Source organism: Apodemus sylvaticus, chromosome 7, assembly GCF_947179515.1.
Source record: "Apodemus sylvaticus chromosome 7, mApoSyl1.1, whole genome shotgun sequence".
NCBI lineage: Eukaryota > Metazoa > Chordata > Mammalia > Rodentia > Muridae > Apodemus > Apodemus sylvaticus.
The window spans coordinates 67081129-67150941 of NC_067478.1; the positions used below are offsets into that span (position 1 = coordinate 67081129).

Below are 69813 nucleotides of genomic sequence, written 5' to 3' on the forward strand. Positions count from 1 at the left end.
ATTTTGCCAGCTTGCCTTCTAAGCCTTGAAGCCTTCATTAGGAGCCTCAGTTTTGTATTGTAGCATCTGGAGCCAGGTGCCAATACGATTGTTCTTCAATGCCTGCATTTTATCCCCCAGCAAGAACAGCAGTATCTAGTAGAGTTTTCTTTTCCCTCCCCCTCCCTCTCCACTCCCTCCCTCCCTCCCTCCTTTCCCCAGCACCCCCTCCCCCATCTCTTTCTGTCCTCTTCCTTTTCGTCCCTACCCCCACCCCTCCCGCATCCCCTCTGGAGTTCGTGCTGCTGTGCTGAGAAGCGTGGGCCTGGTTTTTTCTCAGTACCATCTGTTCTTTCAAACACCCGCAGCTCTTCCTGTTCCCAGGGGAGAGTTCGAGAAATGAAGCCATGTTGTACCACCAGAAGCACATGGTCATGACCCTCCTGGCCTCTTTCCTGTACTCTGCTCACCTGCCAGAGCGGCTGGCTCCTGGGCGCTTTGACTACATTGGTGAGTGTGGCGGGGGCAGGGGTGGGGGGGGGCACTGTCCTGGCTGGGATGGAAACATCCTTGGCCATGTGTGTGTAGCCACATGCCAGGGGACCTGGAGAGGAGTGACCCCTGAGAGAGTCATCAGGCACAGGCCTTGGCAAGTGACAGGTACAGTGACCTACCTACCTTATACCTTGATTGAAGTCATCTTTTGGGTGGCTAACGCACTGCCAGAGACAGGAAGAATGGTTCCAATGAGCAGCCATCCTGTTGGCACCTAGAGTCTGACTTCCCAGCACTACATAGACATGGGGGACAGACACAGGGAGGAAGAAGATGGATCTGCAGGTGACGCTGATGGTGACCAGGCAGCAGGCAGCTGTGCGGAGGAGAGAGTCTATTTTAAACGGTGATTGGAGGGCCTAGGTCATGTGGAGCCGTGGGTCCCAGCTGTATCGCCAGCAGCAAAAGGGTCTGAGACTGCAGCTTCAGGGCTCAACCTCAGACCTACTGACCCAGGAACTCCAAAGCTGGGACGAGGCCAGCACCCACAGAGGCCATGTGACACTGGAGGGAGGGCAAGGTTTGGGAGAGAGGTCAGAGCACAGGAGCTCCTAGATGCCCAGTGTTCCCATCCTGGTTCTCCAGTGCAGGGTGGGGGAGGGGATCTTCCCACCTGTCTCTGACACTGGCTGGAAGGAAGGCACCTGGGTTCATTACTTTTTGGTTGCCGTGGCCATAATCTCAAGTGTTTATTTTTGGATTATGCTTTGAGAGCATGACCCACCAGGAGAGGGAAGGTGTGGTGGCACAGCATGAGGCCGTGGCCGCTGTGCCCACAGTCAGGACGCAGAGATGAAGGCTGGTACTTGGCTCGCATGCTTCACATTCAGTCCGGGGCCCTGGCCCATGGAATGGCCGCTCTTCCCTTTTCAGTTAAGCCATAGAAATGCTCTCATAGACATACACGGAGGTCTGTCTCCTGGGTGCTTCTAGAGACTGTGAAGATGACAATATTAGCCACCGCAGCACCCTTGGGTGGCTTTTATAGAGGGTGACAAGCCTTCGGTACAATACTTTCTTAACTAGATATCGTGAGACTCAGGCCAGTCGCTGTCCCCACCACTAAAGCACCTAGGTCCTCACTGAGCCACCTTTGTCCCTGCCTGGAGCCTCCTCTCCACCTGCTCCAGAGATGAATCCAGATAGGCTTGGTGTGATCTGATTAGAGTCTCCACCTTCTCTCCTTTGTCCAATCAGAAGGGACTTCAGCTATCGAAACTCAGTGCTTATTCTACAGAGCAGTCAGAGGTCAGGAACTAGAGGCCCTAGGCCTCTGTCTACTAGCTCCAGCCCCGCCTTCAGGAAGACAGAGCTGTGGACTGAGGCCTTGGGGACCCAGGTGCAGGCAGGGGTGTGGCCAATTCTGGTCACTCTGGCTTCTCCACATTTTTTTTCAAGTCACTTCATTCCTGTCCTCTCAGACCTAAAGGTACACAGTAGAAAAATGTCCTGGTGATAGGGGATGGTGCTTGCCTAGGCCTCGTTAGTCCTGCCCTACAGGAATCCCTGAGACTTGCTAAGTGGTATATTTGAAGCCACTCTTCCTGCTGTGGCCCATTCAGATGCACCCACTGCTGGAGGCGCATCTGTTCCTCATCTTCCTCAGGGAAACCAGTGTAGTGAATGCAGTGGATCAGGGTTCTGTGTTTGGCACGGTGTCACAGCTGCAGCCAAAGTCATGTGCCTGCATCACACACATATTTGGAGTTGGGCACCGCCTGTGCTTGGAACTTGAAGAAGGCTGGGTGCGCTTACATCTTCCTGGGACAGAGGCTGGGGTGGAAGGAAAACAGCAGGCATGCTTGCCAATGCCAACCGTCCTGATTCAGCTCCTGCCTAAAAGGAGGCGCTGTGACCAGGTGCCCCTCCCCTACAGCAGTGTTGAATGCTTCTGAAGTGGGTTTTGTGGTACCATACAGGACTTACTAACACATTTTTTTATGGCATGTTAGATTAATGTGTTTGAATATGCTGATATGGGTATGTAGGGGTCAAAGGACAATTTGCAGAAACAGGTTCTTGCTTTCTACCTATATGGGTCCAGGGTATTCGACTCCAGTTCTCCAGTTGTCAGGCTTGGTGGAAGACGCCTTTACCACCAAGCCTTCCTCTCTCTCTCTCTCTCTCTCTCTCTCTCTCTCTCTCTCTCACACACACACACACACACACATCCTTTTTTATTTATTTTTTAGATAGGGTTTCAATGTGTAGTGGAGGTTCATCCTAAAATCAATATATGGTCCAGACAGGGCTTGAACTCATGACCTTCCTGTCTCTGCCTACAGAGTGCTGATGTTACAAGTAAGTGCCACTACACCTAGATATAGATATCTGGAGGGAAAGCCTTATTTAACTGTGGTGTTGTATTGGTTTGCTAGGCCTGCAGTTCCCACACACAAGGCAAGCACACTCAGAAGGCTGAGGTTGACGTGAAGGTCTTGGCAGGATGGTGTCTTCCTCCTCTTTCTTTGGGCTGTGGATGAGTTCCTTCCCACAGTCTCCATGGGATTCTTCCTCAGTGCAGATCATGTCCATGTCCAGTGGATTAGGGCCTACCCCAGTGTTCTCACTAGAATTTAACTATCCCACCAAAGATGGCCACTGGTTGGACTTCGGCATGTAAATGGCTCAGAGTTAAATGGCTTAGAGTCGCAGTTGTCATGGAAAGTACCATCTTCTTGTCCTGCCTTTTGTGCCTGATTCCCTAACCCTGGACTCCTTTTCTCAGGACTCTGCCTACTTCTGTCCCTCCTAATTATGTTCCTATCCACCATTGTGGGGCTAGTCATCTCAGGCCAGCATGGCATCCCAGAAAGAGACACCCTGGTCATGTCTCTGTTTAGCCAGAAGTTGAAACAAAGACACTTGGGAAGAGGTGGACAGAAAACTTGGCTGGCTTGTCCCAGGCTGCTGACATTAGAGTTAGCCCTGGGAGAACATGGAGAGCAGGGAGAGCATGGGAGAGCATGGGAGAGCAGGGAGAGCAGGGAGAGCAGGAGAACATGGAGAGCATGGGAGAGCAGGGAGAGCATGGGAGAGCAGGGAGAGCATGGGAGAGCAGGGAGAGCAGGGAGAACAGGGAGAGCATGGGAGAGCGGGGAGAGCAGGGAGAGCAGGGAGAGCAGGGAGAGCAGGGAGAGCAGGGAGAGCAGGGAGAGCAGGGAGAACAGGGAGAGCATGGGAGAGCAGGGAGAGCATGGGAGAGCATGGGAGAGCAGGGAGAGCAGGGAGAGCAGGGAGAGCAGGGAGAGCAGGGAGAGCAGGGAGAGCATGGGAGAGCAGGGAGAGCAGGGAGAGCAGGGAGAGCAGGGAGAGCAGGGAGAGCATGGGAGAGCAGGAAGAGCTGGGAGAGCAGGAAGAGCTGGGAGAGCATGGGAGAGCAGGGAGAGCATGGGAGAGCAGGGAGAGCATGGGAGAGCAGGGAGAGCAGGGAGAGCAGGGAGAGCAGGGAGAGCATGGGAGAGCAGGGAGAGCAGGGAGAGTATGGGAGAGCAGGGAGAGCTGGGAGAGCATGGGAGAGCAGGGAGAGCAGGGAGAGCATGGGAGAGCAGGGAGAGCAGGGAGAGCATGGGAGAGCAGGGAGAGCAGGGAGAGCAGGGAGAGCAGGGAGAGCATGGGAGAGCAGGGAGAGCAGGGAGAGCAGGGAGAGCAGGGAGAGCAGGGAGAGCATGGGAGAGCAGGGAGAGCATGGGAGAGCAGGGAGAGCTGGGAGAGCATGGGAGAACTTGGGAGAGCAGGAAGAGCTGGGAGAGCATGGGAGAGCATGGGAGAGCATGGGAGAGCATGGGAGAGCAGGGAGAGCAGGGAGAGCAGGGAGAGCAGGGAGAGCATGGGAGAGCAGGGAGAGCAGGGAGAGCATGGGAGAGCAGGGAGAGCATGGGAGAGCATGGGAGAGCAGGAAGAGCTGGGAGAGCAGGGAGAGCATGGGAGAGCATGGGAGAGCATGGAGATCAGGGAGAGCAGGGAGAGCTGGGAGAGCATGGGAGAGCATGGGAGAGCGGGGAGAGCTGGGAGAGCAGGGAGAGCATGGGGGAGCATGGGAGAGCATGGGAGAGCAGGGAGAGCGGGGAGTAGATACATAAATTGCTTTAGAAGAGGACTTTTGCTTGTTTAGCCTTCATAGTTTTCTAGTATTGATTTCTAAAATTACAGTAAGGTGTTATTAGGCAGGGTTCTCTAGAGCAGAAGTTACACACACATATACATGAACTTTCTATGCATATATATATATATATATATACACACACATATATATATGCATATGATATATGATTTACTAGATTGGGTTTAGGTAGTCCAACAATGCCTGGCAGCATGCCAGAGGGGCAGCAAAGTCGCAGCTGTTCAGTTCACAAAGCTGGACGCTCCAACAGCTCAAAACTGGGACCAGGGGCCTCATCGAACCGAACCCTGAGGAGTTGGTAGCAATCAGTCCACGCTGCAAGGCTGAAGAAGCTGGAGTCTGAAGGCAGAGAGGATGGGTGGCCCTTGCTGAGGAAGGAGGCAGGGGACAGCACCTTGGAAGATGCTACTCAGAGGGCAGGTTTTCTTACACACACACACACACACACACACACACACACACACACACACACACACACACACAAGGGGTGGTGCTGCCTAGGCTGACTCTTAATCCAAACAAATTCATAATTAGGATCAGTTGTCTCAGGTATGTCTGACTATTGTCTGGCTAATGGGAGATGTGACGGGGGCCTGAGCTCACCAGCCCCACTGAGAAGTCACCATTCAGTGCTGACTTCAACATCTAGGGACAGGAACACCTGCGGTCCCAGGGCTTTAAAATCTGGAGGAACAGGACCACGCTAGTTAGAGAGTTCAAGGCTAGCCTGAGCTCCAGAGCCAGAAACGGTTATAAGTAGAAACAGTGCTATAATTACTCCAGTAAATGTACCAAAGTGTGAGTCCACTCGGGACTTGTCTGACAGGCAGTGAGGATTCCAATTCTGACACCCTGTCATGGCTTCACCTATTCTGAACTCCCCCCGCCCCCAGCTTCTGCTCATTCTTTTTTTCTCTTTCTTTTTGTTTGTTTTGTTTTGTTTTGAGACAGGGTTTCTCTGTGTAGCTCTGGCTGTCCTGGAACTTACTCTGTAGACCAGGCTGGCCTTGAACTCAGAAACCTGCCTGCCTCTGCCTCCCAAGTGCCGGGATTAAAGGCGTGCACCACCACTGACCAACTTATTCTGAACATTTTAAAGTTTAAAAATAGTATGTGTGTGGGGGGAATGTAGGTACAAGTGTGCATGCATGTGTATGGAGTGCATGTCTGTGTTGTGTGGGTGATGCATGTGTGTGGATGTGTGCATCTGTGTGTGTGTGTGTGTGTGTGTGTGTGTGTAGGTGGTGGTCGTTGCATGTATGTGATGCGTGTGTGCTTGCATGTACATTTGCATTCTGAGGCTAGAGGAAGATGTCAGATCTCATGCTTTGTCACTCTTTGCCTTGTTGCCTTAATATCTCACCGAACCTGGAGTTCAGCTGGCAAACAGCAATCCTCCAGTCTCCAGCCTCCACACACTAGAATTAGAGGCATCTATGACCATGCCTGACATTTCATATGAGTGCTAGGGATTTGAACTCAGACCTTCAGGCTTGCACAGCCAGCAATCTTATACCCTGAGCCATTTCCCAGCTCCTTTCTAAGCACTTCTTACAAATGAAATTATAAAACTGGTGTAGTTGTGTAACGTGTACTCCCAGCACTCAGGGGGTGGAGGCAAGGAGATCAGAAATTCAGACTTATCCTCAGCTACACAGTGAGCTGAAATTGAGCCTGTATAACATGAAACCTGGTATCAAAATACCAGAATCAGTGAGACCGAACAAAACCGTACACACGATCTCTTGGCTGGCTCCTTGCTGACCCGTGTCACCATGCATATCATAGTCTGTGTCCATATATATACCTTTTAGCTGATAACTCCTTAGCACTTAATTTACATACATGTGTGTGTACGTAGGGGTGTGCCCAAGCCGTGACATGCAGAGGTCAGAGGACAGCAGTGGGAACAGATACTCTCCTGAGGGTCCCCGGGGTGGCACTCAGATGACCAGGCTTGGCAGCGGGCGTCTTCACCCACTGAGCCCATTTCTCTGGCTCTGGCTGGTAATCTTGATGGCCTTTTCTGTTTGTCACAGGCCACAGTCACCAGCTGTTTCACGTGTGCGTCATCCTGGCCACACACTTGCAGATGGAAGCCATCCTTCTGGACAAGACCCTGAGGAAGGAGTGGCTCCTGGCCACCTCCAGACCCTTCTCTCTGCCTCAGATAGCAGCGGCCATCCTTCTGTGCATCGTCTTCAGCCTCGGCAACATTGTTTATTTCTCAGCTGCTCTGTACCGGATTCCCGAGCCTGAATTACATGAAAAGGAGTCATGACTTCAGAGCGCGCCTGGCTTTGGTGTTAAGCAGTTGGTGTGGTGCTGGCCCACGTGGCCAAAAGCATTCATAGCAACTGATGTCTTGACAGTTTTTAATGGGCTCATGTCGGAAAAAAGGATTTAACTGGGCAGAGTGCTCTACGCATGCACGGATTCTGTATGTGTTCTGTAAAAGGAAAAATGTGGGCGTAAGTCCTGGATAAGGAAAAATATTAAGTTTTAAACTTATTTAAAATAGGATGTTTAGGGACTAGAGGTGTAGCTCAGTTGGTAAATACTTGCTTAGAATATACAGAGCCCTGTTTCTTTCTTTATTTGGGACTGTTGTTTGTTTGTTTGAGGCAGGGTCCCACTATGTAGCTCAAGATGTCCTGAAATTTACTATGTAGACCAGGCTGGCTTTGAACTCAGAGATCTGCCTGCCCCTGACTCCTGAGTGCTGGGATTATAGGTGTGTGCCACTACACTGAAGCTCTGGTTTTGATCCTCGGCCCAGCAAAACTTGATCCTGTGTCTCATGCCTATAATTCCAGCACCAGGGAAGCAGAATCAGAAGATCAGAAACCCATCCTTGGATACCTCGTGAGTTTGACACCATCCTTGGATACATGAGATTCTGTCTCTAAAAAAATAGTTCCTAATTCCATTTAAACAGTCACATTAAGCATACTGCCCTGCCTCTCTAGTTTTTGTATTGATGTTTAAAAACAGAAGAGAATACATTTGATGAATTTTATATAGTTGAGCTTTTTTCCCAGGTGAGTGAGATGGTTCAGTGAGTTGAGAAGATTGCCGCCAAGCCTGACAACAGGAGTTCGAGACCCAGGACCTGCTGCAAAGTATTCTTACAGTACAGATAAGATGTGATGGCCTCTGGGGCTTAGGGATGTCATCCCATCTGTTAGGGCTCCCTGTGTCCTTTTCTATCAATGGAGGAGCTGTCTTTGGAGATATCACATGCCTGACATTGTGTTGGCATGTCAATATGCTGCCAGACTTAGATTTTATGCAGAGGGTGTTAACCTCACCAATGAGACAGCCAAATGTCCTGTCTTCAACCTTTCCTATGAAACAGAAATACAGGTAAGCTTGTGACATGCATTTCCTGGTATAAACTATGGGTTCTGCTTTCCTACATTAAACGTGGGTTTTTGTAGAGGAGATGTAGATCTCCTCCAGAATTCCAGACTTCCCCAGAATTCCAGCACAGGAGGGCAGGGCCAGATGTCAAAGACATTTGTGGTGTCTTTCATTTAAAACTTGATCAAAGTTCCAGCGACTGCCCTCTACATGTGTGTCCCCAATTTCTCTTCAGAGTCTTCTACTATTGGCATTTTTTAACTGGTTAAATGAAAACGAAGTGCCATGGGTTAAACCCTAGACTAAAAAGTGAATAAAGCCAAAGCTAGGAGGCTTAAAGGAGAGGCTCTCGGATGTGTGTGCTGACTTTAAGATGCCAGGATCCTGTGTACAGGTGAAGTGTGGCCAGCCAGCCTCCTGGCTGCTGGGCGGGCCTCACACTCAGGATCTGTGCCTTCCCTGCAGTGATGGATGCCAATATGCCTTCTGAATGATAAGCCAACTAAACCACCGCTTAAAAAATAAGCAATAACAAGAAATCACAAAACAAAACAACAAGAACAGCAAAAACCCAAAAGCCAACTCTGCTAAGGGCCATAGCCTTGTGCGACAAACCCTTCAGCCTTACACAGAAAATACTTGTGGAGGGACATCTCGCCATAGCTGCCTTTGGACCAACGTTACCTTGTTATTGAGGCTTGTAACCAAATACTACTGTGTTCTTATACAACAAAGCATCTTCATCATTTTGCCTTAAAAATATCATCTTATAGGAGTGGAGATGTGCAAGATGTGCAGGCGTCAAGGTGAGTCCAGCCTCCCACATGCACCATGGAGACCTAGGTATGGCTGCATGGACCTGTAACGGCAGCACTGGGAACCAAGATAGGCAGCTGCTGGGAGCTCACTGGCCAGGGATCCAAACAGAACAGTTTAGTGAGAGGGCCTGTCTCAGCAAGGTGGGGAAGCCATGGAGATAGACATTCATTCTGACATCAGCCTCTGGTCCTATGTGCATTAGTACACACCCACTGGGTGGGTGTGTCCAGGCACACTCACTCTTGCCTAGACTCTGTGTGCACTTCATTTACCAGCCCGAGTGTAACTATTACAGTGATGTTCTGGATTAATTTGTTGTCTCTTGAGAAACTCTGTTATTTAGGCTCATGATACCAAACATGGCAATCCCTTGTCTGTCACATTTGTAATTAAAGTTCAGCATTTTATAGTGTTTTCTGGGAGTTCAGAAATGCTGATACGAAACAAATTTTAACAGAGGCCAACCGGCCCCTAATCTGCACCTGGTAATGACTTTGGGGGCTGTCCGTCACAATGCTGGCTCTTCTTTGCTGACTCTGGAATATCCTCTGTCCTATAAAATACCCTCCAGGATTAAGCAGCTCAGCCCTGTCAATGACCTTGCCAGCAGCTCACAGCCTCATCCTCTAATGACAAGGACCAATATATTCTGGATGTGAGTGGTCACGAAATAAGGTTTCATTATTTTATTATCAGTTACCTTCCCCTCGGGAAGAGAGAGTGCGTGATACAGTTATATAGGCTGGTAAATTTCCGGTACATTAATTGCAAACCGCCTAACACATTTTGTTCTTTAGCAACAATCTGACACTCTCAGGGGCACTCCCACCTACTGCACATTCCCATGGCCCCAATTTTATGGTGGGGGTGGGGAGGTATAAAGTTGGCTGGGCGTGGAGCTCAGTTGGTAGTCTTTTTGTTTTTTTGTTTTTTGTTTTTGTTTTTGTTTTTCAAGACAGGATTTCTCTGTATAGCCCTGGCTGTCCTGAAACTCACTCTGTATACCAGGCTGGCCTCGAACTCAGAAATCCACCTGCCTCTGCCTCCCAAGTGCTGGGATTAAAGGAGTGCGCCACCAGTGCCCGGTGTTGGTGGAGTTTTTGCTGGCATGCATGAAGTCCTTGGCTTTGGATACTAAGCACTGCATAAACTGAGCATGGTGTCCATGGCTTTGATGCCAGCATTTGGGGTACGGGGACAGGAGGATCAGGCCATATTCAGTTCCGTAGTGAGTCCAAGACCAGTCTGAGTTTCATTAGGTAATTAACAGTGATCATTCTAGTTCGATGGCCCTCAACTAGAGGGTCACGACCCTATTGCAGGTCAAATGACCCTTTTACTGGGAGTTCCCCAAGACCATTGGAAAAACAGTACCAAAAACAGTAGGTGCAGGGCTGACACTCTGGAAAAGAGATGTGAGGGAACCTTCTAGGCCTACCTTGGCGGGCCAACCACTGGCTGGGTAGATAGGGAAAAAGATAATCTCTGAGGAAACAGACCTAGGGAGCTGGTCGGAAGGAGGCCCAGAGACCTGCATGGCTGCTCTAAGCCGACAACCCTGGGGAGGCTTCAAGGGGGCACAGGACCCAGTTTGGCTGGCAAGCAGTGGGCAGACATTTCGGGCCTTAGGGCCAGCAAGGGCTGTCTTACAGAAAGGAGAGGAGTCAGGCCAGTTCTTCCAGAAATGTCTGATGGCACTCTGGAAGACAATGGCGACTCCAGAAACTGCTGGGCTTCTTCTCCCCAGAGACTGCCCCAGGGCTGGCCTGAGCAGCTTCAAAGGGGAAGGAAGGCGTGGCGTTGGGTAATAAAGCACCTCCGGGGAGGCGGGTATCAGCTGCTATCTTGTCTAAGCAACTGCTTTCTAGAACTGGCTCTGCTTAGGCGTCCTGGAAGAGTAGATGAAAGGAGTTTGAAGATACTTTAGTTCACCCTGTCTAAACGTTGTCCAGCCGACATAAAAGATGCCAGAGGGGGTCAAGCCAGGCGGTGGTGGCGCACGCCTGTCCCAGCACTCAGGAGGCAGAAGCAGGCAGATTTCTGAGTTCGAGGCCAGCCTGGTCTACAGAGTGAGTTCCAGGACAGCCAGGGCTACACAGAGAAACCCTGTCTCAGAAACAAACAAAAAAAGATGCAAGAGGGGAGGGGCGATGGCTAGACAGAAGAGTCCTCTGGTGATCGTTGCCCTGCCTGCTGCTGCTGGCAATGGAACCTGAGACCTTATGCATAACATTCACCCAGTGCAAAACAAACTCACCGCCAGACCTACAAGACAGAGACACGTCCTGGGGATCAAACTCGGGTCATCAGGTGTGGGGTCCAGCATCTTTACTAGCTTACCCAGTCCACTAGCTCCAATCCCACTTTTTTGTTTTGTTTTTGTTTATATGTTTTTGTTTTTTGTTTTTTTTGAGACAGGGTTTCTCTGTGTAGCCCTGGCTGTCCTGGCTGGGATTTGAACTCATGACCTCTGGAAGAGCAGTCAGTGCTCTTAACCACTGAGCCATCTCTCCAGCCCCCTGTTCTAGAACTTTCTATGTAGACTAGGCTGGCCTCAAACTCACAGAAACCTACCAGCCTCTGCCTCCTGAGTGCTGGGATTAAAGATGTGCACAGTCACCCAGCAGCCTGACTTGGTTTTGTTGATTTTCTTTTTAGACAGTCTCCTGTAGCCAAGGCTGGCCCTGAACAGGCTTTAGAGCTAAGAGATCAACATGAACTTCTTGGCTCTGTCTGCCTCCACCTCCCGAGTACTCAGTTTATAGGCATGCTCCACCAAACCCAGTTTACATCTCTGGGGATCGAACCCAGGGCTTTGTGGATGCTAGGCAAGCAGTCTAACTCCATTGCCTGCTCCTCAAATATGATTAAGACAAAAAAATATTTATGTTTTAGATAGCTGGAGAGATGGGTCAGCAGTTAAAAGTACTTATTGCTCTTCCAGAGGACCTGGGTTCAGTACCCAGCACCACATGGTAGCTCACAACCATCTCTCTCTCTAGTTCTTGGGGATCAGATGGCACTCTCTGGCCTTTTCAGGTACAGCACAGGCATGGGCTACAGACATACAAGCAAGCAAACATTCATAAAATACGTTTTTAAAGATTTATTTTTATGTTTTAATTATATATAAACAATATGTCGATATAAAATCTGTGTCTGTCTAGGAGTAGACATGTGGGAACAGAGGTACCCTTAGAGAGCAGGGAGGGTGCCAGGTCCCCTGGAGCTGTTATTAGCAGGTGGTTGTTAGCAGCCTAAAGTAGGTGCTGGGAACAGAAAGTGGGTCAACTGAAAGAACAGCGATCACCCTTAACCACCGAGCCATCAAATCTGACTTTCAGGGCTGGAGAGATGGCTTAGCGGTTAACTAGCTCACAGCCATCTGTAAATGGGATCCGATGCCTCCTTCTGGGGTGTGAAGACAGCGACAGTGTACCCACATACATCAAATAAATACATAACTCTTTTTTAAAAAATCTGACTTTTGTTTGTTTGTTTGTTTTGTCCTGGAACTCACTCTGTAGAGCAGGCTGGCCTCGCACTCAGAAATCCGCCTGCCTCTACCTCCCAAGCGCTAGGATTAAAGGCGTGTACCCCAACCCTGCCCGGCTAAAATCTGTCTTTCAAAAAAGCCTCCCAGCCGGATGGTGACAGTACACACCTTAGATGCAGGCACTTAGGAGGCAGAGGCAGGCGGGTCTCTGTGAGTTTGAGGCCAGCCTGGTCTACAGAGAGAGTTCTGAAATAGCCAAGGCTAACAGAGAAACTCTGTCTTGAAAAACCAAAACTAGGGGCTGGAGAGACGGCTCAGCGGGTAAGAGCACCGACTGCTCTTCCAAAGGTCATGAGTTCAAATCCCAGCACCCATATGGTGTCTCACAACCATCCGTAAAGATCTGACATCTCTTTAAAGAGATCTGACACCCTCTTCTGGTGTCTGAAGACAGCTACAGTATACTTACATATGATAAATAAATCTATAAATAAATAAATATCTTTTAAAAAAAAAGAAAAACCAAAACTAAGACACAACCTGCCACCACCACCAAAAGACAAAAACAAAGAAAAAGATCTAAACCAAAAAATGTCTCCCAGCTAAGGCCCGCTTTACAAGATGAGTCCGGAGCCTGATGCTGCTCGGGTGGCCAAGAGCATAGGAGTGGATAGGGTGTGGCCTAAGGGAGAGGCAAATACTCTTCTCTAGGATTCTAAGGGAACACAGCGATAAAACGACTCCTTGTCCTCCTCTCAGCCACGCTTCCTCTTACAGTAGATGGGAACTAATACAGAGACCCACTCCTGGATAACGGGCGGAGAGTGAGAGATTTCAGAACATTTAGTCTTAAATGAGATGTCGTCAACTCATCCCCTCCGGGCTCAGGGGCGTGTGCAGAGGAGGAAGCTTGAGAGGGACTTCAGACTTCCAGGCACAAGCAGGGCTGGTACACAGCCGGGCTCACCAGGACTGAGGCAGCGTGTGCCCGGTTTGCAGGGGCACAATCCAGCTGGGTACCAGTGCTGAGGGAGGGAGGGCTCTAACCCCTAGCCAAGAGTCTCTCTCTACTTGATACCTGCTTGCAAAGGAAGCGTTAGTTTTCTCCAATGGAGTCTCCACTGTCACACATACAGGCAGGCCCCAGGTCCAGCAGACCAACACAAAACAAACACAGTGGGTTTTTTGTAGACTTTTTGTCTCATTTTGCTTTGTTAAGGCATGTTGGGCTTTTGTGTGTTATTCTTTGTTTGTTTTATTGGACTTTTGTGTGTATATGATGGTTTTTTTTTTATTTGTGTGCGTGTGTGTGAGTTTCTCTCTTTTTTGTCTTTTTTTTTTTAAAGAAAAAAAGGCATGGAGGCGAGCTGTGGGGAGAGTTCTTGAGGATCTGGGAAGAGTTGTGGGAGGGGAAAAGTGTCATCAGGTTATAGTGTATAAAAATATTTCTTCTTAAAAATATGCCTCTCTGGGCAGTGGTGGCCCACGTCTTTAATCCCAGCATTTGGGAGGCAGAGGCAGCAGATCTCTGAGTTCCAGGCCAGCCTGGTCTACAGAGTGAGTTCCAGGACAGCCAGGGCTACACAGAGAAAGCCTGTCTCGAAAAAAAAAAAAAAAAACCAAAAAAAAACCAAAAAAAAAAAAAAAGTCTCCAAGATACACTTTGTCTTCTTTTCCTTACTTGCTCTGGTCTACATTAATAACTCTCGAGAGAAGTGCAGATCTTTCAGGGCTGTAGTGATTGTACTTTTAAGAAAATGAATGAGCTAGAGAGCTTTGCTATGAATGAACAGGAGCAAGAGAGAGAAAACCCAGCCTGAGTCAAAGCTACAGCTGGAGCATTGGGAGAGCCTCCGATGCTATCAACGCTCAGGGCCATGCCCGTCGTGGTAAGCCGAGCATGCAACAGTGCCATCTAGCGAGGCTGAGGGGGATACGCTGGCGAGGACTCGGGGGTGATGCTGAAATCAACGGGGCAGTGAGGGGCAGCAGGGGCTCCAGGATCCAGAGAAGGTGAGGCTTTCGCAGAGGAAAGGAAGACTGAGAGACAGCAGGGAGACTCGAGCGTGGGGGCAGATACGTTCCAAGCACGTGTGTTGGGCTTGGGACAGGTGAGAGGTGACACAACTGACCAGGAAGACTCGCCTCAGGGTCCCGCTGAGGGTTTCGAGCAAAGGTGACGACCCACCCTAGGGGTGTCCCAGACCTGTGACTTACAGGTGAGAGTTCAGTCAAATGGAACGCTTTTGAAAGGTAATGAATGGTGGAGCTTTCTGCTTCTGGAAATTTATCTGACCTATACAAGGATGCATGTTTATTCATTGTAGCAGTTTGCAACAGTAAATATTGGAACGACTAATGTCCACTAATATGGACATTAAACTATGGGTATTAAACTGACTACGCTTATCAGTGCTGGCCCTAAAGGAAGTTCTGAGTGGAGCCTGAGTCACAGAACGCAGGTGTGGATCCATCCCTGCGCATCGTCAGCGTGGGGGCAGGGCTAAATGCGATAGAATCAATTTGTGGAAGACAAGGGTAGATTCTGGGGGGTTGCACAAGGGCAGGGGGTAGATTTTATTCATCTCTGTATATCCAGGAAACATCAAAATGTGAAGGTTAAGGGTGTGTAGCTTAGTGGTATCATTTTTACCTAACATTGTGAGGCTCTAGGTTTGATCCCAGCACCATGAAATCTCACCACACACACACACACACAGAGAGAGAGAGAGAGAGAGAGAGAGAGAGAGAGAGAGAGAGAGAGAGAGAGAAGAGCTGGAGGACCCAGAGAAGGGACCTTACAAAAGGTTGATTGTCAAGTTGGTAAAGTCTTCAAGATCATCCTGGGGGCTACCCTGTAAGTTTGAGGCCAGCCTGGGCTACAAGAGACCCCCCCCCTTGTCTCCAATTTAAATAAACACCGGAAGTAAGATAAAATGTAAATGTAGGATAAAATGTAAACGTAGAACTAAGAGTAAAGATAAATATACAGTAAAATGAACAAGATGGTGTGGTGGCTTGGAAGCCAAGCGGCCAGCCTGAAAGCAGAACATGCCGGACCACGGCTTTACTCCCTTAGGGGTTCTCAGTTCAAAGGCAAGGAGACCTCAGTTTCTGCGTCAGAACGGAAGGGCGGAAGGGCCGGGATTTCCCCTCTGGGTTTTTCCTGAGCGCTGCCCTCCTCAGCCTCCCGCGGGTTCCCCTGGGTTGCCAAGGAGACGAGCGCCCCTGCTGGCCGTGCCAGAGCTGCCCGAGGCCCCGCCCCTTCGCCGCAGGCGGTCGCTGATTGGCCTGTTTGAAATGCGCCGGGCGGGCGCACACTTGGGCTTGCAGCGTCGCCGCCGGGCTCTCCTTAGATTGAGTCCGGGTCCCCGCGGCCGCAGTCTGCACTGCTTAGTTCCCGCCAGCCTTGCTCCGGTCGGAGCCCGACGTCCCGCGCGCGCGTGTCAGGATAGCACGGAGCCTGCGGTCATGAAGTCTGCGTGAGTACCAGGAGGGGACTGGTGGGATGACTGAATGGGGGCCGCCGCCCTCCTCACGCTGAGACCGGGGGCTGCCCGGGAGCTGAGTCCCGACGTGTAGGCCGGAGCTCCGCACCGCGAAGTTCTGGTGGCTGCCGAGCCCGGTGTGCCGGCGCCCGCACAGCCCTCTCAGCCCGCTAAGGCTGGCTCCAAATTCGGGGCTGTCTGCCGCCACCTCCTCGGGTTGCCATCCTTGGGGCTGCCCATCCTTCCCCGGCTTCCTTCCTCCGGGCCCGCTGTGCAGGTGGCAGGTCTAGGGACCCCGGGAAGCGTGCAGCCCGGGTGCGCTCCGGCGCTTGGAGGAGTTGCGTCTCCACCGCTCCTTCGGCATCCCTTCCCTACTTCCAGCCTTGAGATCTGGGTCCCTCTGCAGCTCAGTTACCTTGCGCTGTCTTTGTCCCCAGGCCATCCCACTCGCCTACCCTATCGCCCACGCCCACATTCCTCAGTATTCCTAGACACTTCAGGAGAGCCATATCCTGGTTACACTTTTACAGCGAAGGAGGGCTGGCTTTGGAAATCGTTACTTTCACACGCACGCAAAAAACGGAACTTTTTTAAATGAGGAAACGTTAGTCTTTATATTTACTTAAGGATACCTACCCCAGTATAATCGCCCAACTCTGATTTGCTTCTACTTTTACGTGTGACACTATTGAGAAAAATACTTTAGTAAGCTACAGTCTAAACGAATCTTTTGATTTAATTTGAGTTAGATATTCTTGTAGCCTATACATGAAAAAGAAAAAAAGTTAAATGATAGAGAATGTTGAAATAAATCAAAATGTTTTTAATAAATATTGTTTACTTAAAATAGCAAGACATTGCAGCATTGTGAATAATCTGCTCTTCCTGCCCAGCATGAGCAAATCTCTGAATTTGCTCTCCAACATTTAAAAAAAATGAAATCAAACAAAAGTCCCCCTGGGTCCTTCTGGTGTCAAAAGTATATTTTCCCAGTCACAATTTTAATGAGTTAAGATTACATATATATCACATTTCTCTAATACAGTTTATTGTTGTTTATATTCATGTTATTTGCTGTGCAGTATTTTGGGATTGCAGGGAAATGATTTTTTAAGCCTTAGGAAGTTCACCATTGTTAGAATTTGTGATGTCTTCTATGTTAGTATTGAATTAATTTATGGGTTTTTTTTAAATTTAATTTTATTTTTCTTTTTAACCAGGAAGGTTAAGATGCCCAGGAAACCTGTAATAAAAAAAGGATCTCAGACAAACCTTAAAGATCCAGTAGGGGTAAGGTGTGTGTGTGTGTGTGTGTGTGTGTGTGTGTGTGTGTATGTATGTCTTTAGTCTATTTCTGTCTTTTGTGTGCTTGAAAGGGGAGGAAAGCGATTTGAAAGTTGGGTTAAAGAGCACACAGTTCAAATTGATAGGCTAATTTGTATAGAGCTGGTTTTAGCTGTGATGTTTGCTTTCTCTACAGGACTAACTGGCCCAGAATAAGGAACTCTTTAGTTGTTGACTGCAAACCAGCTATCACTAATTAGATCTGAAAAGTTAAATGATTTCTCCTACCAGGCTCTGCTCTTATGGGTGGGGTGGGGAGGGGACTTTCTTCTCAGGGCTTAGCCCTCTCCCACTTGTATTTGGTAACAGGACACATTCTCAAGGAGAACCTCATATTCAAGGTTCACAGAGACTAGTGTAGAATAACTCAGTTTAGTCGACATTTCTTCCTGAAAGGGGAAATTTCTGAATGCCACCCCCCACTGCCACTGCCAGGGTTCCTAATTGCACCACATGCTTTGAGCACAGCTGGACAGGTTTTCCTCCTTGAGCGCCTCCACCCCCCAAGTGCTGTGATTACAAAGTGTGCTACCATGCTCACCTGAACTGGCTGTTTGAAATGACATCCACTCTAAAGAATTTAATGGCTTTGTCAGCTATTTAGAGAGATTTTTATGTTGTTACAATTTTACTTGCGCACATCAGTGAAGAGGTTATTGTATAGTTTAATATTTTAACCTAAATTTATTTTGATTTAATGCATCTTTGCATTTGACCATTCTGAGCTGTAGATTTGGAATTTATGTTTGTGTTGAAGATCAGGTAATTGTAGATGAATAAACAGACTTTAAGTGGAAGTCAAGTGAGTGCTGAACAGTCACAGGTGCATGCATCCTACAGTCCCAGCATCCTGGAGACTTGCGGGCAGATTTCCGAGAGCTCCAGCCCTGTCTGGGCTACAGACTGAGAACCTGTGTCTCAACAAACAAAACAAACAGAAAAGCCAAAAAGAAAATCAGGGAAAGAGTCAGCCTTGTTTGAACACCTTTCTCTGTTTCCAGGTGTACTGTAGGGTGCGCCCGCTGAGCTTTCCTGATCAGGAATGCTGTGTAGAAGTGGTCAATAGTACAACCGTGCAGCTCCACACTCCTGAGGGCTGTCGACTCAACAGAAATGGCGACTATAAGGAGGTAGGTTCCTAGTAGAACCAAGTTGTTTTCAGTTTTGAATTTAAAAATTCATGTGTGATCTCTCATTTGTGGGAAGGAATACTTTACTACTTTATCTAAAATGTCTTTCATTTCTAGGACCTTCAGATAGACTTTTGGTATGTTGGAATTATCAGGTTGCTTTCAGGGGTCTCTCTCTCTCTCTTCCCCCCTTCCCCTCCCCCTTCTCCCCCCCCCTGTATTTTTGAGACAGGGTCTTAATGTGTAGCCCCAGCTGTCCTAAACTCATTATATAGACTAAGCTGGCTTAGAACTCACAGAAATCTGCTTGCCTCTGTCTTCTAAGTGGTGGGATTTTTTTTTTTTTTAAATGGTTTTTCAAGACAGGTTTTCTCTGTATATCCCTGGCTGTCCTGGGACTCACTCTGTAGACCAGGCTGGCCTCAAACTCAGAAATCCCCCTGCCTCTGCCTTCCAAGTGCTAGGATTAAAGGCGTACGCCACAACTGCCCTGTGAGTGGTGGGATTAAAAGCATATGCCACCATCACCTGGCTTTCAGAGTATATCTTAAAACTGCGTATATAAAACTTCACATGAGGAGATCAGAATACTATTTAATAAGAGGCATTATGTGTGTTTTTCCTTTCCCTGGGGCTTGAACCTAGGACCCTGTGTATGCTAGGCAAGTACTCTGCCATTTGAGCTACATACACAGTAGTAGTGTTGTTGTATATTCAGCTCAACCATAAAAGGTTTTATTTTTTATCTCTGGAGATATCACCATGTAGCCCAGTGTTTTAGTCCTGTTCTATTGCTGTAAAGGGACACTGTGATCAAGGCAACTTAAAAAAAAGAAAACTTTACAGTTTAGAGGGTTAGTCCATGATTGTCATTGTAGCAGGCATGGTGGCACCCATGCATGGCCCTGCAGCAGTAGCTGAAAGTTTACATTTTAGTATACAACCACGAAGCAGGAAGAGAGGCACTGGGCTTTTCAGACCTAAAACCAGCCCCATTGCATACCTCTTCCAACAAGGGCACACCTCCAAACAGTCTACCAACTGGGAACCAAACATTCAAATGTAAGAACTTATGGCCGGGCGGTGGTGGCGCATGCCTGTAATCCTAGTACTCTGGGAGGCAGAGGCAGGCGGATTTCTAAGTTGAAGCCAGCCTGGTCTACAGAGTGAGTTCCAGGACAGCCAGGGCTATACAGAGAAACCCTGTCTCAAAAAAACCAAATCCCCCCCCCCCCAAAAAAAAAAGAACTTATGGGGGACATTCTGATTCAGACCACCACACCTAGGCTGGCCTCAACTTCTGCTCCTCCTGTTTTAGTCTCCTAAGTACTGACATTAGAGGTGCATATCCTTGATGCCTTGCCTTAGTGGGTCTTGCTGTTTGATTTTTGTGGTGCAAGGGATTGAACTCAGGACCTTGTTCATCTTCAGCACTTTTTATTGTTTTTATTTTTATTTTTTTATTTTTTGGTATTTAGAGACAGGGTTTCTCTGTGTAGCCCTGGCTGTCCTGGAACTCACTCTGTAGACCAGGCTGACCTTGAACTCCGAAATCCTGCCTGCCTCTGCCTCCCAAGTGCTGGGATTAAGGGCGTGCGCCACCACTGCCCGGCTGTTTTGTTGTTGTTGTTGTTGTTGTTGTTGTTGTTGTTGTTTTAGGCAGCATCTCTGTAGCTCAGTGTGGCTCTGCCTTTACAGCTTAAGTGTGGTATTAGAGGCATGCGTCACCATCTTTACCTGAAAAGTGTTTTGTTTGTTTATAATGTTGGGGAACAAATTTAAGGCCTCCTGCATGTTTGGCAACTGTTACTCTACTGAGGTGTATTGAGTGAGTTTTAGTATCTAATGAAGTAGTGAATAAATTGAATAAATGAAATACTAGGCTAAGCTAGTACTGTGATACTAGAGTTTAGAAGGCTGAAGCAAGAGGGTCATGAGTTCCAGGCTGTGCTGTAGAGGAAGATTTGCTTCAAATATAATAACAATAACAATGAATATAAAGATATGTATAGCTATAGAAAGGATTCTGTTAGTTAGTTCCCCAAATGTGGTAGGAGGCCAGTCCCTGTCTGCTAGGGAAGGGGGTTTTGTTTTAAGTAAAACTGCCTTTACAGACTTTATACCTTAAACTGACAATAAATAGACAAGTAGTAGTTCCTATAATAAGGCAAGAAGTCAGTTTTGCTGAAGGGATGGGAATATGGGAATGCAGAAAATAGATGATTGACTCAGGCTTTCTGCTTTCGAACTGCCATTCATTCACTGTTTGATTTGTTGAGACAGTCTCACCCTCTAATCTGTCTGGCCTAGAGCTTGCTGTGTAATCTGGGCTGCCTTTAAACTTGTGGCATATTGTCTACCTCAGTTTCCTGTGTGCCTTCCAGGCCTGAGGCACCACACTGGGCTGCCGTTTGGCTTGTGCACACTGCTGCAGTGCTCCGGGTCTGTAGCCCTCCCTTGTCCTCTGTGCTGCCACTGTCTCATTCTCTCAGCAGCCTGCCCCTTCCTGAAGCGCTCTCCTTGCCCTCCCCAGCCCTAGGCTTCTCCTGTCTCCCTCTGAATACTAAGGTGGGCTGTGTCCAGGGCTCTTCCTACCTCCCATTCCCCCTTTCTCATCTTGTTTTCTGTTTTGTTTTGTTTTGTTATGTTTTGAGACAGGGCCTCACTTATTAGTTTGACTGGACTAGAACTTGTCTTAGCATATAGGTAGATGAGTCTGTACCTGAGTCTGTACCATGCATGCCTGACCCAGGGGCTCTATTCTCTATCTTTTTATGGTTTTAAATATTCTAGAATTTTTATGACAAGCCCACGTCTTTTTTTTTTCTATTTATTTTTCTTCTTTCTTTTTTCTTTCTAAGTTTTTTGAGACAGGGTTTTTCTTTAGCTTTATTTGTCCTAGAACTCTTTCTGTAGATAAGGCTGACCTTGAACTCAGAGATCTACCTGCCTTTGCTTTCCAAGTGCTGGAATTAAAAGCCTGTGCCACCACCACCCTGCCCATATTATATGTTGAAAGGACCTTTTGAGTCCCTGCTACCCTCCACGTGTTTTCTTCTTAGTCTTTTCAAAAGATGGCACATTGCTGTCGGTTGCCCAGTCCAGCAACCTGGGAGCTCCTTTCCTCTGGCTCATATCAGGGTTGCATACAGACAGCCTGTCAGTCCTGCAAAGTGGATCATGGCTTTATTCTTTCCTGTCAGTTCCTTCTGCCACTAACTGCTTCTGAGCTGGTTGCTAATCAAACTGTTTGTGTTGGGAAAGTGGTTTTTATCTTCATTCAGGGCATCAGATACTTTAGCTTGTACTAAATGTAACTTACCAGGCTGAGTTCCCTGCCTAACTGCTTTCTAATCTGTGTGTTGAGATATGCCCATGGACTGCAGGCTGAGGTAGAGCAATGGAAGATGGCAGTGGAAGTTTCTCAGAGAACCATCATCCGGCCCTGGTAGGCTGAGCATGCCTTGAGTAGCATCCACAGCCTTTCCTGAAGCCTGTCTGGTCTGCCTGCTTTTTGTTTGTTTGTTTGTTTTTTGGGATTTTGGTTTTTTTTCCGAGACAGGGTTTTTCTGTATAGCCCTGGCTGTCCTGGAACTCACTCTGTAGACCAGGCTGGCCTCGAACTCAGAAATCCGCTTGCCTCTGCCTCCCAGAGTGCTGGGATTACAGGCGTGTGCCACCACCGCCCGGCTTGGTCTGCCTGCTTTTATAGATGATCTTGTCTAATGGTTTCCACAGAGCTCCAAGAATGATCTTGCCAAGTAGAAAGAGATCTTATCATTTCTCTGTGCAAAAATCTCTGCAAGAATGTCTGTAAATGGGCAAAATCCTGTTCAACCAGCCTCTTGCTTATCTTCCCATCCTTATCTTCCAGTCCTCAACTAGTCTTGGGGGATCCTCTGTAAGTCAGAATCATGCCTGCCAGCCACTCTGGCTTTACCCGGACTTCTCCCTATTACATGGAGGCCTCCTCTTGAATTTCAGCTTAAGTTTTGCTTTCTCAGAGTGTTTAGACTACTCCAACATAAACAGCACCTCACTCTGGTCATTCTGTGTGCCTCCTTTATAACACTATATTGACTTATTGACTGCATCGTTTAAAGATGAAGGTATGTTCTGGGTCACTGGGTAGTGTCACCATTTTGTGAACATGGCCAAATGTGCTTGCGTATGCTAGGTAGCTTGCCATAATAGACCCCGAGGCTCCCCAGACTATTGCTCTTAGACTCCGGTGGCACAGAGCTGCTGTGTGGACTGTTGTAGGCAGTTGTACTAGAGTGCCTATCACACAGCCTTCTTTATACGCCTCCTGGAGTAACATGGTGGGCTTTTTCTCTCTTGTTGAACTGAAACATGGGATGTGTGTCTGTACTTGTGTTCGCTGTTGTTTCCTAAACCCCCCCCACCCCCCCAGACAGGGTTTCTCTGTGTAGCCTGGCTGACCCTGGAACTCACTTTGTAGACCAGGCTGGCCTCGAACTCAGAGATCCGCCTGCCTCTGCCTCCCAAGTGCTGGGATTAAAGGAGTGCGCCACCACCGCCCGGCTCCTATTCTTTATTTCAACACCAGAGGGTTATGCAGCTTTCTGTCCCATTGGTTGAAACAGTTGGGATTAAGTAAGACTGAATGGTGAGGAAGGTTGGTGGATCAGCAGGTCTTTGGGATACAATGGGAGATGAATACTGATTTACTGAATGTCAAGTTTGTACACATCAATCTAAAATACATAGAAACAGCTTTGGTGGAGACTGAGTGCAGAGCATGGCTGTGGGGCTGGCTTTGCTGCTGTTCAGGACGTGGGCGGGTACATTCTTGCACCTGCTTTCTCTACTCCAAAGGGGATGTTTGTGAGGAGGAGGGCCACATCTGTTTTCCATGGGACTGTTCTACTCTTGTCAGTGTACATTCCTTTCTGAAAACACATTCAGAGTGAAGACTTCACAGAGGCCCAAGGTAGTCTTATCTAAAGTAGGTGTTTTAAATAAATTTCCTTTTTAGAGCTTTAAGCTTTATATGTATGAGTATTTTTCCTGCACATGGGTCTGCTGCTCAGAAGAAGGCATCAGATCTCCTGGAGCTGGAGTTATAGACAATTGAGGGCCACCATCTTGGTGCTGGGAACAGCTGAACCATCTCCAGTCTTTGAAGTGTAGGTGTTTTGTCTTTGAAAGGTTATTTAATCTTATTTATCATTTATAAAATAGTGGTTTGAGGGGCTGGAGAGATGGCTCTCAGGTTAAGAGCATTTGCTGTTGGACCTGGGTTTGATTCCCAGCACTGCATGAAGAGCTCTGACCTCCATGGGGCATAAAAAGAATAGAAGAATTGTGTGTGTGTGTGTGTGTGTGTGTGTGTGTGTGTGTGTGTCTTTCTATCTGCAATCCCACATCCATGAGTTCAACTATGGTTTTAAAATCTTCAGAATTGGGTTATGGATTTAGCTCACTGGTAAACCATTTGCCTAGCATATGTGAGGGAGGCACTAGGTTTAATCCCCAGTTACTTGAACCCCCACCCATAATGTCTGAGGAAAAATAGATATCTGTACTGAATATTGTATTGTATTAGGTTCATAGTATATTAAATGGCAAATGCTATGCCATTTAAATAGTGACTTTGGGATCCTTGTATATGTAGTTTCTATGGGAGATCTAGACCAATCTCTCACTGTCCTGGTGGCATACGTTCATAACTTCAGCTCTGGAGGTAGAGGTCAGAGGGTTGGAAATCAGTTCTTCCTTGGTTACATAGTAAGTTTAAGGCTATCCTGGGTTATATGAGACTTGTCTTAAAGAAGTTAATGTGTGTGTGTATATGCACATATGTGTGTGTGTGTGTATAGATACATACACAAACATAAAAATACATTGCCAAAAGTAACATTTATTTTGTATGAGAACTCAGATAATGCTGGGTGGTGGTGGTACATGCCTTTGATCACAGCACTTGGGAGGCAGAAGTAGGAGGATCTCTATGAGTCCAAGGCTAGCCTGCTCTACAGAGTGAGTTCCAGGACAGCTAAGTCAACACAAAGAAACCCTGTCTTAACAACAAAAACTAAACCAAACCAAACCAAACAAAACAAAAAAACCAAAAAAACAAAAAACAAAAAAAACCTAATAAGATTATAACTTACTTCTAGTTTTAAAATGCCGTACACTTGTTATTTTGCTGTCCTACTTACAATGTCTTTTCTTATGTATTTTGATTGTGTGCACATTGTATACTTAGGAGGGCAGAAAATAACCTATAGATGGTTCTCCCCTTTTACCACGCGGGTTCCAAGGATTGAGCCTAGGCTCTCAGGCTTGGTAGAAAGTGCCTTTACCTATTGCCCCGTCTTGTTGGTTCTTGCTGCTTTAAATAGACCTTGGTAAAGAAAAAATAGAGAGCAGTGGCCAGGGGTGGTGGTGCATGCTTGTGATCCTAGTGCCTGGAAGCAGGGGCAGGAGGATCACTTAAAGGCCAGCCTGGTCTGTCAACATTGCAAGTTCTGGGCCAGCCGTGACCACATACAGACTGTTTCATACAAACACACTCCAAAAAAGAGAAAAGAAAGAACAATAAATAGAAAACTATAACGCTTGAATTTTTTAATACCCTATTAATTTATTTTGAATTTTTTTTTTTTTTTTTTTTTTTTGGTACAGGGTCCCTGTATAGCCTTAGCTATCCTGGAACTCACTCTGTAGACCAGGCTGGTCTCAAACTCAAATCAGCCTGTCTCTGCCTCCTCAGTGCTGATATTAAAGGTGTGTGCCTCTACTGCCTGGCATAAATTTAGGATTATAGGCTACTACCTTGTTTTGCTTTGCTTGTTAACAGGATCTTACACCATAGCTCAGTCTGGCCTGTAACTCTGTAGGTAGCCCAGGCTGCCAGGGCAAGTTTCCTATCTTAGCCTCAGTAGCACTGGGTATACATGCTCACCTCTGGACACTCTTAATCTGGGCAGCATTAGTGGACTCATGACTTTTCTTCACTTTTCTTAGTGGCTAGGACTGAACGTATTTGTTATGATAGCTGTGATTTATTTATATTGGGACTACTAAAGGCTCCAATCTTAAAGATCATTGGGTTTTTTTTTTTTTTTTTTTTTGGTTTTTTACATGTCTGGATTTGAAATGCTCACAACAGAAATATTCCAATTGTAGAACAGATAATAGCTCTAATAAATTTCCATGTGGTGATGTTTTTCTTTTCTCCACAGACTCAGTACTCATTTAAGCGGGTATTTGGCACTCACACCACCCAGAAGGAACTTTTTGATGTTGTAGCTAATCCCTTGGTAGATGACCTCATTCATGGCAAGAATGGTATGAGTCTTGGAGTTTAATTGAAATCCTGTTTGATCTTGTGATAAAACTTTTTAATATTTATATATTTGGCTTGACATGGAATTCAGATTTAACTCATTAGTGTACCCATTTTTGGGTTTGTTAATTTTAGTGTTTTAAATACATGAAATGTTATGTGGAACTTTAAGACTAACTCATTGTTACTTGCTACACTGTAGGTCTTTTATTTACATATGGCGTGACAGGAAGTGGAAAAACCTACACAATGACAGGGTCTCCAGGGTCCGGAGGCCTGCTTCCTCGTTGTTTGAATATGATCTTTAACAGCATAGGATCATTTCAAGCAAAACGTTATGTAAGTACAATTCCTTTGGGTTGTGACTGTTACTATAGACGCAGGCCTGAGACATCTACAGATGCAATGATGCTGAAAGAGAAAAACATTGGAGCTACTTGACTCTTGCATAGATTCAGATGTGGGCCCGGTGACTGCACTCCTGTGGCGGCAGCACTTGGGTAGTACAAACAAGAGGATCAAGAGCTGTAGGCCGGAGAGTCTCATGCCCTTTCCCCAGGTGTAAATGTTAAAAAGTGTGTCCTATTTTCAAAGATTTCCTTTCTTTAAGTAAAGTTCTTATTTTCCAGTCTCTCTTGCCTCTCTCTTAGGTGTTTAAGTCTAATGATAGGAACAGTATGGAAATTCAGTGTGAAGTCGATGCCTTGTTAGAACGGCAGAAGAGAGAAGCCATGCCCATTCCAAAGACCCCCTCTAGCAAGTGAGTGACTTCATTATGACCCAGGGTGGGTGGGATTCTGTCCTACAGTTTCTGTAGGTCCAGAGAAGGTAAATATGAATTAGAAAAGTTGGTCTTACAGCTGACTTTTGTGAGGTCAGGGGTTGAGGCATGCTCTTGACTGCTCAGGTATTTTATCTAGTTTCAGGAGGATACTTCTGTGAATGGGAGGAGGATAAATCCTTGTGTTGTGAATCTTGAAGGCTTAGGGGGTCCTTGACCCACCTTGAATCTGAATATCGTTGCTTTATGGTTTCAGCTTTATGTGACAGAACATTTGTTAGACTTTGCTTTCACTCTGATATTGCCTCAGTTAGGTTTCTATTGCTGTGATAAAATACCTTGAACAAAGAAAGCATCTGGGGAGGAAAGGATTTATTTTATCTTACATTTCCAAGTATCAGTCCTTCACTGAGAGAAGGCAGGGCAGGAACTCAAGGCAGGAGTTGATGCAGAAGCCATGGACGGGTGCTGTTTTCTGGTTTGCTCCTATGGCTTGCTTAGCTTACTTTCTTATACAACCCAGGACCACCTGCCCCAGGGTTGGTACTACACACATCAATCATTAACCTGGAAAATGCTAGACAGACTGCTTGTTGATTTGTTTTATAGAGGTAGGTGTTTTCTTCAAGTGAGAGCCCCCTTTCCCAAAGACTCCAGCTTGTGTCAAGTTGACAAAGAACCATCCAGCACAGCCATTATCTACTTTATATCCTAACTGATAGTGGATAAAATTTAAAGTGAGGAGATCTGTTTTCTTGTTGTAGGCGACAAGCAGATCCAGAGTTTGCAGATATGATAAATGTACAAGAATTCTGCAAAGCAGAAGAAGTTGATGAAGACAGTGTCTATGGAGTATTTGTCTCTTACATTGAAATCTATAATAATTACATATATGATCTATTGGAAGAAGTGCAATTTGATCCCATAAAGCCCAAGTAAGTATTGAAGAGAGTCTTCGGTTAACCTAGAAAACTACTCCCAGCAAGCCATGGTTTCTTGTATAAATGACGATGCTTGCATTTTTTTCAGGGTGCACAGAAATAATAATTATATAGTCATGTTCAATGAATACTTTTCTTCCTCTTTCTTTTTTCTTTTCTCTTTTTTGTTGTTGTTTTGTTCAATTTTATAGGTAATATTGGGGCACTTTTCAACACTCGGACAGTACTGGGAGTTTGCAGCCTTTTGGCTGTTTGTGTCTTGGTGATCCCTATGAAATTGATACTTGTCTGAGCAAGTAATTGTTAGCTCATCCATCACCCATTAGTGTAAAGTCATATTGCACTATCATTCCGCCAGAGGTATCTGTGGTTCTTGCCTTGCAGAATCTGAGACCAGTTACCATGTAGCTTTACAGAAGGGTGCCTCTCTTTGTTCCAGAGCTGACACACAAATCTTGTCAATGACTAGTCCACTGTGGGTAGTTTTATTCTTTAGCTAAAGGCTGGTCTTGCATGCTGTGTTTACTGCAGCCAGTTAGAACATAAATAGCATGAAGCCCTTTGTCTTATACATAACATTTGTGTAGATGTGCAAATGGCTGTTCCTGTGGAAACAGCTGATTTAGAAAATCATTAAACTGAATAGACTGATGTCCACTAATGTCAGTGGGTTCACTAATACGAAAATACATGGACTCTGGTTGAGGCTTTATTTGATAAAAGGAATTTCTGTGGCTCTTAACTGAGTTGCATTTCCAAAAAGGATATTATATCATTCAGAATCCCTGAGTTACTAGTGACTAGTAAAATAAGTATAAAATTGCTAGGTGAGAATACCCAAGACACAAATCGCATAACAAATGACTCCCATGAAGAAGTATGGAGAGGGTCTTGATCCTGGAAAGGATTGATCTAGCATTGGAGGGGAATATAAGGACAGAAAAAGGAGGGAGGTGATTGGAGAATGGATGGAGAGAAGAAGGTTTATGGGACATATGGGGAGGGGGGATCTGGGAAAGGGGAAATCATTTGGAATGTAAACAAAAGAATATAGAAAATAAAAATATTAAAAAAAATTGCTAGGTGAATGAAATCTGAAGGTCTTTAGCTTTGCTCAGTCATTCTTCAGATGAGAACTGTTTGTTTTTGAGGCAGTGTACTGATTGTGGATTTAATGTGAGGATGGTGTTAGCTCTCCTCTGAGGAGTTACTGCAGTGAAGGAATCTTACATGTAGAGGGATTTAAATCTTCTTTATCATACTGTCACTAGTGTAGACTGAACTGCCGCTCTAGGCTGGCTACTCTAGAGCAGTAATGTCTGCCTTATTCCTTCGGTAGGTGGAACGGCTGCAGTACACCTATGAGGAACGCAGAGTCTGTGTATGTGATGTTGACTCTTTAGATGAAGGGTGTTAACACTAGTTGGGGGGCATGTGTGGCATGTTTATACGTAGTTTGCTTTTCCTTGGCAGTGGGCAGGCTGCTACCCTCTAAACCCTCCTTTCTTGATTAACAGTGATGGTGGCTGGTAAGTGTCTTCATCCTCACCATTCACAAAACTGAGTGTGGGGCTACTGAAGGGCAGGTAAAGGTGCTTGCTGCTAGGCCTGACACCCTGAGCTCTTTCCCTAGAACCCACATGGTAGAAGGAGAGAATGGACTTGTAAGTTGTCCTCTGTCCTCTACAGATTTGAGCCCAGACAAATAAAATTAATTAAAACCTGGGGCTGGAGAGATGGCTCAAACGTTAAGAGCACTGGCTGCTCTTCCAGGGAGCCTGTGTTCTATCCTCAGCACCATGTGGTGGCTCACAACCACCTTTAACTTCAGTTCCAGGGGATCCAATGCTCTCTTCTAGTTTCTGTGGGTGCCAGGCTCACATGTGGTGACATTTCTTTGGGGGCTCTTATATAAATTTGCATCCATTAAAGAATGGATGTCTTAGGAGCATGTTTTTCTGTCTGACCATGTGGTGCCTCTGTCATAATACCCAGGAAGGCTTTCAATGGGTGTCAGCACTACACTCATGGACTATCCAGCTTTTAGAAGGAAAACTGGGGATGTGCTCAGTGGTCCAGTATTTGGCTAGCATGCATATGAAGCTCTGGATTCTGTTAGCAAGCTGAGGAGCAAGGGCATATCGTATTACTTAAAGGAAGACAGTTGTGTATCATTCAGGAAACTAAGCCCTCTTTCTTTCCTACAGACTCCCACAATCTAAAACGCTCCGAGAAGATAAGAACCACAATATGTATGTTGCAGGATGTACAGAAGTAGAAGTGAAATCTACGGAGGAGGCTTTTGAGGTTTTCTGGAGAGGTTAGAAACAATTAGAATTTGAAAATTGTGGACTGATGGTTTTAACCCTCAGAGTTATTGCTATGATTTAACAGCAGTCCTGGATTAATTAGAAAGCAGGTATAATAAATGGCTGAGTTCAGGTATTTATAATCAATGGTTTCTCTATCATCATAGGTCAGAAAAAGAGACGTATTGCTAACACCCATTTGAATAGAGAGTCCAGTCGTTCACATAGCGTGTTCAGCATTAAACTTGTCCAGGCTCCCCTGGATGCTGATGGAGACAATGTCTTACAGGTAATGCTTTAGTTTTTAGAAGATGACCTAAATTAGGGGTTGCCATGGTGATGAATATTGCCGTAGAGTTAACAACTATACAGTTGATGACTTTTTCATGTCCGTAGTACTGTTTCTGGGCTCTGCCTATTGAGTGGGGCGTGTGTGGCACATGTTTTGCAGATGCAGTGAAAAGCATCTGCAAACCTTTAAAGCTCTGTAAGAATATTTGTTACATTGTTTTAGGTGTTGCTTGCCTTGTGAGAAAGTCTCCTTCTGAGGCTAGGATGATTTGGAACATTTTGTTTCTTTTGTCTTACTTCTGCAATTATAATGTAGTGACATACTTTCTCCCTTCCCTTTCCTTTTCCCAAACCCAAACCCTCCCCTATACTTTTCCTTGCTGCTTTTCAAATCCATGGCCTCTTTTGTGTCTGTTTTTTGCTTATTTCTCAGTATATAGGTAAAGGTGGCCTCAGCTTCCTAACAGTCGGAATTTAAGGCATGTGCACTATGCCTGTTTTTTTGTTTTTTGTTTTTTGTTTTTTGTTTTTTTTTTTTTTTGGTTTGTTTTTTTGTTTTTTTTTTTTTTTGTATCTCTGTGGAGCCCTGGCTGTCCTAGAACTCACTCTGAAGACCAGATTAAAGGCCTCGATTAAATGCGTGTGCCACCACTGCCCGGCCGGCTTTTGTTTTTGACAACAGAATCTATGGAGCTTGAAGTTCAGATTCTCTGGGTCAGCTTCCCCTGCTAGGACTGAAGTCTTGCTTCGCTGGTCGTGATTTTAGCTGTTTCATGTGTCCGGGCTGGCGGGAAAGTTTGAGTTTTACTCACTGGGATTTGAGCTCTGATTCCTGCCTGTTTCCCAGCTGTTCGACCTGACTGTAAGAGAGCCTTCTCATAAGATAGTGAGAATTAAAGGAAGCAGTGTTTCTTGTCCACTGCTTGGTTTAGTCACTCAATAAATGTTAGAAAATGGCTACAGACAAGTCTTTCCCACACCTGATTTCCTATGAATGACTCTTGTGGTGCTAGGAATGTGAATTCTTGCTAACATCATAATCTACCATTTAAGTGCTTCTTAACTCTCATTTCTTTTTTAAAGCTTTGTTTTTATATGATGCGTGTGAATGTTTTGCCTGAATGTATGTCTGTGTACCACATGTGGGTGTCTGGTGCCTGTGGAAGCCAGAGAGGGCATCAGATCCCCTGGACCTGGAGTTACAGACGGCTCTAAGCTGCCGATTTGGTAACGAGATCTGTACCCAAAGCCTCTGCAAGAGCAGCCCGTGCTCTTAACCACTGAGCATCTGTCTGCCCTGGTTTTTGTTTCTTTATATAAATAGAGTACTGTGAAATTATTAAGTTAATGTGGGCTTTTTTTTTTTTTTTTGGTGGGGGGCGAGGGGGGGGCTCTTCGTTTTGTGTTTTTGTCATGTGTTTGTTACTGAAGACAAAGCTTAGACTCCCCAATGCTAGAATATAAGTAATACCTGTTATAGCAGAGTGGCAGAGTCTTTGTTCTCAAGAATTTCTCTAATATCTGTTCTGAGGATGGCCAGGCAGCAGACCAGAACTCAGTCATGAGTGTCTAGCAACTCTTTTGCATCATCACCCTCTGCTGCTCTGGGCATTTGTGCCCTGCATGTGCACTGTCCATTAAGACTTACTGCCATGGTAACTGGATCTTTTGGTTGTTGTTGTTGTTGTTTTTGGGTTTTTTTGCTTTTACTTTTTGAGACAGCGTTTCTCTGTGTAGCCCCAGCTTTCCTGGAACTTACTTTGTAGACCAAGCTGTCCTGGAATCTCACCTGTCTCTGCTCCCTAAGTGTTGGGATTAAGGGTGTAATGCAGAATAACGTACCCTAGATTGATTTTTCTCCCTTTTAGGAAAAAGAGCAAATTACTATAAGCCAGCTGTCTCTGGTAGATCTTGCTGGAAGTGAAAGAACCAACCGTACTAAAGCAGAAGGGAACCGACTCCGGGAAGCTGGTGAGTGGTGCTGTGTGTACAGCTATGACCTCGAGGGACTTGGAGCATCAAGTTGTATTTATCGATGACTGGTTTCTGCTTAATCAGTGCTATAACATTAACTATTAAACCTAGTCTTTAGCCGGGCGGTGGTGGCGCACGCCTGTAATCCAACACTCTGGGAGGCAGAGGCAGGCGGATTTCTGAGTTTGAGGCCAGCCTGGTCTACAGAGTGAGTTCCAGGACAGCCAGGGCTACACAGAGAAACCCAGTCTCAACAAAACCAAATCCAAAAAAACCAAAAAAAAAAAAAAAAAAAAAAAAAAAAGACCTACTCTTTATATCTCCTACCTTTTAAAAAATTAACATTTTATTTGTGTGCATTCGTGCTTCAGGATGTGCATGAAGTTCAGAAGGTGCCATGAAAGAATTCTCACTCTGGGTCCTGGGGCTCAGGGCTTCAGGCTTGGCAGCGAGCACTTATAGTGGCTCAGCTGCCTTGCCAGCCTGCCTAAGTTAGCTTGGTTGATTGCTTGCTTGGTTTATTGGTTTTTTGGGTGTTTTTTTTTTTGGGGGGGGGGGGTTGGTAGTCCAGACTTGTTGGTCTTCCTGCCTCAGCCTTTTGAGGAGTGGAATTTCAGGTGTGTATCATCCTATCTAGCTAAATGATCTGATAGCCATGATGGGGCTGGAGAGATGGCTCAGCGGTTAAAATCACCAACTGTTCTTCCAGGGGTCCTGAGTTCAGTTCTCAGCAACCGAATGGTAGCTCACAATCATCTGTAATAAGGTCTGGTGCCCTTTTCTGCTGTGTCTGAAGAGAGCAATGGTAGTGTACTCATATGTATAAAATAAGTAAATCTTAAAAAAAAAAAAAAGATATCTGATAGCCATAATGGAATTAGGAAGTCTCAGTGTTCCAAGATAAACAACACTTTAGCCATTGGGAGTAGAGTTGGGATCTGATATCTTAGCATGTGACTAGTATACTAGCCTTGTCTTGGCTCAGAAATCCAAATGAGAGAGGTCAGAGAAAAGAAATCATGATGACTAAGAAATCCTGTTGAGATTTGGAGGGATGGATTTTGCTGGTCCCTAAGACACTTGACTGTTAGAAACATGTCCCTTCTGAGTATAGGAGGGACTTCTATCACTTTCCAACTATAGTCTGAAATGGTCCCTTGGGATGTAGCTGGCCTCCCGTGTATGAGGTGACCGAGTTAAGTCTCCAGCGCCACCAACCTAGAAAAGGAAAGAAGAAAGCCAAGTAAATGACTTTGTCCATGACAGAATTTAGGGTTTGGAAGAAATTGTTACTTTTCTTTTGCCATGAAGAGACGCCTTGATCAAGGTAACTTATGAAAGAAAACAGTTGGGGGCTTGTTACAGTTTCAGAGGATGAGTTGGTGACCATCATGGCAAGAAGAAAAGCAACAGGTAGGTGTGGTACCTGAGAGGTTACTGTGAAGTAGCTGAGGATCAGATGATTCACAGCCATGACGGAGGGAGAGAAAGAGAGACTGGGAGTGCCTGTGCTTTTGAGACTTTAAGCCCACCTCCAGTGAAACCCAGCCACCAACCAGGTTCTATTTCTTTCTTTCTTTCTTTTCTTTTTCTTTCTTTCTTTCTTTCTTTCTTCCTTCCTTTCCTTCTTTCTTTCTTTCTTTCTTTTTTTTTTTTTGTTTTTTTTTGTTTTTTGGTTTATTGGATTTAGTTTTTTTGAGACAGGGTTTCTCTGTATAGCCCTGGCTGTCCGGGAGCTCACTCTGTAAACCAGGCTGGCCTCGAACTTAGAAATCTGCCTGCCTCTGCCTCCCAGAGTGCTGCGATTAAAGGCATGCACTACCACCATCCAGCCAGATTCTATTTCTTAAACCTTCCCAAATAGTTCTTTCATCTGGAGACCAGTCAAACATATGCACCTATGGGGGCCACTCTCATTCAAATCACCATAGAATCAAGTGTCATTTTATTCCCAAGCTAGAGAGATGGCTCAGCAATTAAGAGCACTTGGTGCATCAGGTATGGTGGCTTCACCTTTAATCCCAGCACCTGAGTGGCCGAAGCAGGTAGATAGGTCAGCCTGGTCTACAAAGCAAGTTCCAGGATAGTCAGGACTCTGCTGTTAAAACCTTATCTTGGAAAACAAGAAAGAAAGAAAGAAAGAAAGAAAGGAAGGAAGGAAGGAAGGAAGGAAAGAAAGAAAGAAGGAAAGAAGGAAAGAAAGGAAAGAAAGGAAAGAAAGGAAAAAGAAAAGAAAGGAAGGAAGGAAGGAAGGTAGGTACCTGTTGCTCTTCCAGATGACCTGGGTTTACTTGGTGGCACCCACGTGACAGTTTACAACGATCACAGCTGTGCATACCTCTAGCTCCAGGGACCTGGTGTACTCACTGGCTTCTGTGAACACCAAACACATATATGTGCTGCATTTACATACATATAGGCGAAAACATGCAAACGAGTAATTTGTGGGGCTAGAGAGATGGCTCAGCAGTTAAGAACATTGACCGCTTTTCAAGAGAACCTGGGTTCAAATCCCAGCACCTATGTAGCAGCTCACAAGTGTCTGTAACTCTAGTTCCCAGGGATCCAACACCCTCACACAGGCATGCCATATATGTAGGCAAAACACCAATGCACATAAAATAAAAATAATAGTGTATTTGGAGAGTTTTTTAATGGAGTCACTGAAAGATGTGGAAGCTCTTCAGAATTAGTACTGTTGACAGTATAATGGGGTCATGCATCTTGAACCTGCGCATGGGAATCTAGCAGATAAATGAAGGAGAGGTTTTACAGGACACAGACACATTAGCTCCTGTCTTGCTAGTTCACGTATCTTTTGTCTCTTATTTCCTCTCAGGAAACATTAATCAGTCATTGATGACACTAAGAACATGCATGGAAGTCCTGAGAGAGAACCAGACGTATGGAACTAACAAGGTACACAGCAGCCTTCTCCAACTTCTTTGTGGTTTAATTTGTGCATTTTAACTGTCTAATATGCTTAGCTTTTGGATGTTTTTATAGATGGTTCCATATCGAGATTCAAAACTAACCCATCTATTCAAGAACTACTTCGATGGGGAGGGGAAGGTTCGGATGATCGTGTGTGTGAATCCAAAGGCTGAAGACTATGAAGAAAGCTTGGTAATTTCAGTGTATTTGTCCTATACACTTGGTTTCTCTAGGGTAAACAGCTACTTGGATGTGAAAAAATGGCATTCTGCACATTTTGTAGATTTATGCAGGGTCAGTGAATGTGCAGATGAATATGAATCTGCCATCTGTAAGGAAGGGTAGGTAGGCGTGCTCTTACAGACTCTGTTTTGTATTTTCAGCAAGTCATGAGATTTGCTGAAGTAACCCAAGAAGTCGAAGTCGCAAGACCAGTGGACAAGGTTATATGCGGTCTGACACCAGGGAGACGGTACAGAAACCTGCCGCGGGGAGGCCCAGTTGGAGATGGTAGGATTTGGTGTTCTGTCATTGTTTACTTGCTTGACTTTATGTAACTACAAAAACTTCTCAAGGACCAAATCAAGAAACTTTGAACTAAAATAAAAGGTTTCTTTTGTTGTATACTTTGCCTAATTTTTGAAAAATTCCACACCTAAAGCATAATGAAGCCTATCTGTAATTCTAGCACTAAGTAAGCTAAATAATGATAATAACAACAACAATAACAATAATATAAAATTCTATGGTTCCTAGCTCATGGGCTCTGCTTCAAGTTTTATAGCATCAGACTTGCCTAAGTTCTTCCATAATTTTAAATTCAATACAGAACCTTTGGTGACTGACATGGTTCTTCAGAGCTTCCCACCACTGCCCCCATGCAAGCTCTTGGATATCAATGATGAGGAGACCCTTCCAAAACTGATGGACGCTTTGGAGAAACGGCATCGCCTACGACAACTAATGATTGAGGAGTTTAACAAACAATGTAAGGGCAGAGCAGCTCACAGCTGCTGTGACTTCGAAGGTAGAAACAGGTCTTAGTGACTCCATCTGTTGAGACACCTCTCAAGGATGACTTGTTTCTTGGCTTTGCCATTGTTTGATATGAAGGGCACTGTTTTGTTTTCCTTGCCAGCTTGACTTTACTTTTAAAGAATGTGAGAAGAGCTGTGCGGTGGTGACTCACACCTGTAATCCCAGCACTTTGGGAGATAGAGGTAGGCAGATTTCTGAGTTTGAGGTCAGCCTGGTCTACAGAGTGAGTTCCAGGACAGCCAGGGCTATGCAGAGAAACCCTGTCTCAAAAAACAAAAACAAAACAAAACAAAATAAACAAATCCCAAAAACCAAAAAAAAAAAAAAAAAATGTGAGAAGAAAAAGTGGGTGTCTCCCCACCTTTTTTATTTTTAATAGTGATGGATACAAGATGGTATTTATAGTTTTTCTCTGTTGTAATTAACTTATAACTTGTAATTGTGCCTCAAGATGGTATGGGGAAAGTGAAATTATGTTTGAAAGTATGTGGAGCAATTAAGTCAGATCATGGAAATGGCTGTCTCTGAGTGGCTGTGGTATGCCAGGGTCTTCTGCTAGGTTCAGCTGATCTCAAATACAGGATTATTTTTCTTTTTACATTTGCAGTCAAGCTTTTCTGTAAGTGTTAGGGAGAGGTTATAGAATACTCCTGTAGGACATCTACAGGTTCAAGAATCTAACTCCTAATTTCTTTCCAAACTGTTTTCCATGTTTTGGTATTGGCCCCAGGGCCTCATGCATATACAAAGCAGACATGGTCAGGCAGTTGCCTTCCCAGCCTTCCCTTGTGCCCGAATGCCACAGAGGCCTTCACTAAAGAATATGCCAGTGAAAGCTGCTCTTGGTGGCTTTATCCTGTACCCTCAGTAGCAACAGTTTGTATGCTTTGTTTCAGGCGTGGCTTTCAAAGCCTCATTGAAAGAATTCGACAGTTCTCTATCAAATAAAGAAAACTACATTCAGGAAAAACTAAATGAAAAAGACAAATTGATCTCAGGACAGAAATCGGAAATAGAGCGACTGGAGAAGAAAAACAAAACTTTGGAGTACAAGGTTTGTGGTCCTCTTTCCTCCTGTGTGCTAGCTGTTGAGCAGTGCTCCCAGAACAGCTCATGTGCCTGTCTGTCACAGCTGTGAGAGGCCCTCCCACAGGGAGGAAGGGGCTGCGAGGTCTTTTCATCTTAGGAGTGGAGCTTAGCTCGAACAGGGGCTTGTTGAGTAACTTCTCCTTTCTGGGCTGGAGTAAAACTGAGAATCCATGTGAGATAGAGGACAAGCGTGCATCCGTGTGTGTGTGTGTGTGTGTGTGTGTGTGTGTGTGTGTGTGTGTGTGTGTATGTGTGTGTTTCTACAATTTGCTTTTGTTACGTTTGTACACCAGATGCTGAGCACAGCGGTCTCCTTTTCAGATTGAAATTTTGGAGAAAACAACTACGATCTATGAAGAAGATAAGCGCAATCTGCAGCAGGAACTTGAAAGCCAGAATCAGAAGCTTCAGCGGCAGTTTTCTGACAAGCGCAGATTAGAAGCCAGGTTGCAAGGCATGGTGACAGAAACTACGATGAAGTGGCAGAAGGAATGTGTGAGTGTTGTTTTTAGGTTAAATATTTTGCGTTTCTGTGCTTGTTGCGGAGCTTTGGTGGTATCTGCTGTCTCTGGAAATAGAGAACTGTCATTTTCAAGCAGTAAAGTGGGTGATATCATGTGACTAAAGTAGACTATAATTTGTCATTGCTTCCTGTAGGAGCGTCGGGTGGCAGCCACCCAGCTAGAGATGCAGAATAAACTTTGGGTCAAAGATGAAAAGCTCAAACAGCTGAAGGCCATTGTGACTGAACCCAAACCCGAGAAACCAGAGAGACCCTCCCGGGAGCGGGACCGGGAGAAAATCATTCAAAGATCTGTCTCTCCTTCGCCTGTGCCTGTAAGTGTTTGCAGCTGTGTCTAGATGAGTGCTAGAGAAATGTGTTCCAACTAGAGGGGTGTTTTGTTGTGAGAGATGTTTTGTTTCATGTTATAATTTTTAAGCTTCTACTCTTAAAACTTACCACGGATGACCAGTCGTGGTGGCACATGCCTTTAATCCCAGCATTTGGGAGGAAAGGCATGCAGACCTCTATGAGTTTGAGGCTAGCCTGGTTTACATAGGGTTCCAAACTAACCAGGGCTACATACAGAGACCCTGTTTCCAAAACAAACAAACAAACAAAAAAGCATATCACAAAAAAATTAATGACTGCAAATAGTTTCTTAAAATGTTGAATCATCATGTAGTAAAATTGTAGAAAAGTAATATTGTTTCTCAGTTTTTCAGTCTTATTCATTAATCTTTCTCCAATTTTTCTAGCTTTCTAGTAACAATATTGCTCAGATTTCCAACGGCCAGCAACTCATGAGCCAGCCACAGCTACACAGACGCTCTAACTCTTGCAGCAGCATTTCTGTAGCTTCCTGTATTTCGGAATGGGAGCAGAAACTATCTCCATTCAGCACACCTGTCAATGTCACCTCTCTTGCAAGGCATAGGCAGCAGGAGCCAGGACAAAGTAAAACGTGTATCGTGTCAGACAGAAGGCGAGGGATGTACTGGACTGAAGGCAGGGAGATGGTCCCTGCACTCAGCAGGGAGCTAGGCGTAGAAGAGGACCATTGCCGCAGGGTCAGTGCCAGTGCTCTGTGAAGGGCGCAGTGGTAGACTCATTCCTTTCTGCTCTTTGTAACTGATTCCAGAGGTTCAATGGAAAGATGGGTGGGCTCCAAAATGAAGAAGCTCTGCCTTTTCTGACAGCCTCTCTGCAGTCAAGCCAAGGTGTGAGAAAACAGAAACATTGCCTGTGAGCTCTGAGGGCCAGCCAGCATGACTGCCCCCAGGAGACCGCTGGCATGACCAAAGGGCTTTGCACAGAATCAAAGAACATGATGTCTTACTTCCTCTCTCCCTCTCATTTCTATTCCTCCTTCTCTTCCTTTTTTTTTCTTTTTTCTTGTTACTGGAGATCAAAACTGGAGTCTCAGCATGCTAAGTAATTTCTATCAATGAGCCATCCTTTTCCCCAAACCAAATATAGAATGTATGAGACGATATTTCTCTCTCTCTGTTTGGTTTCCCTTCCCAAATTGATTTTTTGCCTTGCTCTTTTTGAAAAAAAAATTTTTTTTCATTTTAAAAATTTTCATTAATGGGTTAGATTTTCTTCTGCCTACTCCATTGGTAGGTTCACTGTTTTATGCAGGTCTTCCCTCTTTTCATGAAAAAGTAAGTCATATATGCTGTGATACTCCTCAAAAAAACCAAACCAAAACCAAAACATTTTCTATGTAACCACAGCCTTTACCTCATTGATAGAAGTCACCGTTTCCTGAGCAGATGGCCTCTCAGCCTGCCCTGTGATGGCCTTGGCTTGCTGCTATCCAGAGGCATGCACTGCATACCATCACAAATCTTTACTATGAAATTTGCTTCCACCTTGTTGATTTTTGTGACTTGAAACTACTGACAACTTTCACATCCTAAAAGTTTTTATCTTCATGCCTTACAAGGGCTCTGCCTCATGCCAGGGTGCTTAAATGAACCCAGTTTATATTTCTTCAATATTAAGATATTTTTCCCTTAAACTTGAATAAATCATTAAAGGAATACTATGAATTATATATTTAATAAAAATCTTAGCTGTTCTTTTAAAATTATTCTAAGTAAAATAGTCTTGGAAGTAAATACTTGCTTAAAATCTTAGCAGATTTAGAATGTTGATAAATGCCCTGCAATCTGATTACTAATGATGGTGACCAACCAGTCCCAGAGTTCTTAGAGGCAACAGACTAAAGTCTCAAGTTCTTACTTCGCAGATTTTGCTTGGAACCTTTTAGGGAGCAGATTGTGGTGAATGGTCTGTGTGATCAACTCTAGTAAATCCTCCTCTTTTGAGAATGTCAGACTCACCTGGCCAGCAGTAAAGACATGCCTGGTTTGGCCTGTGAGACAGGAGAATCTACTAGAGATATAGACTTTAATTTCTTTCTCAAAATTCAAATCTCTTTAGAAGTGCAGCAGAAAAGTGTCCACAAGGTTAGTATCTCTGTGTCCATTTTCATTGGTCAGAATTTATCAGGGGACCTGAGTTTTACATTTTGGTTAGGAAAGAGTTAGAAAATACTTGAGTCATGATTGCTAATAGATTCTTTGTAGTCCATCCCTTTCAAAGTTTGGGTTGAATGTATTATGCTGTAAATGTGTTTGAGGAAGCTTCTGTGCTAGATCTTAAGAGCTAGAGTTTTCTTACTCAACATCAATCAGACCATTTTCAGGATGGAAGTTTGCTGCCTGCCCAGCAAGCAATTCAGTGTCCTAGTAGCAAGTTGTGACTGTTGTGGGGTGTCATTAGAGCTGTCCTGAGCTGCTTCCTGTGACTGGGCTTCTGAATCAGAATCCTCATTTGGCTGGTGGCAAGGCTAGTGCCTGCAGACTCTCAGTTGTATAAATAGGAGACACTCATGGTTGCTCATGCTACTATATCATATTCATGAAATACATTTTTGTTTTTTGTTTTTTTTTAAAGTTGAATGTGCTGTTTAACTTGGTACATCTGGCATTTGACTGGAAAACAAGTAGTTTTTATTACACGATACAAGCTGATTTCATACTATAGTCTTTGATTCTTGGAGCTTTTAAACATTTGGAGAACAAAGCGCTAATACATTTTAAGTTTTTGTGGAAATGTTTTGAAATATAAAAATCTTTACTCCAAGTGCTCAGAAGTCCTTACACAGTTGAGGCTGGACATGTGAAACACCTGCACACCTGTGCCCTTCAGGATTTCCCTCACCAGAGCTTAACAGCTTGCACTTTTTGGTCTGATTGTATATAAGGAAGGTTTTCTATATAAATGCCTCAGACATACTTAAGTGTTATATTGCTCCTGCTGATATCTTTAACAGACCTGCTAATCTATTTAGTACTTCACAAAGCAGGCATGATAATTAATTGTTTTTTGATCGAGAATGCAAAATGGATTATTTGTCCTGAACTAGCCATAAACAGGAAGACCTAGTCACTACAATTGTGTCTTTTACCCTTCGTTGCAATGGAAGCTCCCAAACAGACTATCTCTACTTCACACTGTTGTCCAAAGATGCCTGTTGGTTGTTTGCCTAAGAAGAGAATGTTGAATGACTTTCATGTTTAGTGTGGACAGGTTTGATTTCTGAGAACTTGCATTGTAAACTGCTGCACTTCTAACGGAACCGCAAAGTAATCCTGGGTTGTGCTTGTTTCCCAATTCCTCTTTCAACCTGATCAGAACACACCAATTCCTGTACGACACAGAAGGTCCCGCTCTGCAGGGAGCAGATGGGTAGATCATAAGCCTGCCTCTAATGTGCAAACTGAGACAGTCATGCAGCCACATGTCCCTCACGCCATCACAGTGTCTGTTGCAAACGAAAAGGCGCTAGCTAAGTGTGAGAAGTACATGCTGACCCACCAGGAACTAGCCTCCGACGGGGAGATTCAGACTAAAGTAATTAAGGTAAAAACAAGTCTGCACAGAATACCAGTGAGAAACATTTGCCCTGCTGTCCCTTGACCAGGTCTAGAACATCCATGGGTGTTGGGTGGGCCTTTTGTTTTAGCAGAAAACGAATATAATTGCTTAGGTTCTGGAACTTGGAGACCAGATCTGCTTAAGTAGGCTTCGGCTCTTGGGTTTCTTTTCTTTTCTATTTTTTAAACTTACTTACTATTTTATGTGCTTTACCTGCATATATATGTGTGCATTGCATGCGTGAGTTATAGTCAGTTGTAAGCTGCAATGTGCATTCTAAAATCGAATCAGACTCCTGGAAGAGCAGTCAGTACTCTAAACCACTAAGCTATCTTTCCAGCATCTGAATCTTAGGTTTCTTATGATATACTTTAGTTACTACAGTATTGACATTTTAGCTAACACTTATGTTTCAAAAGTCAGTCCAGAACTATGTTGACAATCTGCTTGAACGCTAGAGCTTGGGAGGCTAAGGCAGGCAGGTGGGTCACCAGTTTGAGGCCATGCTGGAACACAGAGTTATCTTTAAAAACCAGCAACAGAAAGGAAACCTGTCTCCTACTTAGCTGTCATTTCAAGATAAAATGTTTGCAGCAAAACTTGGAAAATCTCAGTTAACAGTCTCATAAATAAACAAATGATCTCATAAATAAACAAACAAACTGAAGATGCTACTCAGTACTGAACTACCCAAAAATCTTTCTTGGAAAGAATAACCTTTCTGGCCTATAGAAGGCTTTTCTTTTGATCATATAGCCAGTGGAAAAAATTGGGAATGTAAGATAAAAAGACAGTGACCGGTGGGAGCCGTTGTAGGTTGTGCTAGGACAACAGCACTGAAACGTGGGCTCCGTTACTGACTCTTGTTGCAGTTTAGGTTTTAAAGTTATAGGTGCAATAAAATATTTTCCCCACAGCTAGGAATGTTACTGATTATCTTTGGTGACCATCTTGTTAATGAGAGCAGGACTAAAGTTTCTGAAGCATTTGATCAGTAAATTCAGCAGCTCAGGTGTCTTTTGGGTATATGGATAGGAATCTTGGATCAGTGTCAGGTAGGTTTGCCTATCTGGATGTTAACTGGCTTTTTCTCTTCTTGGATTTAGGGTGATGTTTATAAGACAAGAGGTGGTGGACAATCAGTTCAGTTTACTGATATTGAGACTTTAAAACAAGAATCACCAACTGGGTGAGTGTTGATCACAAATGTATCTCTAAAAGGCTGTTTCTTAGCTTGTTCTTAGGAACAGAATATCCTGTGAGGTTTATCATTACTTCTCTGCAAGGGTGTAGGTGGTTTTTCCCCTTCTAATGTTTTTCATTCTCAGATGCAAAAGTGATTGTCGCACCATGTTTCCCCTTTTTCAGTAGTCGGAAACGAAGATCGTCCACACTAGCACCTGCCCAACCAGATGGTACAGAGTCTGAATGGACCGATGTAGAAACAAGGGTAGGGGGAAAATTAAATACTTGCTTGCTAAAATTAGCTGCATAGTGCTGCAGCACTTAATGCTCTTTGAAGATGCTGAGGCAAAGCCATATAGTCCCCAGGCAGCCTGGAGGCCTGAAACTAACATTCTGGTAGGCCACTTGCATATCTTTAGGTCTGCTTTTTACTAAAGGTCCTGTGTGTGGGGGGATGTGTAGGTGTAGGTGGGTGGGGGGCAGGGTTCAAGGGTTCAAGGATGGGGTATTGCTCTAGACTAATGTGAATCACAGCAGATGGACTAACCCACAGCAGTGCCCAGTGCTCCCTGTGACGACTGCTTCTGAGGAGAGGCTCCTAGGGGGAGAATCGGGCAAGGCCCTTCCACCAGCTTCTTCAGGTCTACCCTTTCTCCTTCCTTTTCTAAAATGAAAATATACCCGGATAATCTTCCAGGCCCTTGTCTCTCGTGTTGCCAGTGCAGAAATGAATCGTAAGTGTGTGACTAGTGGTGACTAGTGGTTTAACCTAGGTATCTTCGCTGAACTAGAGCAGTTTTGGATTTCATCGCAGTAGAGCCCATCTAAATGGACGTATGCTTCTGGGTCAAGAGAGCTGACCTCTCCTCTCCTGTCACTTTCCTCTAGTGTTCTGTTGCTGTTGAAATGAGAGCAGGATCTCAGCTGGGACCTGGATATCAGCACCACGCACAACCCAAGTGAGCACTGTGGCATCCCTGCCGTGTCCTCCCTCTCCCAGGCTTTTGACCACCACTCCTGACCCTACTTTCCCTCACTCTCTGATTTTTTCCTGGGCCCTGCTGACAATCTGTGGCCAGCCTCTGCAGTGCCAAGCTCTCCAGAGTGCCGTAAGAATTGCTGGAGGAGGTGCCAGTAGATTAGCAGCTCGTGCTCATGCTGGGGCATTTCTAAATCTTTTTGAGGCTGAGTTGAGAGCACCTGGAAAGAGATGAAGTGGGGGCTGTCTTTCTCATATTTAAATATGACAAGGCATATAATACAAAAAACATGCTGAATGCTAGCTCTCTTTTTTTGAATTATAGACAAGGCTTGGCTTTCTGTAAGATAAATCAGACTCTAGGGATGACAGCATTTTGGGTATCCCTCTTACCTAATGGATCGCATGAGTTTGTATAGGGGTATACATTCTTTTTTTTTTTGTTGTTTTGGTTTTTTGAGACAGGGTTTCTCTGTAACAGCCCTGGATGTCCTAGAACTCTCTGTAGAGCAGGCTGGCCTCAATCTTACAGATTTGTTTGCCTCTGCCTCCCGAGTGCTGGGATTAAAGGTGTGTTGATGCTATTGCCCTGCCATGGGTTATGTGTTCTAAAGATAGGTGAAGCTGAATGCCAGAATTCATGTTGAAGGAAGCACAGCACTGGCTCTTCTGTTAAACCCACACTGGGGAGCCGGCCTATTCTTTTTCCATATTTCATAAAACCAATCTACACATCTACACAAGAATAGCTGGCCTATTCTTTTTCCATATTTTATAAAACCAATCTTTATACATCTTTCTCTAAATTTTAACCTTGTGTTAATTCCTTTGGAATTTAGGAAGATGACTTTAGTAGGCTCAGAACAGGGGCAGCCACATCCTGTTATGTTCTATAAGCTACTTGTTTGCTCCAAGGACATTTTTTTCTTCTGATAAAAGGAATTCTCACAATGTTTCTAAAGAGTCATTTTCCAGACTATGTTGAGAAGTGCAAATTTCAATACTAAATGCTGGTTTTGTGTTTTAGGCGCAAGAAACCTTGAACTGACAGCCCTGGCACCAGAAGACTGTGTTTACTCATATTGGTGATTTATCCAAAGCTGTGCCAGACACAGAATCATCTTGTAGAAGAATGTATCGAGATCACGTTGCCTTTTTTTATTTGACTTTTCCAACTGTTCTGAATATTTTCTAAGTTTTTATAAAAAAACAAACAAATGCTGCTATTGATTAGCTGCAAAAAAATGCACTTTAGACATATTTAACAATTAAGACTTTCAAAATAAAGATGGCGACTGGCCAATGGTAAAACCATTTTAGGAAGGTATTTAGAATTTTTTATGTATATATTCACTTTCTGACCTTTATATATGCCAAAACAACTGAAATAAAGCACTAAGAAGTGTAAAAGTTGTGTGGTGGCTATTCACTCGGCATGCTTCCAAGCACCTACAATGTTCTGTTTATCTGGTACTCAGTATTTGTGGACTATAAGAAAAGAGATCCCTGGAGAAGAGAAACATTGTTGTAACTGATGAAACAAGCTAAGATATTGCTCATGGACCCCCAAAGTTGGCTTATTAGAGCCAAGTCTGATGTCAAGTACCATGCTGTTTGTCATATCTTTATTTATTATCTTTGCTGGACACTTCTTAGCTCCTAATGGCTAATTTTGGTTAGCAACATTCTGGGAATGAAAGTGCGCAAAGTCAAAGCCTTAGGAGGAGCTGGGGGTAGGATTTCTTTTTCAGTGTGCCCCAGTGTGCTCTGTCACTCAGTTCTGAGATGGCATACATTGACACATTTCAAGGTGACTGTAGGATGTTCTATGATGTTCTTCCTGTCTTCTGAAGAGTGTAGTTCTCCTTATACTGCAGAAAATAGCCTTGCACTTTACCCCTTGTGCATACACTTGTGTAACACTTGTGTTACAGAGTGTTGAGGGTGAAGACCAGGACTAGAAGTTCTGCTTGTAGGCTGTGTGCACCCAGCTTTAGCCGGGTTTTTACACATTTGTTCTTTTGTCAGTTCACCGTTCTCATTAGCAGCTCTTCAGTCTCCATCATCTGCTCCTGGTGTCAGAGTTACCGTATATGAACTGATAGATTTCCAGATTATAAGACTTGGGTTTGGTTTCTCAGAATACAAGAGTCCTTGCAATAAAACTGCTAAGTAAGATTTTTGGGTGTGTGGGACTTTACATATCCTTTGCAACTTGAAACTTCCGGATCTCCCTGCCCATGCCTTTTCTATTTTATAGCACGTTTATCTGGTAGGGATTGATTCCAGAGCCCCAGTGTGCAGAGTACTTCTACCACCAGATCCATGCCCATTCTTTGGTAGAGCTTTGTTTTGAAGCACTCATTCTACTCTCCCTGGAACTCTACTGACATTATCAAGTTCTCAGTAGCAAGAGGGTATGCCTATGGGCTCTCTGTTCTAGCCTGCATATCTATTTGCATTGCCAATGACCTGTAGGGCCAGTCGTGGTGTAAGCCTCTAATCCCAGCACTCAGCAGGCTGAGACAAGGATTACCACAAATTCAAGGCCAGTCTGAACTCCTTTCAGACCAGCTTGGAATGTAAGGTCATGTCTCTAAGTTTGAGGGGGTCTGAGATGTAGCTGAGTGGGTGGAGTGCATAGGGATATACCAGGTCCTGGAGTTGATCCCTAGCACTGCATGGCCTGGGCAGTGCACACTTAAAATCAATCCCAGGCTTGGGGAGGAAGAGCCTACATTCCACATTATCCTCAACTACATAGTAAGTTCAAGGCCAGCTGGGGTATGAGACACTGTCGGGTGTGTGTGTGTGAAGACTGGAGGCCATGGTGTCAAATTCCTTTGAGATCTTGAATAGAATTTTGATTGGAACTATATTATTTGGAGAAAATTATCCATTCTAGGCTTTTATCTGTGAAAACTATTGCTCTACTTAGGTTCCTCTTGATAGCTGGTTTCATAGCTTCTTTGTGGTGCTGAGATTAAAATTGTATTAACTTTAAAGAAACCAATTAGTATGCATGACACTCTAGTTGCAAGTTTCTAGCACCCAAGGTCACCCATCTGTACACAAGCTGACCACGAGGCTGTACCCTAACTTGAGGGGTGTTTTTATTTTTTAAGTTAATTGCGTATATGGGCACTTGGGGTTTCTGTTGCTATGACAAAGCACCATGCACTAAAACAGAGGCAAAGGAAAATGTTCTGTTGATACTTGCCTTACATGTCTGCTCATCAAAGTTACTCTCCTAGTTTTCTAAGGGGGAGGGTCTATATAATTAGCTGCCGAATTTTATCACGTGGTCTCCTACTTCTGTGTTTATTCCTCACCATACCTCACATGACACTTTTTAATTGTCTTTTTCTTTCTTTCTTTCTTTTGGGTTTTTGGATTTGATTTTTTCGAGACAGGGTTTCTCTGTGTAGCCCTAGCTGTCCTGGAACTCACTCTGTAGACTAGGCTGGCCTCAAATTCAGAAATCCGCCTGCCTCTGCCTTCCAGAGTGCTGGGATTAAAGGTGTGCGCCACCACCGCCCGGCTACGTGACACGTTTTAAAAGTGTTTACTTTTATGAGTACTGACATCAGATCACCGGGAACTGGATTTCCAGGCACTTTTGGGGATGCGGGAACCGAACCTGAGTGCTGCAAGATGGCTTAACTTCCGCCCCTCTGTGCTTTCTCAATGTAATGAATTAAGAGTTTGACTTCGATATACTGCATGTGATGTGCAACTCCGGACTCTTAGTGGTATTTACCAACGTCATCGCTGACAAGTTATAGCTGCGTGCACGCCAGAGCGGCGGGCGAGGGAGGTTTAGGAAGGGTGAGTCCACCACGTGACCGCCATGGCTGGAGGCGGATAGAAACTTCTCAGTGTACCCAAGCCATGGGAACGCTCCTGCCAGTTTAAGCAGGGGACCCGACCAGTACGTCTTTCCGGTAAAACTCTCCCTCTAGCCTGCTAAACTCTAATGTTGAACACTTGTAATACTCGCAAGCCCCAGAGGCCGAGCAAACCGGAAATCGAGCGCGCAAATCCGGAACTACCTTCTGCAGACACCGCCTCCTCTCGGTTTTGGCCCTACCTCTTCCGTCTCAAGTAGGACATCGATTGGTCGGCGCGGCCCCATAAGAGGCTGCGCGCAGGCGTACATGATCCTTTCCTCAGCTGCCGCCAAGGTGCTCGGTTCTTCCGAGGAAGCTAAGGCCGCGTTGGGGTGAGGCCCTCACTTCATCCGGCGACTAGCACCGTGCCGACAGCCCACAACATGGCTTCCGTCTCTGAGCTCGCCTGCATCTACTCCGCCCTCATCCTGCACGACGATGAGGTGACGGTCACGGTAAGTGCGGGGGTAATCCCGGAGCGGCCATGTGTTTCTGCGGCGAGCACCCGGCTCCGCCCGGACTCCTCGCATTGGGGCGCATGCGCGCTGTCCTCACCGCGCGGTCCAACCTGAGACACGTGAATGGCGGTCCCCAGCGCCCGCTTGTTAGGCCAAGTTTTTAGAGTGGGTTTTAATCGCTGCGTTTTAGGGCTCGAACTCCGGTCGTCAGGCGAACGGAACAATCACTAGCCGCTGAGCCATCAAACCTTTATAAGGTTGACCTTAGCCCAAATAGTGAACATAACTGTAAACGACTTCAGAGACTTAATCTTAATCGCATTTTGATAGTTCTGATGGATTGGCGTTTGTGTTCCAGGAGGATAAGATCAATGCCCTCATTAAAGCAGCTGGTGTCAATGTTGAGCCTTTCTGGCCTGGCTTGTTTGCAAAGGTAAGTTTTGAAGTTTTGGGTTAGGCTGGCTAAAGTACGATTTCTACCTCCATTCTTGAGTTTTGTATCTTATTTTGTATTTATTGGTGTTGCTTTTATGTCAGGCCCTAATTTCTAACAGTCCATGGTTTGAAGATGAGTTTAGATGTCTCTTAAAAGTTTGGGCATTTGAAAAAAGCTACATTCAGTTTATACAAATAGCTTTACTTCTGGCCAGTGTGGTCAGCCAACTGGTGGGGCTGGTTTCAAGGAGTTTAGAAACTTTAAAAATATGTTTATCACTTGGTTCTTTGGGTTATTTAGAACAACTTTCCCATCTGTTGGAGGAAATTCAGACACAGGACCAGCCTCTGCATGAAATAATGATTGCATATTGGTTTACTGTAGTCCTGGACATTGGTCTGGTGAAATTTGAACTGAATCATCCTGAAGCACCGCACTAAAAAAGCCTTTTCTGTATCCCTGTGTTGTAGGCTCTGGCCAATGTCAACATTGGGAGCCTCATCTGCAATGTAGGGGCTGGTGGGCCTGCTCCAGCAGCAGGAGCCGCCCCTGCTGGGGGTCCTGCTCCATCCACTGCTGCTGCCCCCGCTGAGGAGAAGAAAGTGGAAGCAAAGAAGGAAGAGTCCGAGGAGTCGGAAGATGACATGGGCTTTGGTCTTTTTGACTAAACTGCGTTTGTTAACATGTCCAATAAAGAGCTGGACCTGTAGGCTGGCTGGTCTCACTTGTATGCCACAAAGCTCCTGGGGTTTCAGAGATGGTAGCAGGTCCCAAAAGTGTCAGGGAAGGAGGGTCTTGAGACCAAAGCTAGCATGAGTTATTTTTATGAAAACTTAGGCCTGGGTCAGTTACTTAAGAACTAGTCTATCTGGTGGGTCTGTCTCCACCAGAAAGGCACCTTCAAGTGACTATTCTGTTTAGAGTACCTGTTTAGTGCCAGCCATTTGAAAATTAGAGCCCTAGAAGTGCTTAACAGGACTGAAAGCTAACTCTTGGTAACAGACTACTTTTGAGTCTCCCAACACATGTGTAAAGAACTTCTCAGAAGCTGTGATCAGTAGGATGGATGGGGACAGCAGCATCTAAAAGGGCCAGAAAACCTACGTGTCTGCTGGTGTACCTTTTGTAAAACAGCAGCCTAAAAGATTGAGGCGAGCAGCAAGGCTTGGTGTGTAGCTACATATGGGAAGCTCTATGCGTAGGACCTCTGGCACATGTAACTTCGGAGTTGGGTGGGGTGAGTTTGAGAAAGGGAATTCCTGTGTAGCCTTGGTTAGTCTGGAACTTCCTATGTAGACCTGGCTGTGTCTTCAGGAATCACCTGCCTTTAGAATTTGAGTGCACTGGGATCCCCAATGGGGACAGGATCAGGAATTCATAGCCTGGGTTGTGACTAGATCTGGTGAGATGGATCAGAGTGAAGGTACTGGCAAGCCTGGTTCAGCTCTGACCACATTAAGGTAGGTAGAGAACTGACTCCAGAGCTGCTTCCTGATCACAAATGCACTGTGGCATGTGATCTACACACATAGTAAAGGAGCATGGGCTCTGTCCAGTACCCAATGTGAGTATCCCAGCAGTGTGCTGCTTAGCAATAGTGAGACCTGATCTGGAAGATGCTTCTTGTCTGGCACTGAAGCTCTGGGGTCCAAGTGGAGACAGAGCATTACAATAGATGCATATGTGTAGTGACCTCACCTTTTGGGAAGTGGGTGAGACTCAGGGTCAGCTGAGTGAAGTCAGCTTGGCCTTTCCTCACAGCTAGCTTGGAGGTTCTTGCAACGTGTTGGGAAGGCACCTTTGCTATCAGGGAATGTGAGAGATCTGCAAATAGACCCACCACAGGTGGGGATTTGTGATGCTATCAGGCCCAAAGCTGAATTTGGATGAGGATTCACCAGAGGCTTTACATATAGGCATGTTGAGCTACTGTGGATGAGAACTTACTGTTGGGTTAAAACAAACTGCCCTCCCTCTAAGTTCAGGAGGGCCACCCCAAGCTGCATTAACTTTACTGCTCTAAATTCCATTTTATGGACCTCTGGCCTTCAAAACTCTATGTAGTAGAGAATGGCCGTTAGAATCTGGGTTTGCAGAGGGACATACTAGGCAAGAGCTGTGCCAACCAAGCTCCGGCCCTGGCTCAGCCCATTGCTTGTCTGCTGGACTAATGAATGCTACTACTGGCCACTGCTGTCTTTAGTGTGTTGCCTTTGTCTTGAATTTGTAGTTACCAGAGTTCAGTTCTACCTTTACAAACTGCAGTCTGGAGAGACAGGGCCTACCAGCTATAACTGGGACCCAAGCCCCAAGTGCACCAAATGTGCTTTATTATGGTAACAAGCTGCATGTAGGTGGGTAAATCCTGTTTCATCCACTCACCTAGCTTGCAGCACTCATCAGGGACAGGTCTCTGTCAGTAAGCCCCGAGCCTGGTACTAAGTTTGGTCTCAGCACTTCATCCTAGTGCGCTCAGCTCAGCGGAATTAATGCAAGGTGTCAAAACCTACCGCCCACCCACCAGACATCTAGGAAGATTTCCGAGTAGATGCTGGAGCCCGGCCAATGAGAGTGCTCTTAAAGCAGAGGAATGGCACTTGGGCAACCACAAACGGAGCTCCAGAGGCTAAGGTGACTTGTGCACATCTCTAGGATTTGGGAGAAGATGCACGGAAGGTTGAATCCTGAAGTCTGTGAACCTCCAGCTAAGTATGGTGGGTATGGCGCTTGCAGAGCAGAGACGGAGGGAATGGCCAACCAATGGCTGCTCATGAGACACACCCCATGGGCAGGAACCAGTCCCTGACACTATTAATGATACTGTTAGGCTTACAGACAGGAACCTAGCATAACTGTCCTCTGAGAGGCTCCACTCAGCAGTCAATGGAAAGAAATGCAGAGACCCACAGCCAAACATTAGATGGAACCGGGGAGTCTTGAGGAAGAGTTGGGGGAAGGACTGAGGGACCAAAAGAGGACAGAGACTCCATAGGAAGACCAACAGTCAGCTAACCTGGACCCTTGAGGGCTCCCAGAGACTGAATTAACAACCAAAAAGTGAACGGGGTGGGGGGAGGACTGTAGCAGATGAGCAGCTTGCTTGGTCTTCATGCAGGGACCCCCAAAAGAGGAGTGGGAGCCTGCTGCCTGCCTGTGGATCCCTTTCCTCTAAATGGGCCTTGTCTGTTCACAGTGGGAGAAGATGGACTTAGTTCTGGGGTGGAGGGATGGGGGAGGGGGGGTGGTAGTGTATGGGGTGATAGCTAGAGGGAGGTTTCCCCTTCTCAAAGGAGGGGTGGGAGGAAGGTTCTGTGTGAGGGGGTACTAGGAAGAGAGGGAGACTGATATTGGGATGCAAAGTGAATAAGTAAAAAAAGCCTGCTGCCTCTCCTGATGAGCTTCATTCCTGGGACCCACATAAAGGAAGGAGAGAAATGACGCCCACCATTTTTGCTCTGACTTGCATTTGATGTCACACTGCATACAGCCCGCTCCAAATTGATGGTAAAAAATGATTTTTAAATTATTAATTTGCAGGAGCTTTTTTAGTTTGTATGTTTTAACTATGAGGAAAGTCAGATACAGAGATTTCAGGATCAATGAAGATAGAATTGCATGCATACTGGATTGGGTTGCTTACAAATGAATTTGTAAGAATGCTGGCTCAGTGCTGCCTCAGTGGTCCTCATGGGACTGGCTTCACAGCTGGGGCTCCTATGTTTGGGAGTGGTGGTGCTAACTGACCAGGGACTGAGGGGTGGGGAGGCCCATGCCTTGGTAAGAAAAGACAAGATTCCAGATTGGGCTGGTGAAAAGATTCAGCAGTTAAGAGCACCGACTGCTCTTCCAGAGGTCCTGAGTTAAAATCCCAGCAACCACATGATGACTCAGAACCATCCTTAATGAGATCTGATGCCCTCTTCTGGTGTGCCTGAAGACAGCTACAGTGTACTTACATATTATAATAAAGAAATCTTTTTTTTAAAGAAAATATTTATTTATTACTATATGTAAGTACACTGTAGCTATCTTCAGACACTTCAGAAGAGGGTATCAGGTCTCATTACAGATGGTTGTGAGTCACCATGTGGTTACTGAGATTTGAACTCAGGACCTCTGGAAGAGCAGTTGGTGCTCTTAACCACTGAGCCATCTCTCCAGCCCCATAAATAAGTCTTAAAAAAAAAAAAAAAAAAAAAAAAGACAAGATTGTGTGTCAACCTGTGATCTTGTCCAGGGGAAGCCAAGTGCACTTGAATTTGGTCTTACCTCCTTTGTAATTTACTCTCTCACACTTTGCTCTTTCTCTTTGTACTCTCAAATTCACCTCTTGTCTGAGCCAAGGATGGGGCTGAGTCTTCCTGTGCGCCCTGTGCCTCTCCCGGCTCCTGAGAAGTGGCCACGTGAGGACCGGTTCTGCTTTTGCCATGAACTTTCAGAAATGTTGCTGTGTTCTGTGAATAAGAAAAGTTCTAGCCGGGCAGTGGTGGCGCACGCCTTTAATCCCAGTACTTGGGAGTCAGAGACAGGCAGATTTCTGAGTTTGAAGCTAGCCTGGTCTACAGAGTGAGTTCCAGGACACCAGGGCTACACAGAGAAACCCTGTCTCAAAAAACCAAACCAAACCAAAACAAAACAAAACAAAAAAAAACCCCGAAGAAGAGAAAAGAAAAGTTCTTGTGAAATGGAGACCTGGGACAAAGTTTGTGTCATCTGGAAATTTAATTGTTATCGTCCTTTAATTGTTATATTATTATATTTAACTTTTTTTTAAGAGAGAGAGAGAGAGAGAGAGAGAGAGAGAGAGAGAGAGAGAGAGAGAGAGAGAGAGAGAGTCTCACTGTGCAGATCTGACTGTCCTGGAACTCACTGTTTAGACCAGGCTGGCCTTGAACTCACTGAGATCCACCTGTCTTTGCCTCTCAAGTACTAGATTAAAGGCCTGTGCCTCCAGGTCTGACATTTAGTTAGTTAGTTAGGTTTTTGTTTTGCTTTGTTTTGTCTTTTTGGAGACAGGGTTTCTCTGTATAACCCTGGCTGTTCTAGAACTTGCTTTGTAGACCAGGCTGGGCCTGAACCAAATTCTAGTTCTCCAAAGACCAGGAAGCACTCCTAACCTCTGAGCTGTCTCCCCAGAACCCTTTTATTTGTTTTGTTTGTTTTTATTTTTAAATCACTATGGCCTGGTGTGGGTCTGTGCATGTCCGAGGACACTCATGTGGAGGTCAGAGCTCAAGAGCTTGGAGGAGTCAGTTCTCCTTTGAGTTTTCTGTGGGTTCCGGGTATCTGAACTCAGTCCTCATTCTTGTTCAGGAACAAGCCACCTCACCAGCTCTGTCCCCTTTTAGAATGACAGGCGCTTTGTGATTTAGTCTCTCAGCTGCTGGGAAATTCATCGGGAGGATTGATGGCCTCCAATCCTCTTGGCAGAGGAGATCCACACAGACAACGCCTCTGTTTCCTCCTCTCCTTGATGCTGATTTTTCTTGGTTAATTTTCTTGGCTCTACCATTGATTTGGCTGCATATCTGCACTTTGATCTAAGCCTTTAAGTCCCTTTGTGAAAGAGGATGGAGGACTCTGTAAATTAAATGGGAATGGAAACACGGGGAGATTCTGTGTGTAGCTGTGACAATATGTTCTTTGAGACGATGTTAGCCAGTGGTTGGATCCAAGTTAGTTTTAAGACTGACAGGTTTATATGGGCCAAAGGTTTCTGACCGCGGTGTCTCTTTACTTGGGGAAATGAGAACCTCATGTGAATGAGGCCGAGAAGGAAGTGGAAAGGTGTGTCATGAGATCCGGTGCCGTTAAGGTTTGTTTCCTTGTTCACAGTCCCTCCAACAACACCCCGCACCCCGATAATATTGAATCAGTGTAAACACTTAAAGACCAAACATTGGTGGTTTATTATTCGGAGCAAAAATATTTTCCAGGCAAGCAAGATGGCTCAGTGGGTCAAGGCACTTGCTGCCAAGTCTGCCCACTTGAGTTTCATCTCCACATGGTTAGGAGAGGGCTGACTCCAGCACGGTGGAGTTATATGGTTATGTGGTGTCCTCTGACCTCCACAGGCACACACACACATGTGCACATGTGTACATAAGCACAAAATAAACAAATAAACATCTTTAAAAACATGTTCCTACTTCTGCTGTATTCTTCCTCCATCCTATTTTCTGGAGACAGGGTCTCATACAGCCCGTGGCCTTGAACCCCCTATGAAACTGAGGTAACCTTGAACCTCTCATCGTGTTACCCCCCTCTTAATGCTGGGACTACAGGCCTGTACCCCCACACCCAATTTATATGGTATCTGGGGTGGAACCCAAAGTGTCCTGTATACTAGACAATCTAACGAAGCCACGCCCCCATCCCTACCTCTGTTGGGTCGCAGCTGCCACCATTACAGCTTTTTGCTTTTTGTTTTGTTTTTGAGACAGGGCTTCCTGAAGCCCAGGCTGGCCTTAAACTTGGTATATAGCCAAGGTTTACCATAAACGCCTACTCCTCTTTGCCTACTTCTACCAAGTACTGGAATCACAAAGCTGGAGCTTGGTGTCCTTGTAGCCCTCTCTTTTTTGGGGGGGGAGGAGATTTCTTTATTTATTATATAAGTACACTGTAGCTGTCTTCAGATACTCCAGAAGATGGTGTCAGATCTCATTACAGATGGCTCTGAGCCACCATGTGGTTGCTGGGATTTGAACTCAGGACCTTCAGAAGAACAGTCAGTGCTCTTAACCGCTGAGCCAGCTCTCCAGCCCTCCTTGTAATCCGTCTTGAAATACACTTTCCTGAGGAGTTCAAGACAATTCTGGTCTTCCTGTGGAATCCTGTCAGGGTCTGGGCTTTGGCCTACTCACCAGAAGAGGTGGCTCCTGGGGCAGGAAACAGGGAGGGTGGAGATTGTGTGGAAGAGAGGGGCCTTCTTTTGCTTCAGGGAGCTATGGTGTGACACTGTCTAGCCTCAGTGCTTCCCTGGACCTCAACCCCCTGGCCTTTGCACCAAGGACTTTCAAGGACTCCAGGCTTGGCTTCCCTCTCTCTGGCTTGGGTGGTGGAGTCACCTTCCTGCCCCAGGGCCACCTCAGCTTCTCGCTCTGTTTATTCTCAAGCAAACCCTTCCTTCTGTTTACTCAGCAAAGATTCTTCTAAGACAGGCTAAGCACACCGTTTACTCTGCTAACAAGCCTTGGCATATACAGGGAGACTCGTGTTGACTTACTCTCGAGCCTTCGTTGACATTCGCTGGGTAACACAAACACAGGAGACAGCCTGGGCGCCCAGGCCCGACACAGAGCTAGGAGCTGGCCTGCAAGGGGCTGTGCTTTCTGTTTTTGAGGTAAAAATAATACTGTACACACAGACGAGATTCCAGCTTGTAACTGTCCTGGCGGGAATGAGGACATCCTAAAGAGACACTAGTGCCTCCACTTTGGCTTTTACATTGAAACAGCGGACCCCAAGAAGTTGGAACTCCCCCACCCGCCCAGAAATTCTGTAAAGGGAGAAGGAAAAGTCAGACTTGTGCTAGCCAGAGGAGAGCCCAGACAGTGTCCGGCAGGAACACAGACTGGCCAGAGCTGCTTGCCTATGCATACTTTTTACCGTCTAATTAAGCCCAAATCTTGTGTCAAGATTCGAGACGGACTTGGGTATTCTCTGGGCTTCATCCACCCCGCCCCCAATGTAGCCACGTTGAATAAATTCCCCTTCTCTTCACTGTGACTTGCCTGTTTGACTGCCCATTGAAGGTGGAGGTGGCTGAGCATAGCTCTCTAGCATGGACAGGGCCCAGGCTCCGTCTGGTCCTAACAGCCCTGGTACCACAGCCCTGGTCTCCTTTCGGTTTTGGGGTTCAGTAGCTGAGCACTTTTCTGAAGGCCTCTGAAAGGCTCCTTGGTTTTTCTTCACAAGACCACATGTGATTCTGCAACATTTGGGGACATGGCACACTCCCACAGTCCCTTGGGCTGTGGGTTCAATTCCAGCTGTATTCATAGTGGCCCTGGGATCTTGGGACAGTCCCTTTCTTCCTGTGGCTTTCAGTGTCCTACCCTCCTCCTTCTCCTCTTCTTTTTCCTCTTCTTCCTCCTCTACTTCCTCATCCTCTTCTTTTTCTTTTTTGTTCTATTTATTTAGGCAAGGTCTCACTAAGTAGCTCCTTGCTGGTCTGGACAACTCCTTATATAGACCAGGCTGGCCTTAGATTTCCAGAGATCTGCCTGCCTCTCTGCTTACTAAGTGCTGGGATTAAAGATGTGCACCACCACACCTGGTCTCTGTGACCATTTCTATGGTGAGAGGCAGTTGTCTGAGTATGTACCTCTGAGTCCATGTGCTGGAATATTCAAGATGATTTGTTGAGTGAATGAATACACCACAGCAGCTGATCTCTTCAGCCTGCACCGTCTTGTGTCCAAACCTCTCCTAAAGTGACTCCACTTGGGTCATTGTCTGACAGGATCTGCCAAAGGTGTCACAGGTTCCCGATGTGAGGCTGAGGTGGCTTCTGCTGCCTTTGCCTGACTCCTCCCCTTCTCTCTATCCCAGCAGGTGCTTGTAACTGGAATGTCTTTTCAGGTGAGGTGCCTGTGTATTGGGTTTGTCTTTGTTGCCCAGAAACTGTTGACATCCAAGACATCCTGTTGCCTTCCCTGGGTAATGAAAAATTGATTGCTTTCTCTGTCGGCAGGGACTCCATGGCTGTTCACCTTGGCCCCCAGGGTGAGAAACATTTGCTTCTCATTGTACAGGTTTCTGCTTCCCTCCTGGAAGCTGAGGTGTCTGTGAGGAAAATGTAAAAGCGGGTCTCTGGGAGAGGGGCCAGGTCTTACGGGGCCTTCTTGTGGGGAGTGTGGTTCATTCTCTTCAGATGCTGCTAGGGCCAGCCAATGCTGTTGCCAGGCAACCCCTCGCTCAGCTCCTCTCCACAGCATCTCTGCTCATCCAGCCCAGAGCGTTTCCCTGTCTCCAGGCTCTGGGTCATCCTTGTCCTCTCTGCAGACTGAAACCTGGCGCATGCCCACTTGCCTCATTTCTCCTCTTGGTTGTGCATTAGGCTGGCTGTTCCCACACAGGCGACTGCTAGGCCTCTGAAGGAAGCACAACATTCTAGATCTAGGAGGGACTTCTGTGCACCCAGCCCTTCTGACATTTACATTTGTCTCAGGGTGGGCCCTTGATGTGTCCGTGGCCACACTGTATGGTCACAAAATTCAGCATCAGGATTCCTGATTAGTGGCTGTGACATTTGTCTGATTACTGTGTGTATCCTGGTGGCTGTGGAGGCCAAACTGCGGAACTGGAGTTACAGATGGTTGTGAATCACCATGTAGGTGCTGGGGATTGAACCTGGGTTCTCTGCAACAGCAGCCATTGCTCTTAACCACCACTGAACCATCTTTTCAGTCCTAAGAAGGTTTTCAAAGCAGCCTGTGGGTTCCTGAGGGTGGGACTGGTGAGCCAGTCTTTGACAAGCCTTCCTCTTCTTCCAGTACCGGTGTTGAAGCTCAAGTGTACCTTGGCTCTCTGGAGAGAAGGCTCTCAGTTGCCTATGTTCCCTCATACCCTCCAGAGTGCTGGCCATATCTGTGCTGTGTTCTTATGAGCCCTGCCTTGGCTATCGAGGAGCCATGACACTCTCCTGGCCCCGACCCCCGGCAAGCTTTGCATTTCCAACTGATTTCATGCCTCCTGGAGCCCCAGGCCTGCCTCCCTCACTAACAACACCTTCGGTGTGGCTGTGGGCAACGCCTGTAGTTGCAGCTACCTCAGGCACTGCTGTCCTCAGGGCTGTCCCCTGGGCCCCTGAGACATCTCCATTTCTGCTTTCAACCTGGAACTGAGTCACAGGAGCGGCCCAGGAGAGCCCTGCTGCCTGTGGGTTCAAGAGATGGGGCCCTCATGCTGTGTGCTTGGGACCACTGTGGTCTGGGGACACATGCTGCCTCACAAAACATGACCGAGGGTACAGTGAGTAGTTACAGAAGACAAAAGAAGCCTTTCAAGTAGGCTCCTCTTCCTCTTCTTCTTCTTCTTCTTCCTCTTCCTCTTCCTCCTCGTCCTCCTCCTTCTCGTCCTCCTCCTCTTCCTCCCTCCTCCCCTGCTCTCTCCTCTTCCCTCCTCTCCCTTCTCTTCCTCCCTACTTCACTTCTTTCAGGTTCCAGACAAGAATTCTGCTAGAGCACACCAACCTGCTTTTCTTTTGAGGCAGGGTCTTGCTAACTTTCCTAGGCTGGCTTTGAACTCAGTTTGTATCTCAGGCATGTGATCTTCTGCTCAGCCTTCTGAGTTGTTGGATTTACAGACTTCATGCTTGGTTGCATTCCTGTCTCTGCCTCTAATTCATCTTTATTTCATTTCACATAAAGCACCAGCTCTCACTAGATTGGAACTTGGTGATATGGACCAGTGAAGAAAAAGTGTTTGCTATAAAAACCTGATGGCCTAAGTTTAACCCCCGGAACTGATAGAAAGGTGGAAGGAGAGACCTCACGCCAGTGTTGCCCCCTGACCTCCACATGCATGCTTAGGCTGGACGTTTTCTGGGGACACAATGGGCTGTCAGACAGCTTCCATGAAGGAAGTCCTGTCACTCATGACAGCAGACTGGATGGATGTGGCAGATGCAGGAGGATGGACCTGAGACACTGCCCGTGAGGAGTCAGAAACTGCTGACTTGAGCTGCAGTGACAGAGAGCCACTTTCTCAGCACAGAACGTGGCTTCCTGTCAGCAAGGTACTGGATGACAGCACTGGTGAGCCTGAACATACGTGTTTCCGGTGGGGCTGGGGGTAAGTTGAGATAAAGTTCTGTTATGGAACCCTAGGTATCCTGCAACTTACTGCATAGACTAGGTTGCCCTCAAATTCGTGGTGATGCTCCTGCCTCTGACTCCCCAGTGCTTGACTCACAGGAAGGTGCCGTCATGCCTGGGTTCAGAATCCAGCATACACAAGCAGCACAGAAGGTATTTACCAGAAGTGAAGGGGGTGTGGCAGTGGGATTGGGCTCTATGGATCACTCAGGCAGGAATGAGATTCCTGAGGTCTGCTGCACTGCATGGCGGTCGGAGCTAACACTAACGTGCTGCACACTTCCAAACTGCCTAAGTGTGAGCATAAAACATTCTCACTGTGGAAAATAAGAATTGTGGGCGATGGATAGGTTACTTATCTCCACTGGTTCTACAGTTATCACATGCCACGTGGTACACTGAAAATATATACCATTATCATCTGTCGATTAACAATAGAAATAAATAACAAACTCAAGGGCTACCTGTGGTCAAGGGACACCTTTTTCACAGGTTGTCCTCCCCGGTACTCTGTAGGTCTGAGTCCATGGCGTTCTCTTTTGGGGCAGCAGGGGGCAGCAGCGACTTGGGACTCATTGTTGGGATCAGCTCGGGTTTCTTTATTATCCAAGCATCAGTCAGCTCCTTCTGAAGGCTGGGAAAGAGGTGGGGTTCCCTTTTTTTTTTTCATCGAGTGTTTAGAAGACTCCAGGGAGAGCGCCCAGGAGGACCACCTGTGGAGCTGGAAGGAGAGGGAGGACCCAGGAAGGGGAGGCGCATGCGGCTTTGGTGTGTGCGGCCCAGGGGCATGACTCTGGGCTGCCTGCGGTTGAGTTTTCCCTGGAAACTGTGAGGCCTTGAGAAAGCCACCCACTCAGATGTGTTGTTTCCTCAGGTGCAAGGGCACCACAGTGGCAAGGGCAGCTTTAGTCAGAGTGGGATGACCTGGCACTGGGTGGATACATCACCCACGTGTTCATTACGTAGCAGGCCCAGCCGGCGGCCATTTTCCCCCACTAGGATCCTGTGGTGTTGGGAGATGTCAGCCTTTCTGGGCGCACATTTCTCGGGAGGCCAGCTGGCTCCACAAATCTCCATAACTGCTGTATTGAGATTTGACTCAGCCTGTGCCTTCTCTAGCATGCCTGCAGGGATGGAGGCCACGCCCCTGTTTATCGTAGTAAATTCTTCAGTGCTGTGAATTCTTGTTGCCTACCCATCCTGGCACGGACTCCACACATCCGACAGCATATGAGACACTATGGTTTCTGTGGCACAGTGGAATACCCTGTGACAGGCTGATTGTGAGTCTAGTAACTAGAACTAGGCTGCCCAGGTTGAATGGGTTTTGCCAGCCACATGATTTGAGGCAAAATGCTCGATGTTGGTGGGCCTTAGTTTCTCTGTTGTACCTTGTATCATAGGGTGACAGTTGAGTGAAGGAGAGCAGGTGACAGCCAGATGCCTATGGTGTCTGTTTAGCACTACCAGAAGAGGAAGTGGGTCAGGAAAAAGAGGGGGTCTGTCCTAGGTACTTGCCAGACTCTGGCTACTAGATACAGTGTCCTGTCACCCTCCCCCAACCCCTGCACATAGGGTCTAATTTGCAGCCGAGGAACCTAAAACTCAGTTTACCCAGTCCTAAAGAGTAGGAAGAGCTGGAGGTGAGGGGGCTCTGGCAGTCTCTGACAAAATCCAGATTTCCTCTTCTCCTTATTGGTGACTGGAGGTGGGGAGGAACACGGGGGTGTTTGGTTCTTTTTTGTCATAGACCAGAAGACCAGAGATATCTGCATTCCCCTCTTCCACCTCCACCCCCCCCCCCCATCTCCAGAAGGGATTTCAAAAGGGTAAAGGGGTTAGTGGGAAAGTGGAGTTCTGGATCCAGTCTTTTGAACAGCATGAACTGTAGTGTGAACTGATCCAGCAGGAGGGAATGAGTGTGGGCAGCAGGGGGCGCCACGGCACCAGCAGAGAGTCGCTGCTTCCCTGAGAAGGGTTGGGCACCCTGGAAAAAGAGGCTCAGCCTGGATGAGGCCAGTGAGGGAATTCTGCCTGGGACTGAGGACCGGAGGTTCATAAGGTAGGCACTTTGGAATCTTCTCTTTCCTCTTTCTTGATTTCTGACTCTGGGTAAGTCTTTTAACCTCTTGCAGCTTTGTCATCCTGCCTCCCGTCCTCACACCGTGTGTGTGTGTGTGTGTGTGTGTGTGTGTGTGTTCACTCATGCATATGTGTGAATATGTCTGTAGAGGCCAGAGGTCAACCTTGGGTGTTGCTCCTCAGGAGATGTCTACTTCTTTTCTTTCTTTATTTTAAAAACTTTTTTTTTTTTAAATCTTATTTGTGTAAGTATTTTGTCTGCATGAATGTCTATGCACCATATGTGTCCCTGGAGCCCAGATAGGCTAAAAGAGGGCATCAGATCCCCCTGAAAATGGAGTTACAGATGGTTGTGAATTGCCATGTGAGTGCTGGGAATCAAATTCAGGGCTCGTTGGATGAGCAGCCAGTGCTCTTGAGCACAGAGCCATCTCTCCAGCCTCCAGTCCCTCACTTGTCTGGAAGGGGGACGTTTGTTGGAAGTGACAAAGCTAGGCACATGCTGTGTGATTCTACTTCCTTAGATGACACGAGTCCCCTGACCTGGAAGTGTGTGAGTTCACTGGTTTCTGGGAATTAGGGGGTGAGAGTCTGAATGAGTGTGAACAAGGGCACTAAGACGTTCTGTGGAAGCAGAGGTTAACATCTGGTGTCCTCCTCTGCTGTTCTGCACCTGGGTTTTTGGGATAGAGTCTGTCCTGGAACCCAGAGCTCACCAGTTCACCGAGGCTGGTTGGCCAGCAAGCACCTGGGCTGTTTCTGTCCCCCTAGTGCTGGGGTGACAGTTGTGGGCAGCCCAGCTTGGCCTTTGAGTTAGTGCTGGGGACCTGGCCTCAGGTCTAGTACTGAAGCCTCATCTCCACAGCCCCTTAGTTTTATATTTAAAAACTTTTGCTTTTAATATTTTGGCTTGCTTTGTTTCAGCAAGGAAAATTTTATTTGAGACAGACTTTCATATATTCCAGACTGGCCTCAAACTCACTATGTAGCTGAGGATGACCTTGAACCTCTGATCCTCCTGCCTCTACTCCTAGAGTTTTGAACTCACAGGTATTAGTCACCATGCCCCACTTTTCTATTATTTTTAAAGGGGGAAAAGTTATATTGTAACTTGTCAGCCTAAGTCTCTTAGCCAATATCCTAAAATCTAATAAAACAGACCAGTGTGTTTATGCGTGCACACACAATCACGTCTGGCTGTTAAAAGGCTTATGGCTTTGTTTCCTGGTCACGGCAAGACTGACAGGGACATTAACAAGCGGTCACTCTGCACAGAACTCTGCCGCTCTGTGTCAGCAATGGCCAAGGGCACCTTTCTCTTCATCTCACCTTCATGTCATTTTATTTTTTTGTTTGTTTGTTTTTTCGAGACAGGGTTTCTCTGTGTAGCCCTGGCAGTCCTGGAACTCACTCTGTAGACCAGGCTGGCCTCAAACTCAGAAATCCGCCTGCCTCTGCCTCCCAGAGTGCTGGGACTACAGGCGTGCGCCACCACAGCCCAGCCTTCATGTCATTTAGGATACAACTTAATTCAGTCTACTAATTGTTTTAGGAAAGTCCCTCCATCCCTCTCACACATACTGGTTTGTTTTAAAAATAAACAAACAAAAACAGTTGCACTGGGACTGGCAAGATAACCAGAAGGTCAGGGACCTGACTTTGCTTCCCAGGACCCACATGATAGAAGGAGGGAACTGACTCTTTCAAGTTGTCCTCTAATTTCCACATGTGTGCCCAGGCACACACATGTACACACAATAGAAAAAGTGTAATTAGTGTAAAGGGCAAACTGAAATAAGGGTATATTGAAATTTGGATACACATGCAATATTTTGTTCTCATGTACTCACAAAGAATGCTCCTGAAGATGTCTAAAGTCTGGAGAAGAGTGGTCTGCAGCATGTGTAACCAGGAGGCTTCTGCAGGGTGTATCTGAGCTTGCTCTCCGTGCACAGGAAGAAGCATGCACTACTGGTGCCTTCCAAGCCTGCAAGACCTTACTCAGTGCACTGGGAAGAGACCAAGAGGTACAGGGACGTTTCCTGATTCATGTGGTGATTGTGACAAGCTTCAATTGGAAGTTCAGGCTCCCTGGGTTTAGGTGGTGACTCTGGGCTTTGCATCAGGACCTCAGGTTTGCCCTGGAGCTGTGCTAATTAATGCAGGACACTGGACTGGTTTACTGGACAAGGCATTTTGCATATGGACACTGCCGGCTGCACTCAAGGAGCTGACTGTGATCCTGTCCCTGCATTTGGAAGGTCAAGGGCTCTCAGTAAATACACCTGCTGGTTGTTTGCAGAGCTCAGGCTGGAGACCAGATTAGGCATTTCCCTGAAAGCAAGCCAGAGTGCCGGTGCCAGCCCCAGGGCCTGGGCAAGCAGGCCTGGGGTGTGTGTGAGGGTCTCTTAGAAACCTGTCTGTGCATGTGTTTGTCGCACGAGTGGGGAGGACAGAGATGCCGGCTTCTGATTGAGCTACAATGTGTTTCCAGTATTCTTTTGTGTGACACTCTAGATCTCTTAGATGGCTTCCCCAGGCTCTGTGCCATGCCTATCTCTAGAAGATTCTCTGGGAATGGAAGAACAGGGTGGATGCTTAAATCAGCAAGGGGTGCCCGGCAGGAAGCTGCCCTGGGACTCTTCCTCATGGAGGCTGCCACTGCTAGGGCACTAAGCAGGGAGCTCAGCAGGGTGCTGTCTTCTCCCCACATCTTTGATGCAGGGAGTCCACTGGGCCACCAGGACATATTGTGCCCAGTCAGGTCCTGCTTCTTAGCCTCTCAGGCTGGAGAACCAGGGGCTGGATGGAGGTGTGGGGAGGCAGTTAGTGGATAATACCTGGCAGGTTGAAGCTGGTGGCCTCAGGGCCACCCAGATGAGGGAAGCTGAGTGGTTTGAGCGATGCCAAGAGGCCACGGGTACAAGGGACTGGAAGGGATGAGTCTTGGAGATGCAGACTGAGCCGGGCACAGAGGGGAGGAGCGTGAGAGGACACTGACTTTGAGAACTAGAAGGCTGTATGCTCCATTCTATCACAGATCTTTGCAGGCTTTCAGCCTCTCCATAGCCCTTTTACTTCTTGTTGTGTGTGGACCTTAGGTGTGCGTGCGGAGGTCAGAGGGCAGCTTTGCGAAGTTGGTTCTTTCCTGCAAGGAAGGGATTGAACTCAGGCTGCCAGGCCTTGGCCCTTGTCCTTTAGTCCCCCTCCCCCACGGGCCTCTCCCTGGCTCTCAGCTCCTGCTCTCCCTGCTCCTTTCTTTCTATTCTTTCATTCTTTCCCAAGCTCCGGTCTCCTCCTCCCTCTTTTGTGTGCTTGTCTTACCTGCGTATGACTGGGCCGCTGGGTACGTACCCCTCTCCATCTTTGGGGTACTCTGACTTGCACAAGTGGTGCTCGGCCACCAAAGGTCAGATGAGAGTGACTGGCCCCTCATTTTCTGCTCTGGGGGAGCCCATAGCCCTTTAAGGTACAACTTCCTAAAGAGCTTAAGTCTCCATTTTGCCTTTAGCCGGCAGCTTTGATCTGGCTTTCATTTACCACCTTTTCATTACCTCTTCACTAGAGTTGAGCCAAGTGTGGGGCCTGGATCCGGCTCCTTGACCCTCCCACTCAGGGTCACTGTACCCGTGGAGCGGTTACTGAATGTTCTGCCTCGGCAGGAGGGGTTCACTGGGTAAGACATTGTCCGGCAGATTTTTAGACTTTACCTTCAAGTCTCTACTAGCTCTTCCTCCCCCTTCTGTCTTCTCTTCCCCTCTGGCTCCCCCTCTATCTGGACTCCTCTCAGCACAGACTGGCTCCACTAGAACCAAGGCATGAGCTAGGCTGGATGTCTTCCCCAACAGCAGAGGCGCAGAGTGAGGTCCTCCAGGGAGCAGAGTGAGGTCCTCCAGGGATGAGATCGGGAAGTCCTGGTCCTGGGCTTGGCTTGAGGCTTGTTTGCCTCTATCTGCACAGAGGTGTTCTCTCTCTCTCTCTCTCTCTCTCTCCTCTTGTCAGCTCCAGCGGGACCTGGCATAGTTTCACCCTGCAGGTTGGAGTCATATCTCAAACAAACTGCCTGTCTTAGGAGACAAGCACAGGAGAACTGACCGATCCCCTTTTCCAGCCGTCACATTGGTCTCTGAGATCTTAATCTCTGCTGGCCAGATTTGTTGGAAAAAGCTTCTAGGGGAAACAAGATCTTTTTGAGAAAAGGCCCACCCCCCCACCTCACCCCCACCCTCACCCCTACCCCACCCCACCCCCACCCCCAGGCTGCTCTTCCATCTGCTTCCCATGCCAAAGAGCAAGAAGCTCTTCCTAGTGGTGGTGGTCAGCCCACAGCCACCCAAAGCCCAAAGAATCTGTGATCTTGCTCTCAGTTCCTTGTGTCTGTGGGGAGCACCCAGCTGGACCCTGAGCTCGGGGGGGGGGGGGGGGCAGTTAGAACCTCCCAGCTGCCCTTTGCCTGGGGGAGGGTGTGTGGGAAAGAGGGAAAAGCTTGTAGTCCCACACTGGCAGCAGCAGTCCGTGCAGGTAGGTCACTGTCTTCTAATGGTCTAGGGTCTTAGAGTAAGGTGTCTGATCCCATGTCAGTAGGACTTCTGTGGCCCAGAGCCAAGACACTTGCTAACCAAAGGCTGCGGGCAAGAATTCCAGGAGCCATTCACCTACTCATTGTCTAGCTGGGCATGTGGCTTAGTTGGTAGAGAGCCTGCTTGGCATACGAGAAGCTCTGGGTTTGATCCCCAAGACCATATAAACTAAGGGTGGTGGTGCACAACCGTAATCCCAGCACTTAGGAGGCAGGGGGATCAGGAGTTCAAAGTTAACCTCTGCTACATAGCAATTCTAAGGCCAACAGGGATACATGCTACCCATCCCACAACAAAACCAACCCAAAAACCCACCACCACTAGTTCCAACAATAAACAAGTACTCATTGCTACTAGCCCTCTCTCGCTGTGTATGTGACCTTGGCCACTCACCTCAGAGGCCTTGTTTCCACTTTGAAGGGGGCTCCTGCACACTGCCTGGGCTGCTCTTGAACTCATGGGTTCTTCATCTTTATAGACATCCATTGTACTAATCTGATAGTTTTTATGAGACAGTTTATAGTGCATTCAACCTCCTGAATGCCAGGATTACAGGTGTGACCCATCCCATCCACTTTTAAGTCAGTGACCCTAGCCTCCCCAGGAGTCCGGACAACAGGTGCACACTGGTACCTCAGCTTGGTGTGACTTTCCTGTTGACTTTACCAAGATATAACATAGATAGAAAATACGCTCATTTGAAGCACACAACTCAATGGGTTTTGTTCAATGTGTGTCTGACGTCCAGAAAGTTCTCCCTTGCCCCTGTCAGTCAGTCTCCCCCACCTCCCATCTGCTTCCTAGCCTGTGGTGGGAGAGCTTGTATAACTAGGGTTCAGGTACGCTCTTCTCTCCTTCTGTGTTGTGTTCATGACACTTGGGGACAGGGTATCAGCCAATGGTATCTTGTCATGCTTACAGCCTCTACTCAGTGTGAACGGCTGGGCTGTTTCCGGCTCACCCTCCATCTTTTGGCTGCTCTGGGTAAAGGTTCTGTTCATCTCTGTGTATGGATTTTGGGATGACTGTGAGTTTTATACCTCAGATGTATGCTACATACTTTTCTAATTTTATTTAGTGTGTGTGTGCACATGCACATAGGTGCGCATGTGGCATGGTGAGCATATGGAGGTCAGAAGATCAACTTGTGGGAGTCTGGTCTCTCCTCTTAGCATGTGGATTCTGCGAATAGAACTCAGATCATCAGGCTTTGTGGGGGGAGGGGGGGGGCTTTATGCCGTCAGCCATGTCACTAGCCCTGTGACTCATTTTAAAAGAAGCAGTAGGACTGTTTGCCACAACCCCATGCCCCTTCGCATTCTCAGAAGTGATGAGCACTCTGGTTGCCCCACGTCCTCCTCAGCACGTCATGTTGTCTGTTTGTCCTCCCCTCATCCTCCAGAGACCAACCCCTGGAGTCCCAGGTCCTCCACAGCTTTTCATCTCCCTTACTTCTTTCCTAGATCAGTTTCTCAGGCCTGGTTTCCAGCCTTGGCGTGGTGCCGGGCCTTCAAGATGTGGGAATTCCAGGACCAACTTGACTTTGACGCCTGGCCTGAGAGAGCAATTCAAATGGAGCCTTTAGTTCACCAAAGCAGAGAGACCAGGCCGTTTAGAATCTCTTGGCTGCCTCTCTTGGGGCCAGGAACTCTACTTGGCTTTTGTTCATGGTTACTTTCTTTCTTAAAATTTATTGTTCTTATGTGAATGTATGTGGTGTGTGTGGAGGTGTGTGTGGAGACCAGAGGCATCTTTTGTGGAGCTGGTTCTCCCCTTCTACCTGTGTGGTGCCAGAGAGCAAACACAGGTTGTCAGGTTTGTGCCACGGACACTTCACCCTCTGAGCCATCTCACTGGCCCAGTTTACAAAAAGCTTGAGAGCTCTGTTTTGGAAAAAAGAACATACAGTAAAAGCAAGCAAACAAAATCCCAGAAAGTTTGGTTCAGAAGTATTTACTTCCTGTTTATTCTGTCTACGTCTCAGTGCCACCGTCTCAGAGGCCCTTCATGATTACTAGGAGCAAAGCGGGGCGTGGTGAGGCCTGAGTTTAAACAGTTTAAAAACACTCTTTTTATTTCACTTACTATTAGTCAGGAGAGGGAAGGCCACACCAGGGCATGCACATGGAGGCCATTTTGGGAGTTGCTTTGTGTCTTCCTTCCTAACACGTGGGCCCAGGGGATTGAATGCCTATTGTTAGGCTAAGCATAAGTGTCTTTATCCACTGAACTCCTCCAGGAGTCCAGTTGTACAATCTTTGCGCATTCCTCTCTAGAACAAGAGTGAACAATAAGGGGCACAATGCTTGATCTGAAATGGCCAAGCCAGCAGGGCACCCTGAAGCTGAGGCCTTTGGTGCTTTGGGTGAAGTTGCTTGTTTCTATCTCATCTTATGAAGTAGGGTCTCTGGAGTGGACCTGCTCTCAATTCTTTATCTTCACCGTGTGACACTCATTATCCACTGTCACATTCTGTTTGTCCTCAAACTCTCTGTTGGAAGTTTTATATTCTGTGGGGGCAAAGGCCCAAGGACCGTCACTGTCCCTCTGGTTCTCAGAACAGCCATGCTGTGCACTTGACACACATCGACCAAATGACGTCATCTGAGCTTCCCAGCTCTGCTGCCCTGCTCTCTGTGGAAGATGAAGTTGTTAGAGGAAAGGAATCCATAGAGAACTATTATGTCCATGCAAGTGGTCTACAGTGTGACAAAGTCACAGTGAGGGAAGCGTGGTACTTTGGGAGACAGATGCTGGTACCTGTTGAGTGCCTGTGGTGGACCAGGCACGTTTTAGTCATGTTCTTGTCTTGGGAGCAGAGTCTTGCTCTGTACTTCACTTTAGTCTTGCATCCAAGACAAGGAGACAATACTTCTGCTGCCTTCTCCAGAGTATTGGGATTACAGGCATGTACCACCAAGCTAAGCTAGACATAGTCATCTTTGAGACTCCTCCAGCAATCTTCCAGGCAAGGCAAGGTGTCCCCCTTTTGTAGGACATGGAATGGTGGTGAGGTGAATTTGAGTTGCATCATTGCAAAGTGGGCAACTGGGATCCGCACTCACGTTACCAGTTTCTCTTGCCTCATGGTTCCCTAGTGAGGCGCCTCTGTGTGCTCAGTACCTCTCCCTCAGAGTTCCATTCTACACAATTCTGTCTGTCTGTCTGTCTATCTATCTATCTGTCTATCTATCTATCTATCATCTGTCTATTGACTTTTCTTTTTTTTTAAGGTTTCTTTTTTTCTTTTTAAGATTTATTTATTATATGTAAGTACACTGTAACTGTCTTCAGACACCAGAAGAGGGCGTCAGGTCTCGTTACAGATGATTGCGAGCCACCATGTGGTTGCTGGGATTTGAATTCAGGGCCTTCAGAAGAGCAGTCAGCACTCTTAACTGCTGAGCCATCTCTCCAGCCCCTATTGACTTTTCAAGATAGGGGTTTCTTTTTGTAGCCTTGACTGTTCTGGAACTTGCTCTGTAGACTAGGCTAGTCTCAAACTCACAGAGATCCACCTGCCTCTGCCTCCTGAGTGCTTGGATTAAAGATGTATATTTGTGTGTGTCTTAATATGTTCATCTGAATACAGGTGCCTAAGGATGCCAGAAGGCGGCAGTACCAATATGCCCTGGAACTGGAGTCATCTGTGAGCTGTGAGCCATCCAATGTGTGTACTGAGTGGGAACTGAACTTGGGTCCTTGGAAATAGCTGAATGGACTCTCAACCACTGAACTATTCCCATCAACCCCTCCCCCTTTTTAATCAATAGAAAAACAAATATTAATGTGAGATGCAGGCTTAAAATACACACAGACACACACACACATTCACACATACACACGGTGGACAGGAGATGTGGTTCAGTTGATAGAGGTTTGCTTAGTATGGACAAAGCCCTAGATTTCATTCCCGGCATTGCATAAATGGGGTGTGGTAGAGCAAGCCTATAATCCT

General features: G+C 46.3%; 3 protein-coding genes and 1 long non-coding RNA gene across 8 annotated transcripts in view; 3 read left to right on the forward strand and 1 right to left on the reverse strand.

Annotated features, from left to right (window-relative positions):
* Positions 1 to 8683, forward strand: part of Paqr5 (progestin and adipoQ receptor family member 5) — a 71228-nt gene extending 62545 nt beyond the window's left edge. For both annotated transcript variants that reach the window (XM_052188107.1, XM_052188106.1), the window contains 2 exons: positions 348 to 489; positions 6697 to 8683. In XM_052188107.1, coding sequence (XP_052044067.1) covers positions 348 to 489; positions 6697 to 6938 — 384 coding nt within the window. In that variant the 3' untranslated portion in view covers positions 6939 to 8683. The remainder of the gene's footprint in view (positions 1 to 347; positions 490 to 6696) is intronic.
* A 6965-nt stretch (positions 8684 to 15648) lies between these two features.
* Kif23 (kinesin family member 23) lies at positions 15649 to 44987 on the forward strand. Of its 4 annotated transcripts, XM_052188109.1 has the most exons (24): positions 15649 to 15817; positions 17044 to 17113; positions 18169 to 18297; positions 25509 to 25614; positions 25815 to 25951; positions 26263 to 26372; positions 27158 to 27328; positions 28674 to 28715; positions 29542 to 29654; positions 29811 to 29932; positions 31803 to 31905; positions 34748 to 34827; positions 34915 to 35034; positions 35226 to 35352; positions 35672 to 35830; positions 36777 to 36934; positions 37291 to 37464; positions 37627 to 37806; positions 38230 to 38541; positions 41180 to 41407; positions 42529 to 42611; positions 42791 to 42872; positions 43496 to 43566; positions 44614 to 44987. In XM_052188109.1, exons 1-24 carry the CDS (start codon positions 15807 to 15809, stop codon positions 44627 to 44629), a joined length of 2904 nt encoding a protein of 967 aa, XP_052044069.1. In that variant the 5' UTR covers positions 15649 to 15806; the 3' UTR covers positions 44630 to 44987. The 4 variants fall into 4 exon arrangements, with proteins under 4 accessions (XP_052044069.1, XP_052044071.1, XP_052044070.1 ...); XM_052188111.1 differs by lacking the exon at positions 38230 to 38541; XM_052188110.1 differs by lacking the exon at positions 28674 to 28715.
* On the reverse strand, positions 32222 to 47759 carry LOC127688952 (uncharacterized). Its single transcript, XR_007978794.1, has 3 exons — positions 47677 to 47759; positions 34170 to 34281; positions 32222 to 33126 (listed from the first exon to the last, which is right to left on the reverse strand). It is a non-coding gene; the product is annotated as an uncharacterized LOC127688952 (long non-coding RNA).
* Positions 47748 to 49079, forward strand: Rplp1 (ribosomal protein lateral stalk subunit P1). The gene is made up of 3 exons (XM_052188127.1): positions 47748 to 47931; positions 48293 to 48367; positions 48841 to 49079. Exons 1-3 carry the CDS (start codon positions 47860 to 47862, stop codon positions 49036 to 49038), a joined length of 345 nt encoding a protein of 114 aa, XP_052044087.1. The 5' UTR covers positions 47748 to 47859; the 3' UTR covers positions 49039 to 49079.
* The last annotated feature ends 20734 nt before the right edge of the window (positions 49080 to 69813 follow it).

What these genes read in the sequence shown, in the direction of transcription:
- Kif23 (XM_052188109.1), top strand. An exon ending in CCTCATTCATGGCAAGAATG is followed by an intron (nt 25,615 to 25,814) that starts GTATGAGTCTTG and finishes GCTACACTGTAG; the next exon opens with GTCTTTTATTTACATATGGC. An exon ending in ATGAGGAACGCAGAGTCTGT is followed by an intron (nt 28,716 to 29,541) that starts GTATGTGATGTT and finishes TCTTTCCTACAG; the next exon opens with ACTCCCACAATCTAAAACGC.
- Rplp1 (XM_052188127.1), top strand. Translation starts at nt 47,860, where the DNA reads ATGGCTTCCGTCTCTGAGCTCGCCTGCATCTACTCCGCCCTCATCCTG. An exon ending in ACGATGAGGTGACGGTCACG is followed by an intron (nt 47,932 to 48,292) that starts GTAAGTGCGGGG and finishes TTTGTGTTCCAG; the next exon opens with GAGGATAAGATCAATGCCCT. An exon ending in GGCCTGGCTTGTTTGCAAAG is followed by an intron (nt 48,368 to 48,840) that starts GTAAGTTTTGAA and finishes CCTGTGTTGTAG; the next exon opens with GCTCTGGCCAATGTCAACAT.